This window comes from Pempheris klunzingeri, chromosome 20, assembly GCF_042242105.1.
Source record: "Pempheris klunzingeri isolate RE-2024b chromosome 20, fPemKlu1.hap1, whole genome shotgun sequence".
Lineage (NCBI taxonomy): Eukaryota > Metazoa > Chordata > Actinopteri > Acropomatiformes > Pempheridae > Pempheris > Pempheris klunzingeri.
Genome location: NC_092031.1, coordinates 21419768 through 21491856, shown reverse-complemented (window position 1 = coordinate 21491856; position 72089 = coordinate 21419768). Strand labels below are relative to the sequence as shown.

Here is a 72089-nt window from a genome sequence, read left to right as displayed (position 1 = left end):
CCGCCGCCGGACTCCGACCCTTCCACGCGGCTCAGAACGTGCATGTAGTTTGGACAGCGCGTGAAGGACTTGCACGTCACTTCCCGCGTCCCCCATGTTGCGCTAGAAAACGGCTGCTAATGACGTCCTGTATTCCAGTATATTAAGTGTTGACTTCACTGTGAAGGTCTTGAGGCTTTTCAGACAAAACATGAAAAGTGTGAAACACACTGGAGAATCTACAGTGAACTTAGAAGAACTTTCGGTGCCATGGCGGGACACTGAACTTTGACAACTCGCCACGGGTAAATCGTAAAAGATTATATAAAGCTTTTGATAACTTTTCATCTTGAATAGTGTTTTCACCAGCTGACTGAGTTTGAAGTCGATCGCTTTGACCCCCTCGGACTAGTTCGCTCATTTACGACCCCTATAAATGGCTGAAATTTTGACACTTAATTCAAAATGGCCGACTTCCTGTTGGGTTTAGGTCAACGCTCCAAGAGGCTTTTTTGTAGGTCCTATCGTCCAGCATAAGTATACCGAATTTGGTACATGTAGGTAAAACGTACACCGGGGGCTAGTTTGTCAAAGTTTTGTAGGGGGCGCCGTAGAGCCATTTTGGCCCATCCAAATCTGTTAACCCAATAAGATTATTCATTGTAGGCCTCCTGACGTGTATGCCAAATTTCGTGAGTGTGCACGCATGTGTTAGCTCGGAAATTAAAGTCGTTTTTCATGGCGAACGAGGGGTCGCCACGGCGACAGCGTTTGGCGAAACCTCAAGCCCTTCATACCTTTGCATCAACCACATCTTGAGAATGTTTGGCTCAAATTTGAGGTGTCTGTGGATAACCTGCTGAGAGAGAGACGTCCGAGAAAGAAGACATGTACCTCCTCCCGCCAGTAGGTGGCGCTATGACCATGGTTCAAAATGGCCATGTACATGTCTTCAGAGCAGGACAGTCATCAAACTGTATGAATTTGGTGAAGATAGGACCTTGTACAGTGGAGTTACAGCAGTTTTAATTTTGATGGCGAAAAAAAATTTTCAATCGACAGTGTCTGCGTCGCCACGGCAACAGCTTTTGACACAGAGTCACGGCGTTCGCTCCAGACCAACATCAACATCTTGAGGCTTTCCTGACCAAATTTGAAGTGGATCCGATCAACTGGCTGGTCTTGAGCCATCATAGCGTAAAATATAAAGTTTCCTGTCACCACTAGGTGGCGCTGTGACTTAGAATGAATATTGACATGTAGACTTGTTCGGGGCGGGAGTCTCATCAGAAATCTGAAGTTTGGTGCATATTTGATCACGTACAGTCAAGTTATTAACAACTTCCTGTTTGACGGCAAGGCTCAGAATTTTGAGAGCTTGCCACGCCCAAACCGTTAAAGATTATACAAAACCTTTGATAACTTTTCATCCTTGATATTGTTTCTACCAGCTGACTGAGTTTTATTTCGATCGCTTCAACCCCCTCGGACTAGTTCGTTCATTTACGACCCCTACTTTTCGCCATAAAATCCAAAATGGCCGACTTCCTGTTGGTTTTAAGGCATACCTCCAAGAGACTTTTCTGTGCGTCTTTAAACCATACATATACCCTACAACTTTCGTACATGTACATTATACGCAGTTCCGGGGCTGAGTTTTGGTGGCGCTATAGAGCCATTTTTTCACGCCCGTTTACGAAACCCATGAAATACGAAAATTTTTGATGTGCTTGAATTTTGTGCAAATTTTCCTGACTTTTCGTGCATGTTCAGGCCCCCAAATTAGCCTTTGTTAATACACAAGAAAAATAATAATAATAATAATAATTCCTTCAGTTTCAACTATGTTTTCGGCCCCCTGGTCACCTGGTTTTTTCCATTTGACATATTTTTCCGAGGCCTACCTGCTCGAGGACTGTGAGGTCCGTACACCTCTTGGTTCTTGGGTACTGGCCCGTTTTCCTCCCTTGCACGTTTTCCCCCACGCAGTTTCAATAGGGTCCTCGCACCGCTTGGTGCTCGGGCCCTAATAATAATTGTGCAGAGAAATCAGGGTGAACGAGAGAGAACGACAGTAGACTGATGGATCAGACGAACCAGTAACTTTAATGAAATTTAGGTTGACTGTTGTTGACTTTGTCAACAAAGGAAGACAAACAGATTCTACAACATTTTGGGGATGAGGCAGACAGTGGAATGGAAAAGACTGACAAGATGCTCAGTGGTGTTACACAGGAATGTAGAATTGTGTTTGTTGTTGCTAATTAGACCTGCAAAGTAGGCAACTCTCACCTTCTCGTGCCTATGGCCACACCCCAAGTAGTGAAGTCACAAAATGTGTTTTTCCTGTTCCTGTCCAAGTATTTAGAACATTACGAGAGGGGAGTTGTTTCCAGCTCATCTGCTGTTTCTTCAAAGTTGTTTGTGACTGTCTGTCTTGTATGATAATCACATCCCTTACGTTGTTCTTTCTGTTCGCTTTATCACTTCTAATCACTTTTAATCATATCTCACCCTGCGTGACACTTTCACCCTAAGTTAGACTGAGACCCTTACACTCTGCCTGTTCTTCTCCCTGCTGGTAGGAGTGGTTAATCTGTTTCCTATAAATATGTTCAGCTCACGATGTCTTCTTTGTCACATACATTGCAGATCCTATGTGCTCTGTACTGTTATTTGACATCTTTGCAAAGAATGAAATACTCAGAAAGGCAACTTCTGTTTGGTTTGACATTATTTTAGACTCATCTACAATTTCCATAACATGTCTCATGTTTAATAAGAGTCCCAGCCCGAAGAGATTTACATGCCAACCAGCGACCACAGTCACCGCGCCACTTAGTGGTAACAGGAAGTAAGCCTTCTGTGGCAATCATCATTTGATTTACATGACTCAAATGACTCACCTTAGTGAGTGTTCTCTAGGGCCACATAGGGGACACAGGAGGTGCCACGAGCAGTGTCTGAAACAGGTCGCAACAGGACGTGATGGCGGATGTGCGCAGAGGTGTGAAGACCCGCTCATCGTTGCTTGCAGCTTATATTTTTTTTGTTTTTTCAACTGAGACCTTGGGCATGTTTAGGCCCTCAAAATTGCAATTTGTTTTGGAGAAAAATAAAAATAAGCAGAAAAACAAGAAGAAGAAGAAGAAGAAGAAGAATTCCTTGCATTTGAAGAGGGTCCTCGCACCGTTTGGTGCTCGGGCCCTAATAAGCTTTATCTGGTGCAGTGTCTTGTGTGTAGTTCCGGTTACATAAAAAAAAAAAAAAAAATACATCATAGAATATATCTCAGAATAGAATATATCTTTATTGTCATTGTACATTGTACAACAAAATTGGAATCACAGTATAAACATGCTGATGCCAGATACCATCTAACTGAAAAGTTAATATCTTACTTTATTCCTTGATCTCCTGTGTATTGATGAATATCTTATTACACAGTTGTGGACTGGTAACCCGTCAACCCATCACTATAGTCATACGGATGTCAACATCCACATCAATGAAGTCCTTCTCTTAGCTCAGATGTTCTTTAAGCTCTATACTGAGGCAAGGTTCACACTGCAACTCTTGGTGCTCATTTTAGATTTATTGGTCAGATCCATTTTTTAGTTTGGCTGTCTACATTATTTTGTGATGTGTCAGATTCCAGCGTGAACTGGTCACAGTCCTGAAATGACCTGCTTGTGCTGTTCACACTGCTGATCTGAGTCACATATTTGCACACAAAAAAACTGATTTGGGAAACTTTTACCTGCAGTCTGAATGTAGCCTTAAAATCGTTCTTGACAGCTTTGTGAAGAACTCGTCTGAGGAAACACTTTCAAGAGGAATGCTGGTGGTGTGGTGAGATTTTTGACTTTTTGACTTTGCATGGTCAACACAGCTCAGTGCACCCCAATACTGTATGTCTATAGCTAGGGTGAAGGGAATAGTCCAGTTGTTTGTCTAACAGTAGGAAGGAACATAAATCAAAACGGGGTCCAGTACATTCATGGACAGAATGCCATATGGTGTTCTTGCCAGGTTCTATCCAAAGCGTGGCTGAACTAAGGGTGCCTACTCTTGATCTGTGATGTGCATAATCCTTTTTTGAGATCTGATGTGCAAGGTTGGACAGTGATGTGAGTCTGAAATCCAGCTCTTGTGACAGGAAGCTGTCAAGTACATTACTCTCCAGCTACTGTAACACAGTATGAAAGAATTAAATAGGATATTGTTAGGAATTTATCAATCAAGGAATGAGTCATTGTTTTGTACAGATGATGAACTGATCATCATCTGTGCATGTGAGCTGGTTATTATACTTCTTTAGTTCTAATTACGTGGACTTTGTGTTTCAGAGAACTTCATAAATTTAATTCATCCATAAAAACAATGTTTGTTTATTTGTTGATCGTTTGCTTTGTGTCTCTATTCACCTGAGGCCAGGATCCAAACATGCTCACAATGAGGATGTTAGCATGCCGGTGTTTAGCCCTCATCCTAGCAACATTTTTACTTTTTTAAGGGTTACTGAATGGGGCCAAGCATTAACTATTGTAAAAAACAACCATCATAACAAAATGTTGACTTATTTCTTCTCAAGAGAGTATTAGGTTACTGTCAAATGTCATCTGAAAAAAGATTATTATTATTGTATTTATTATTTTAATTTGCATATTGTGTAAAATTGAAATATATATACTTTAGGATAGGAAGTCTGTGTCTGCTTCATCTATGTATGGCTCCTGGCACCCAAGGCAGTAGGGTGAGGGTTAAGCAGGTATAATTTTTGCCACATTAATGATCCTAGTTTAGCATGACAGCATGCTCATGGTAGCTCTAGAAAAGTCTTTAGGTTAAGTTTTTAGGATTTTTGGAATGAAGGTTTGTACAAGCAACAGGTCTGCCTGGCAACAGGTTGGTAAACCAAGGTTAGTGTATTAGAACAATTAGACCAAGAATTTTGAAGACCCAACAAAACCATTTTTTAAACAGCTGCCAATGCTCATTATTTTTAGAGCTGCACTAAGCAATATTTTCAAGTTAACGTTGGGTCAGATGACTATGTGGAATGTAAAAGAGGTCACTTATCAGACTGCAATCCCTCTAAACTCTCATAAGTGATTTAATATCTTTCAGCTCATTGTTTTGGTAGGAAGTCAAATTTTCCTCATAATCCTTTTAAACAGCAGCTAAATACACAATAAAAGGACACTAAACATTAAAAGCCACATTAATAATGACTGAAAGGGTATTAGTGTCTCTTTAAGGCACGTTTCATTGCAGTTTTTAGAAATTAGAAATTCCTGCCACACAATACTGGTATGATTTCTGTGTCTAAGACTTGATGATGGACATAAATCAGCTTGTATTGGTAAATGGACTGCACTTATAGTGCATTTCTAGTCTTCCAACCACTCAGAGTTTAACACTACAGTCAGTTCAGTATCTTGTCCAAGGTCACATGGTCAATGTGGAGGAAGAGCCGGGTCTTCTGATTAGTGTATGACCCACTCCGCAGGTATCATTACTAGATGACAACAACTGTAAACAGATTATTACTTACAGACTAATATGCCAGATGAAACACATCCCTCAGCTTTGCTCAACCAACAGAGGGTGTAACTCTGAGAACCACTTAATTTTTGTGCCATTAATTATAGTTACAGTATGTGTCTGGGAAAGTCACTGTGAGAGAGGCGATGGTGACTGATCAATTACTGTCGAGCAGAAGGCTGTAGTAGCTGTAGCCACCAGGTGAGTAATTTAATTGTAGGCGTGATGAATCACCATCACCCCGTGTACTTGTCATATGACTCTGCTGAACCAATTAACCCAGTAAACCAGTTAGCTGTGACTTTTCTAACAACAGTGGATCACTTTGTCAAGATGATAGGAAGTGGTGCAGCGCACACAGTATGCTAAAATTACTGTTGTCGATAGGGACGTTTATAATTAATTGTTTAACCTTGACTGACCAATTAGTATTATCAAACAGTTAAAAGAAATATGTTAATATTTGTTATATAGTGCTTGTGCAAGTCATACACAAGATGTAAAGCAGCAGAAGTACAGTGTTCATGAACACGCATTGAATTAACACAAAATAGACGGCGTGATGTGGATCTTTGCCCATCTCCAAACACTAGCACTGAAAAGGGGACCATCTCACTGTAGTAGTAGACAGAGCTCACACCCTGAATTGGTATGCCCCCCCAGCGGTACCCTCAGCTGCACAGCACTTCAAATATAGGACTGGACAACTGCAACAGTGGCAGTGGCAGAAGTCAGCAGGGGCATACAGTGGGATATGAGGTGGATAATAGGCCACAGCTTGTGTAAACACACGGAGGAGAGCCAGGGTCAAGGGTGAGGAGCTCCTGTCCATACATCAACAAGTGTGTTGTTCATGTTCACTCTGCCTAATGAAAAATGTTTGTATTGCTAAAATCTTAATGGGTCACTGACATTATTCCATTCTAAATAGCACATTTGAATCTTGTTGATTAACAGTTAATGACTGGTTAACAAGGGTCGGCTGGATATATTTAAAAATAGCATCCGTAGTTGCAAAGACGAAGATGTCTTGGCCAGTAAACTCAGGGGTGCTTCAAAATGCAACAAATGAATTAAAGGCCCCATAATTTGCTCATTTCCAAGTTCACACTTGTATTTGGAAGTCTTTTTACAATAGTTTTACATGGCTTAATGATTGTTATTGTTGTGGGGTTCTTCTCGAAATAACTAGTTTGTATGCTGTGTCATTTGACCAAGGCTGAAGTCCTTTTGGCTGTTCAGAACAACCACATTACTGAAGAGTCATTAAACCTCTGTAGGGTTGTTTATACCTTAAGAGTCAATGATGGCAGGCTCACACTGCAGGAGTTTTAGGTTTAGTTTCATGCCTATTCCGCCCCCCCCCCCTCAATCAGTGGAGATTTCTGGTCTGGTTTTTGGAGTGTGGTGCACTGTTAAAATTCTCTGTATGTATGTGATTCAAGTAGATTTTAAAATTTTAAAATTAAACTGTTAGGATTTTTGAAACTGCTGTAGTGTGAGCCCAGCATGATCCTTTAAGAGATAAGATAAGAGATAAGACAGACTTTATTTATCCCACACTGGGGAAATTTACTTGTTACAGCAGCAGAGACAAAATACAGAAAAGGTACAGAAACAAAGTGTCAGTGACAGAAGTAGTGCAAAAGCAAAAAATGTAATGAATATAAAAATAAATATGAATATAAGAATAATATAAATGATATGCATGTCTGTATTGCACAGGAGAAAAGCAAATGAGTAGTGACAAAGTGCAGGTAGTGCCTATGAAACTGTCAAAGTTGGAGACTTATGTAACACTGTTGTTACGCAGTCTGACAGCAGTGGGGATGAATGATGTGCGGTAGCACTTCTTCTTGCACCATGGGTGTATCTGTCTGTTGTGGAAGCAGGTGCTCAGGGCCTTCCATGGTCTTCATCAGGTGAGAGGTCAGGGAGACAGGCCTGTAGTGGTTGGGATCAATTCAATTCAATCAATTCACCTTTATTGATCCCCCCAAGGGGAGAAATTCCATTTTTACAGTGGTGGGGAAAGTGGGGGGAGAAAACAGGAAAACAGTTCCCTGGGGAACGCCATTTTTGGTACTGGGACCACGATGGAAGTCTTCCCCGGGACCTGGACTTTCTTCAGACTCAGGTTGAATCAGTGCGTGACCTCCCCACAGAGCTGGTCCGGACAGTCCTTCAGTAGTCTGGGGCTGATGCCGTCCGGGCCAGAGGCCTTTCTCACCTTGGGCTCCCTCCTCAGCTGGTAAGGAGAGGTGGTAGGTGTGGACTGTTGATGGTGTGGTGTTGATGAGGAAGAAGACAAGCTGGGGGATGGAATGGAGGGCAGCGCTGCTCTTTAACGCCGATGTGTCCAGGGTTGCACCATTTCTCTTTCACAAACATAGCTATCTCGCCCTCCTCTTTCCATTTTCCGTGGCTTTCCTGTCGGCCCGAATAAGATGAAAGCCATCCAGGGTTACAGTCGAGTCCCAGAAAAGTTTGTTCAACCACGTCTCGGCGAAGCACTACACACTGTGAAGTCGGGTTAGCACCGTTAGCTTTTCCATTGTATTGGGGAGAGATCTTACGTTTCCCATGAAGACAGACGGCATACATGGTTTATCCTTCCTCTTGTGTTAGGGTCGGCACCGACTCGTTTTTAAATGCATAAAATAACCACATAAATTTCTTTATTGCATCAAGGCTTTATGACTTTGTCAGGAACCTCTATTTCAACAAAATAAAACAAAAAAATAGTTTTCACTAAATTATAAAATGCTCTAGTTGAAATTACGACATTTGTGTTGTTAGGTTCGGTTTCGACCCAGTTATAAAAGTAAGATTATTAAGCAATAATTAGAGCCAAAACTGAAATCATAAGTTCACTGTCAGCCAACACACTGAAAGCCAGCTCCTCTCCCAATCATGTGAGCTTTAGGGGATTCTCATTTTGCCTCGTTTTCCAGTATACCTGCACAAAGACGGGCATGTCCAGATATGTGAGGTCAATTCAGTATAGAGTTAGTGACTTGCAGAGTGCACATTTCCAATTTGCAGCATGCAAAAATGAGAAGAAGATTTTCAGTGAGCCAAGTTCTGGATAATATTTTTGGTGAAAATAGGGAGAGGACACACAGCAGCATAGTGATTCGGATGAGCAGGTTTATCATCCAGAAGACACAGACACATCTGATGAGTCTGATGAGGAGGTCACCGGTGCTGAAGCTGCTCCAGCTGAAAGATTCAAGTCCAGAAATGATAAGATCTGTTGGAGCTCTGTACCTCCTGATGTACATGGCAGGGCAGCTGCTGCAAATGTCATCAAAGTGACCCCTGGAATCACAAGGTTTGCTGTGACTAGCGTCAGTGACATCAAGACTTGTTTTGAGCTATTTATGCCATTGTCACTAAAAAGAGTCATCATTGCTATGACAAACATTGAAGGAAAAAAAAGTCTATGGCTGCATGTGGAAAGACATTGATGAGGTGACAGTGGATGAATGTCTTGTCCCTTTCCAAGGAAAATGCCCCTTCCGGCAATACATACCCAGTAAGCCAGGGAAGTACGGCATAAAAATCTGGGCAGCCTGTGATGCAAAAACCAGCTATGCCTGGAATATACAGATTTACACAGGCAAAGCTGCGAGTGGCATCCCTGAGAAAAACCTACTGGACTGCAGGGTTGTTTGTTTGACCTTGCAAATCTATATCTTTTTATATTTATGTTATATATATATATATATATATATATATATATATATATATATATATATATATATATATATATATATATATATATATATTTGTTCTGCTTTTCATTTTGTCTTTGTACTAAACTTCTATTGCTGAAAAAAAAAATTACTTTTTTGCCTTTTTCTTGAAGTAAATATATATGGGTCGAAATTGACCTGTAACACCACAGATGTTACTATAGTTAATAATATTAAAATGAAAAAATAAACAAAACTAATTTATTTAAGAGATGTGTTCTAAATCCCCACAGTAATACTCAGGTAACACAACAACCTTTTATTTATTTATATGATTCTCTTGAGGTTCATTTTACATTTTTTAAAAATTGAAATCGAGGGGTATACTGACAAAAAAAGGCCCAGGGGCCCACACCAAAAATATTAAAACCAATATTTTCATGGATAAGGAAGCCTAACAAGGTAACCAAGAGATGAGAAACAAATTGGATGATAGATAGTTGTTTTTAGTGTATTTTACAGCTGATTTAAGACACGGGTCAAAACCGACCCGTTAACATAAGAGATGGTAACAGGAAACTAACACAAGAGGAAGGTTATACTGCCTTTTCCACTCCCGGGGGTTCACTCTGCTGCTTCTCCTCCTTCTCCTTATCTCTGTGGGGATGCCTGGCCTTTCCACGCTGAGAAGCAGTTTTGGCAATGAGCAGCCTAAGAACTACGAGTTTCAAGTGCATGAATTGTCCCCCATAATATATAATTGAAACTATAAATATGGTTGTGCTACTTACAAATGACACATTTTTAAGATTGCTACTACTTTATAACTCTACTATAATATCATTATACTTTTAGGAATTGAGAAGTAGGGGTGCTAATGTGGGCAAAAATCTCAAGTACCAGTACCTTCATTGTTTCACAAATTCACTTTTCCAGTTTCACAATCAAAGGAAGAGTCGGAGAGTAAAGGTCAAATTTGAATTAAAATTTAAGTCGTCCAGGCGAAAAAATGTTTCCTCTGATGTTGCCTTCTCTCTGTGTTAGAACCTTAAGATGTTACTTACAGCGTCTTGAAGAAATCTGATGAAATTAGATAAAGTTATAGAGCTTTGGCGGTTCATTAGCTTCCATTCAAGTAGGAAACTGTTATTAGAAATGAGCAGCAGTGAATACCCACCAACTACAGTTCTGTCAAAAGCAGATGGAGTTTGACATTGTAGATACTTATGGCTCTGTCTGTGACACTGCTGGGCAGCTGTGGCTGTGGGTTGTCCTTCAGTCGGAAGATCAGTGGTTCGATCCCCGGCTCCTATGGGTCAGCATGTCGAAATGTCCTTGGGCAAGACACTGAACCCCAACTTGCTCCTGTGTGAACGAACAGTCTCCTCCAATTTAGATTCCTCCTGTATGAATGATGTGTGAGTGGGTGAATCAGAATGTGATGTAAAAGCACTTTGAGTTGTCTGAATGACTAGAAAGGTGCTTTACAAATACAGAGCATTTACTATTGCCATTTTCACACCAAGTATTTCATACACACACTCTTACCATAGTTCTCCAACACAAGTTCTGCAACTTTAAACTGTCAGTGGCCATGCTATTTTTCCTCAACCTGACATTTTGCTTTCCTTGCCCAGCCTCACTGTTGACCTTCACCACATTACAGAGGCCCTAAAGCTAAGAGATGCAATATTCTCTGTAGCTGCGTATCAACTGCCGAGACCATTTTCAAAGGTTCCTCCCACCCTGAACCCCTCACCTGCAAACTCCAAAGAGCAGGCGTTTTCAATCATAGGTCTCAGATGCAGTGGCCTTAGTATCCATGGCCCCTGGGCACTCCTGCACACGACTGACCCTTCAGATCAGTGGTGGGGGCAGTTCAAAGTAGACTGAGAGACATATCTCTCTGGCAAATAAAACACACGTCCATGTTAACCAGCATAGCACAGCAAAAAGCAGAAGAGCTGGCCTGAGCTCAGTGCTCAGGCACTGCTGAAGATGTCTGGGTGCAATAATTACCCACATTACAAATGGTGCTGACAGATTTAAGTCAAACACTTTTTCTATGTTGATACTCGCTAATGATGATTTATGATCATAGACCGTTAATGCACATGCAGTGATTCATCACAGCCCTAAAAGCTGCAAGACTCACTTACTCAGATTATTAAATTAATATTCAATAAGAGTAATTAGGACAGCACGGGTTGGTTGGAGAACAAAGACTAAAGCCCTGCTAAGAAAAGGCAAATAGAAGTCACACTTCACAAAGATGGCCTCATTTGAAGGATGTGTCCCCCAATAACCAGTTAACGCATAATTGTTAGACCTTGTGTCTTATGTTGGTAGTTTTGCAAATGTTTTTGCGCAACATCACCACAACCAAGTCCAGCAGGGAAAATAAACACAAGCAATCAGATGATGAGACAACAATTTGGCCAGATATTATAAACCACTGCATATGACAAAGCTGTGGGTGCACCTGAAATGTAATTAATACATTCACAGAAATTTCCTTGGGCCACATTATTGCTATCTTTCTGCTGTAAAGAGACCAAACCTGTTAGCAAACACTTGCTTATTTGTATCTAGTTGTGTTTGTGTCCCCCTGATGAATGTTAGTCCAATTTTCTCTTTTAGCTCTGTGTTTGGTCTCCAATAACTCCTGAGAACAAGTTTCTTTATTTGTCAAATGCTCCACTGTTTGCACCAGCTCATCTCCGTGTCTGTCTGCTGTTTGCTGCTGAACAGGTAGTTTGAATTTGGGTTTTTAGAGCTTTTTCATGGAAACAACTGTCTCCTACTGATGAAGTTTACTGAAGACATATTTGCATATTTGCACCATCTTTATGATCAATGTGGTATCAGAAACCTTTTGGCTGAATTGTATTCATTTATTAAAGCATGTTATATGTGTTTTATATGTGTCATTCCTGGACAGCGTCTGGTATAAAATCATAGAATTCCTCCTTCTGTTTCACAGTATTTAACAGATCAATAACATTTACTGACATTAGTGACATGGATTATTATGGCGCCCACCGTGGCAGACGTGTTTGCTCGCTCCGCTCTCGAATGCCGGCTTTTTGTTCTTTTTTTGTGTTTTCTTTGTTTTCACTGCATTGCACAGATGGCATGCGCTGTTAAATATATTTATATCTAGCAATAGTAGTTTACATTTATATGTTTTTATATTTTATTCTATCCTCTTCTTTTTCACTCTTTGGCATTCAGTGCGGATGGCAAAGTAAGATTTTCATTGTACAGGGAAACCCGTTTCTGCACTGTACACATGATAATAAACACTTTGAATCTTTGAATCTCTTGAATTTAACATTCAACATGAAAAATTCCTTGTTTGTGTAAACTTACTTGGCAATAAACACACATCTGATTCTGATAAACAAAGAAGACAAAAACATTGATAACAAATGAAATGAAAATCATGAAATATTAACTTTACATTAACTGTCAGTTGTGACGACTCCCCACTTTATCTTCACTTTGTTTGTAAAGTCCCCGTCATTCATTGTGATGCCACCATATCTGACCAATTACTTTGAATAATGTTCTGTAAATATCATTGACATCCTGTTATTCTGTCTTTTAGATCCACTTCTGCACAACCTACCACCAACCTGACCTCCTCTAGGATGTCCCTGGAAAATCTCCTGTTTGCATTTTTTCAGTTTTTTATTTCATCTATTGATTCATTTGAAAAGGGCCAACATACATGAATTGAATTAGCTGAAACACTAGTTTTCATCCGACCTTTATTGCTAACCTCAAATATTCATTTCCACCTTCCAATCATCTCTCCTTATTGAGGTGAACGATGGATGGTGGCAAAGAAATAGCACTGGTCTGTAAAAATAGTAGACCAGAGGAAAGAAGTGCTCACAAGCCTCGACTCCCACAGCCACAGCTGAGATGTTCTGTTGTCATTTCCTAGAATGGCAGCAGATCTTTTCCAGGAGTCATGATGAAGTTGCAACATAGCTGCTGTGATATAGAAACTGAAAGGTGAGCAGTTGAATCTCAAAAGCAGATTCTATACCCTATCATATATCACATATCCTAACTACCTGGCCCAAAATAGCATGTTCTTCTTTTCTGAGGATTTGAAGCATTCAGCATATTTTTCTTTTATAACAGAGGATACTGTATATCTGGTTGCCATATACAAATCTGCCAAAACTAACTGTGCATACCTATATACATTAAACACGTCTCTGCTTCAGTCTGTTTAATTTGCCATATTCATCAATGGTGCATGGTCTTATGAGGTGTTAAGGCAGGACGACATGATGAGGTTATTCGTTTTTATTCCTTAACTTCCTTGTTTTTATGGCCTAATTAGGATGTTCCTGGGGTAGATCCCTCTGCACACAGCAGACAGGGTGCAGGGTTGAAGCAGACTATACAAGGAGATACTACAGAGGGATAGAAAGACATAAGAGACAGTGAAAACAATAGTGGTGAAGAGTGGTTGATGTGTGTGTTCAGAGGTTATGTAGTGTAAAAGACAAGTGTTGTGCTAAAAGAAATTCAGTTTGCACGCTGCTTTTGTTGACTTAATCACTGAAACTATATGAATAATGGAAAGACACTGGAATAACTAGATATATGCTGGAGTGTGATATGTTGTTTCTATTTTTAGTAATCATTCAAACTATAGACTTATATTCTTCACCATGGCTTAGATATGTGTGTGTGTATGTATGTATGTATGTATATATATATATATACACATATATACATATATACTCCTCACTATGATTTACATGTACTCATCACTGGACTAAAAGTATAATTGTGTGTGACCCTCACTCATTGGCCCTCACTGTATCACGTGTATTCTCTATGTTAAAACAAGTGCACTTACATTGAAAAAAGGCAGCAGAAGAGAGTTGAGAAATAAGGGTGTAATAAAAAGGGATAACAAAAAATAAGAACAAAGCAAGTTTAAAAGATAACATGCACGTGCCAGTGCAGGTGAGGTGTAAAGTTTATATAACATGGCATATAAAAAAAGGAAACATGCCCGTGCCAGTGCAGGTGACTGGAAAGTCCCTAAAAATCCAACTTTAAGGATTACGTCATCTGGGCCCTACAACTGACCAATGAATATAATGGTGTAATGTTACAATACAACTTGATTGGTCATTTTGATGCTGTGATGAAAGGAAAACAGGTGGAGCCCCATGAAAATATAAGCTGGTGTACTGTCTGTGAGAGCTCAGAACTCTCTGACTGTGTGATTGTGCAGATAGAGTGTTCTCCCTTTGCTGCCGGCATTAAAGGTTTTTGCTGCTCTGAACTCTGACTCCTGAAGACTGTTTGAGCAGCTGAGATTGATTTTCCTGATTATTTTTGACTCAGTTTTGATCTATTTGCCAAAGTTTTCTCGACCCATTGAGCATCGATAAGACAACCATAAATCTGGCCCAGTGGCTTTGAACCCTGGTTCATTGCCACGTCAGTTACAGTGCCCAGCTTGATGTAGTCTTGATTAAAACATCTCAGCACATGAAAGCACTGAAGGAACCTCAGCAGGAAAAAGCATAATCTTCTTTCCTATATCAACCAGGGTCTGTCTGGGGCAAAGGATGTGACCAGGGATGGAGGACCATTGGAAACCTATGGAGAGGAGGCTTTGTCTTGCCTCTCTCATTATGGGCAATGTGACATCTCTGGCAAATACGATGGACGAACTATCGGCACTAGCCAGGAGCCAGAGTGAGTTCAGGGAGTGCAGCCTGATGTGCTCTACTGAAACCAGTCGCCCAGGATTGCACCAAGCACAAAGGTGGGGGTCTTGCTGTGCTCATTAACAGATGGTGTAATCCTGGTCACATTATGGTTAAGGAACATATTTGAAGCCTGGACGATGATCTTTTTGCTGTGAAAGGGGGAAGGGGGGTGCACAACAACCAAACATATTAATAACTGTAACACTGACAGTAGGACTAATAATGAGTAACATGGTAACAGTGAAAAAGATGACAATAGTTAATATATGAATAACAATAACACAACTAATATTGGTAAAAGGTGGCAGCCATCGATTTAAAGCAGTGATTCATGAAGCCAGAGAACCACAGCAGGAGAACCATGATCACGATCCACAGGAACCTGAGAGATGAGATAAGCATGAAAAGGCTCGGGGGAAGATACCAAGTTAGTAACAGACATTAACTAGACATAACTAGGGGCTGGTCTAAGGCCTGAGCCAGCCCTAACTATAAGCTTTATCAAAAAGGATGGTTTTAGCCTACCCTTAAATGTAGAGAGGGTGTCTGCCCTCTGAGCCCAAACTGGAAGAAGATTCCACAGGAGAGGAGCCTGATAGCTGAAAGCTCTGCCTCCTGCACTACTTTTGAGGCCTTTAGGAACCACCAGTAGACCTGCATTCTGGGAGCACAGTGCTCTATTGGGGTAGTTCGGTACTATGTGTTCTTTAAGATATGATGGAGCCTGACCATTAAGATCCCTGGAATTTAAACTCTATTATGAATTTTACTGGAAGCCAGTGAAGAGAAGCCAGTACAGGAGAAATATGGTCTCTTCTCTTAGTTCTCATCAGAACACGAGCAGCAGCGTTCTGGACCAGCTGGAGAGTCTTTAAGGACTTATTGGAGCAGCCTGATAATAAGTAGTTGCAATAATCCAACCTGGAAGTTACAAATGTGTGGACTAGTTCTTCTGCATCATTCATAGACAAGATGGGCCTGATTTTAGCAATATTACATAAATGGAAAAAGGCAGTGAAATTTGTTTAATGTAGGAGTTATAGGAAAAATCCTGATCAAAAGATAACTCCCAGATTCCTTACAGTGGAGTTGGAGGCCAGAGTAATGTCATCCGGAGCAACTATATTGTTAGAAAATGTTAAGCCTAGCAGAACTGGCTGGACCCAAAATGCAGACAATGACACTAGCGGAGTTGGTTAGGAGACAGGTACTTTTATTACAAAAGTGAACAATGGGGAATCTGGAGCTCAGTCTCCAGAGCGGGAGAGGCTGGAGGCCAACTGAAGTCGCCGGGCCAAGGGCAAGGACCAGCAAGCCAGGGGAAGGAAGGACCGGAGTGGAGACCAGGAGGAGCTGGCTGGTGGAGAGGGAGACGGGACCGGAGCGGAGACGAGATACAATCTTTTCAATAAAGAAACAACGAGTCTAGTTACTGGGAGCCTCTCTCTCTCTTTCTCTCTCTCTCTCTCTCTCTGAGTGGAGGTGGAGAACGTGCAAGTTGCGGGAGATTTTGAATGTTTCTAACTTTTTTCACGGACTTTATTGTGTTTCTACTGTTTCTGTACCTTCATGGTCAGGTAAGCTGCTTCAGCTGCTTCCACAGTTCTTTAGTTTGTTGTCATATTTTAGTTTAGTGGGAGTTTTGTTTGTGTTTCGGGAGGATGGCATCCTCGGGGATGCCTCCCCCATCGCTCCGACAGGTAGTCCGCATCGTGCCTCCGGAGAGCAGCGTGACCGTGGAGGAGGTGCTGCTGGCGGCGGGGGAGCAGGTCGGACACGGCCGGCTCAGCTTCGCCTCCAGGATGAACAGAGCCGTGGTGGTGTTTCTGGAGAGCGAGCAGGATGTTCATAAGCTCATAGAGAGCAGAGTGACCGTGAGGGACGTGTTCGTGCAGGTGTCTCCGCTGTTGGTGCCCTCGGTGCGGATCACCGTGTCCGGTGTCCCGCCCTTCATTCCCAATGAGCCGTTAGAGAACGAGCTCCGGAGATTCGGAAAACTGGCCAGTGGTTTTAAAAGTGTCAGTCTGGGATGTAGGGACCCTAAACTAAAGCACGTGCAGTCTCTGAGGCAGCAGGTCTCCATGTTCCTGGACTCTCCCTCTCAGAGTCTGGAGGTGTCCTTCAGTGTGAAACATGGAGACGGAAGCTACATGCTATACGCTAGTTCTGGCCGGATGAAATGCTTTGAGTGCGGTGATGTTGGTCATAAGCGGGTTTCATGTCCGCACAGACAGAGTTCAGCCGAAGCGGCTGGGCCCGCGGTGCCAGGCTCAGAGGGCCGCGGAGGGTCAGTGCAGCACTGGACCGCTGCCTCCAGCGCTCAGTGAGGAAGCTGCTTCCACCAGCAGCATGGAAAGGGGTTTAAAGGAGGGTACAGTGAGCGAAGAGGTGAACTTGGAGGCTGTAGCAAATAGCCAGGTATCGGGGGAGGGGGAGGACATGGACTTTGATTCCGAGTCAGACACTATGTCCATCACTGAATGTATTGAAAAAAATGCAGAGATAAATGAGTTCCTTGAGGGAACATTTAACAAGAAATCTGTAAAAGTGGGGGATCATTTTAGTGATACGGAGAAATTCATTCGCTCAGTTGGTGTGTTAAAGAAATCTGTCGGGTTTGACCTCTTAGACGAGAGGAAACGGTTTAGACTGAAGAAGCACATTACGACACTCAGGAAGGCGGCGAAGGGAAGAGCTGCTAGAACCAGAACCATGAAAACTTCATCATGATTCACCTGGTGTTTCTTCTCTGCTGTCTGCTGGCTGTTTCCTGTCTGCCCTTTTTCTCCACCTCCCCTATGAAACACCTAAAAATAGGGTCTCTAAATATCAATGGTGGCAGAGACAGACAGACAGTCTTGTTTGTACAAGAAACTCACTCAGATCCGGTGGATGAAGTGGACTGGAGGGTTTGGTGGGAAGGGCCATGCTCCTTCAGCCACGGAACCAATTTTAGTGCTGGAGTAGCTGTTTTTTTCAGGGACACTGCAAATGCGAACATTTTATCTGTCACTGAAGCAGTCAAAGGACGACTACTTACTGTCAGGACAGAAATACAGGATTCCACTTTCGTTTTTGCAAATGTGTATGCCCCAAATCAAGGAACAGCTAGAGTAGGTTTTCTTGGACATTTGCAAGATGAACTTAGCAGCCATCATCAGGGCAATCTGATTGTTGGTGGGGATTTTAACTGCTCTGTTGATTTTACCATGGACAGAATAGGTGAGGAGCCTCACCCACAGTCTGCTCAGATTTTAAAAACTGTGATCACCCGCTTGGACTTGCTGGATGCTTGGAGGGTCAAGCATCCACAAACCAGACAGTACACATGGGTTTGGGTCATAGACAGCAGGGTGAGTGCAGCCAGACTGGACCATTTCTATGTGTCCCAAAACCTCAGACCAAGACTGCTGCAGAGCGTTATTAATCCAGTCGGTTTCACTGACCACCATCTGGTGAGTATAGTTCTTTTAATCTCAACAGGGGAAAGAACAAAGTCCTACTGGCATTTTAATAACAAACTCTTGCAGGACAATAATTTCTGTCGGACTTTTGGGGTTTTCTGGGATTACTGGAAGACAAAAAAATTGATTTTAGTTCCTTGAAACAGTGGTGGGAGGTCGGGAAGACACATGTACGTGTTTTCTGCCAGCAATATACCTCTAACTCGACCATAAACATTAAAGCTGCTGTTGAGGAGCTGGAAAACTCAATTAAAGACATTGAGCAGGGTTTGTACAGGGATCTGGACCCCACCTTGGGCAGCACCCTGCAGGAAAAGAGGCTGGAGCTGAGCTCTTTCTTGCAGGAAAGATTAAAGGGAGCTCTGGTGCAGTCGCAATTTCTCCGGCTCAGCGACATGGACGCACCAAGCTCCTTTTTCTTCAACCTGGAGAGGTCCATGGCCCAAAAGAAGCAGATGACCTGCCTGAGGCTTCCAGGAGGGAGAATCACCACCGACCAGGCCGAGATCTGTTTGGAGGAGAGGAGTGCTGCACGCAGAGCCGCGAGGAGCTGCTGGAGGATCTTCCTCAGCTCAGTGAGGGAGAGAGAGCTGCCCTGGACTCCACACTGACTCTGCAGGAGCTGACAGACGCCGTCAATCAGATGGCCTCAGGGATCGATGGTCTTTCCACAGACTTTTATAAATGGTTTTGGAGCATTTTTGGCTCTGATTTGCACAAAGTTTTGTTGGAATGTGTCAGCACAGGTTTTCTTCCTGTCTCGTGTCAGCGAGCAGTACTCTCATTATTACCGAAGAAGGGCGATCTGGCCTTATTAAAGAACTGGAGGCCAGTAGCTCTTCTTTGTACGGACTATAAGGTGCTTTCCAGAGCCTTATCAAACAGACTAAAAAACTATTTGGATTTACTTGTCAATATGGACCAAACATACTGTGTACCAGATAGGACTATTATTGATAATGTGTTTTTAATTCGTGATGCACTTGATGTGGGTAATGATGATGGTATGGGGTTTGGTATTGCGTCACTAGACCCGGAAAAGGCTTTTGACGGGGTGGATCACTCATATTTGTTTAGTGCACTTAGGGCATTTGGAATTGGTGATGGGTTTTTGAGTTGGGTGAATTTATTGTATGCCGGTGCAGAATGTCTGGTAAAGATGCGAGCTGGTCTGAGTCAACCGATCCTTGTGAGGCGAGGGATCAGACAGGGCTGTCCCATTTCAGGGCTGCTCTACAGCCTTGTTTTTGAGCCCTTGCTCTGCAGGCTGAGAAGTCGTCTCAGAGGCCTGTTACTGCCAGGATGATTGGACCTTTGCTGCCCTCTGGTAGTGTCTGCATACGCAGATGATGTTAACATTTTCATTGCAGGTCAGCAGGACGTGGTATGTATGCAGGACTCCTTGTCTCTGTATGAGAGGGCCTCATCAGCCCTTGTTAACTGGGGGAAGAGTGAGGTGCTGCTGGTTGGACAATGGAGAGACCAGGCAGTGCCGGTTTTGCCTGGTGGACTCCAGTGGGGAAGGACCGGACTAAAGGTGCTGGGAGTTTTTCTGGGCTCAGAAGACTTCCAAAAAAAGAACTGGGAGGGTGTTAAGGAGAAAGTGTGTGCTCGGCTATCCAAATGGAAATGGTTGCTGCCCCAGCTGTCGTACAGGGGAAGGGTCCTGGTCGCCAACAACTTGGTTGCCTCGACTCTTTGGCACAGACTCATTGCCTTGACACCACCGAGAGGTCTGATAGAGGAAGTCCAGCGGACCATCGTGGACTTTTTCTGGTCTGGTCATCACTGGATCCGAGCGGCGGCTCTTTATTTGCCTGTGGCTGAAGGAGGACAGGGGCTGGTGGATATCCAGGCCAAGGTGGCATCTTTCAGACTAGCTACTGCTCAGAGGCTGCTGTATGGCTGCGGCTCAAAATGGTTGGACACTGCTCGTGTCTTGCTAAGAAAAGGAGGGCGCCTTGGTTACGACAAACAACTTTTCTTAGTTAATTCCAACGAAGTGGACTTATCTGGTTTGACTCCATTTTATAGTTCTGTCCTGCAGGCTTGGCAGGTTCTTCAGACCAGACGGGTCGCTGATGAGGCCCCGGGAATGTGGTTATTTCAGGAACCACTGTTCTTCAACAGCCTCCTACAGACTCAGGCGCTGCAGTCTGCCAGCCTGAGGGCCAATCTGAGGAGGGCTGGCTGCACCAAACTGGGCCACCTCATGAAGATGACTGCTGCATCCATGGATGGTTTCAGACAGAGCACCAACATCTCCTCGACCAGACTGATAAACACAGCTGTGGACGAGGTCTGTGCCGCCCTGCCAACACCTCTGAGTGTTCGCAGAAAACCGTACTCTGTCTGACCAATGGGATGAAGAGAGTGAGTACAGCTTCCCCCCTCTGTCCATCACCCCTGCTGTGGGGGAGTGGCAGGAGGGAGAAGGCCAGCTGCTGTCCTTCTCAGCCCCTCGCCTGGACAAGTTTCAGGACGCAGGGAAGAAGGCAGTGTATGGAATCTGCGTGAAGGTTGTAAACCTGCGCTCTCTGGCAGGGATAAAGGAGTCGAGGTGGACTGAGTTCTTTGGTCCAGGTATCTCCCCGAAAGGCAGCTGGCGGTCCCTGTACAAGCTGCCCATTGAAAAACGGACAGCGGACCTCCAGTGGAGGGTTGTACATGGAGCGATAGCTACAAACAGGTACAGAGCATACCTGGATCCTGAGCAGGGGGGGACTGTTTGTTCTGTCTTCAGCCGGAGACAGTCCAGCATCTGTTTGTTCAGTGTCCTCAGCTGTCTCCCCTCTTCGACCTCCTGAGGACGTGGGTCCAGGGCCTTGGAGAGAAGTTCTCTTTTGATCTGTTTGTTTATGGCCCTAAATACTCTGAAAAAGAAGCACACACACATTTTGATTAATTTTTTGTCTGGCGCTGCTAAACTGGCTACCTGGCTGACACGGAGAAACCGTGCTCAGGATGCTGGTAGAGTGGATGCAGTGGCTGCTCTGAAGGGGCTGCTGAAGTCCCGCTTAAAGGTGGAGCACACTTATTATCAGACGGTGGACAATGTGCAGGCTTTTGTTTGCAGGTGGACCGTTGGAAATGTGCTGTGTTCTGTTGGAGAAGGAGAAGAACTGCTGTTGACCTTTTGATTCTTTGTTTGCAGTAGTACCTCGCTTTAGTTTGTATTGTTGAATGTTTTGTTGGTTTTCAGGAATGTTTTTTCTCCCTTAGTTTACTTAAATAGCGACGGTCTCCCTGTGATTTTTTGTTTTTTCCCTGCAATGTTTTATTAAAGAGATTTTTAAACCTCTCTCTCTCTCTCTCTCTCTCTCTCTCCACCCAACACGGACCCTGACAGAAGCCGCCCACATGGGCCTGGGTCTTTTCCAGGTTTCTTCCCGTTAAAGGGGAGTTCTTCCTGCCACTGTTGCTCAATATAATATCTGATGCTGCTCATATATACGATTCTTGAATCCTTAATTTTGAATTCCTGAACCGTTGGGTCTCTCTCTCTAATTAAAGAGTTTGGTCTAGACCTGCTCTTTATGTAAAGCGTCTTGAGATGAATTGGCACTCAAAATAAAGATTGATTGATTGAAGTTTACCATGAGAGGAAAACGGACGATCTGGCGAAGAGTGAAGGACTGAGCTGGTCTTTTTAAGGCTGGAGAGGTGTAGGTGGCTTGATTGATGATCTGGTACAGGTGTGTGGAGATTGCAGGTGCGTGGGCTGATGACCGGGAGTAACCTCCTCGACTCTGCTCAGGTTGGAAAATGTGTTTAGGGCCAAGCACAATAACTTCAGTTTTGTCTGAGTTTAGCAGCAGAGAATTGCTGCTCATCCAGGACTTTGTCCTTAAGGAAGACTTGGAGTTTAGTCAACTGATTAGATTGAGTGTGAGGAGTGTGTCCTTATAATATTACCCAAAGAAAGCATATACAACGTAAATGTCGGTCCAAGCACCGAACCTTGTGGAACTCCATGTCTATCTTAACCCTTTAAGCGCCAAAGTCGCAAAATTGCGACAAGCAACATTGCTGAATAAAACAGATGAGATGGCGGACATGTGTGCCTGTAATCTGAGCAGCATTTGTGGGTGTGGTTCTATTCAAAGTGGCGGAGAATCGGTGACAGGCAGGAGGTCAGGCAGTCAGCAGGCAGACAGAAGACAGGACGGACACAGGCGTAGCTCGTGGTCAGGAACAGAAGGCTTAGGTAATTACCAGGGCAGAGACGAGGAACTGTAGTCAGGGGCAAACAGGGTCGAAACCAGGAAATCAGTCCGAACAGGAGTGCTGGAAGGTCAGGCATGGAGCGATGATAATGATGATGATGGCTGGCAGTTCTTGAGAGAAGAGGAAGAGTATCAAAAGTTGATCAGAAATTTTGATGAGCCTGTTGGTTATTGTGGAGACGATTTGACAAATTCTCAGACCATTGATTTCATCTCTCTTTTTCTGAATGATGAATTCTGGAGCCTCATCACCAATGAAACAAACAGATATGCCCACCAGTTCTTTGAAAGGGAAATTTTGAAACCAAACTCCAGATTTCATGACTGGTATGATGTGACTGTCCCTGAAATGAAAGCTTTCATGTCACTTCACTTGTGCATGGGGCTTGTGGAAAAATCTGAAATTGAGGACTACTGGGCAGGTTTTTGGCCAACTTACACACCTGGCTTTGGCAAAGTGATGGCGAGAAACAGATTTGAAAACATTCTTCCGCATTTTTGATGCGGTTCTGAGCATCAGTGTGGTCAATGCGCACATCATTTACACACGTTGTAGTCCTGGTCCACACAAACCACTGAAGGCCTTTATTCAGGACATTATAACATCTTGGCTTGAGGGCTTCTCCAAAAAGGAAAGCAAAAAAGGAGGACGGCCTTCAATGCAGCAGGGAGAAATGCCACAGAGGCTCACACTGGCTCTGCAACACAGACGAACGTCCAGATTGTGTTGTCTGTTCAGATCGCACCCGCCTGAAAGGCCGTCGACAGACACAGTTCAGGTGCCGTCAGTGTGGAGTAGGTCTTTGTGCTGTGCCTTGCAATGAAAGATACCACACACTGAAAAACTACAAGCAGTGCCATCTTGATCATTGAAGGTCTTTGAAAATAATACAATTCCATATGGCACAGACTTTGAGTCATACTGAACAATTTTCTCATTGACAGTATACCTTTATCTCAAACTACTTTCAAGTTATAGCCTTTTGAAATCTTGATATCAAAATTGTATATTTTCTTGAAAAAACTCCGGCGCCTAAAGGGTTAAGTTTTGACAGAGGACTCTTTGCTGACATGTACACAGTGAAATTGATCTGATATATAGGACTTAATGTCCTATACAGGTCAATGTTGTTCCTTTTATGCCAATGAAGTGTTCCAGTCTCTGTAATAGGATGTGATGGTCAATGGTATCAAAAGCAGCACTCAGATCTAACAAGACAGAGAGAAGTCCTCTGTCATGTGCCGGAAAGAGGTTGTTTGTAACCTTCACCGGCACTGTCTCTGTGCTATGGGGCGCTCTAAAACCTGACTGAAAATCTACAAATAGACTATTGGAATTTAGGAAATTACACTGGCTGATTGGCTACATCTTTCTTGAGGATCTTGGAGAGAATGGGAAGGTTGGATATAGGTCTAAAGTGAGTTATTACACCTGAATCAAGAGTGGATTATGAGGTTTCATAACTCTTACTTTAAAGGACTATGGTACGTAGACTGTTAGTAAAGAACTGATTGATCGTATTCAATAAGGGCATGTTAATTGGTAGGTAGGACTTCCCTGGCATTACAGAGGGCCTTTCTATAGGTTTTCAGACCGTTTTGACAGATTAAGCGTGAGTCTTAATCTAATCTTAAAATTAGTTTCACGCTATATCCTTTTTATCCTTTTTCCGTTTTTGCAAAGTTTGCGGGTCTGGGAATTATACCAAGGAGCTAGGAGTCATCTCAAGTAAAACTAACCCCCCGGTTTTGATAGCTCTTTTATGTCTGTCTTTAATCCCCAAAAATGCAGTTGGGTCCCTTGGTCCATGCCTACTCATTATTTTAAATAACTCTCTGCAATCTCCTTATTTTAAACACTTGGTCCCTACACTTCTAAATTCCTGTGGTGTGCCTCAGGGTTCTGTCCTGGCCCGATATTATTTTCCTTGTATATGCTTCCTTAAGAGATATCATCTCCAGTTTAAAGGGTATTTCTTGACATTGTTACGCTGATGACATCCAGTTGTATGTCTTTTAAACCTAATGAGACTGACAAAATGGCTGTCTGACATCAAGGACTGCATGGCAAACCGGCTGCCTGGTGTATTGGTCCCCTCTATTCACCTGTTAAGTCCAAGCTTATAAATCTTGGTGTTATATTTGATTATGCAATGTTTTTTAATCAACACATCAGATCATTGACCAGGACATGTTTGTTTCATTTAAGAAACATTGCTAAACTTAGGCCATTGTCTCACAAAATGAGCTTCAGATGATTATTCATGCTTTTATATCGATGTGGTTGGACTATTGTAACTCCCTTTTCACATGCCTCAGCCAGTTGTCTCTGGACCTCCTACAATTCGTCCAGAACGCTGCTGCAAGACTGCTAACCAGGTCCAGCTTTTAAAAAGCAGCTGAAAACACACTTATTCAAACTGGCCTTTTTCTCACCTTCTACTGTCGAGCATTTATGAGTTATGATTGGTGTTTTAGATAGTTCCTTCTTATGGCTTATTGTTTTTACTGTTTTTGTGATCTTATTTATGATTTTATCATATATATATATATATATAAGCACTTTGTGACTTTGTTCTCCTAAAAGTGTTTTACTAAATAAACTTTACTTACTTAATTAGATTTATATGGAGATTGCATTGTTCAGCCGGCCAAGCTAATATTATTTATTCAACAAAAAACTGATGAGAAATGCCTAAAAGAAAGCTAAAAAGAAAATAAACAAAGATATATCAAAGTTTCAGACATTATGACTTAAGTTAAACAATCCAAGAGGACAGCTTGGCGTTAATGTATCAGTCCATAACCTGCAAATTGAGACCCGAATGTCAACCTGCTGAAATCAAATTAATTTCCTGATTTTAATGGTTGATGGTAATGGTGGTGTTACCTTTTATGGACATAAAGGCTTACATAAAGGTGGAGACCTTTCTGAGTTAAACAACTATCGTCCCATATCCAAACTTTCACTACTGGCTAAGATCCTTGAATCTCAGGTCAACTTACAGCTGAAACAGTTTTTATCTGATAATAACATTTTATGTGAGCGTCAGTCTGGTTTTAGAACTGGTCACAGTGCTATCACTGCTGCCATGCCGGTGCCTTGGACAGGGAACAGCATTGTGCCGTCTTATTTGTAGATCTTTCAAAAGCGCTTCTAGACAAACTCAGAGATGCTGGCTTTGGGTCCAAGGCTCTTAAATGGTTTAAAAATTACTTAACAGGTAGAACTCAGTGTGTCCAAGCAGCGGGCTACAAATCAGACTTTCTTGAGTTAACTAAAGGTGTGCCCCAAGGTTCCATTTTGGCTCCTATCTTATTTTCTATTTTTATAAATGATATAGGTTAAGACATTCAAGCCAAATTGCATTTGTACGCGGATGATACAATCGTCTATACATCTGCTCCCTCTGCAGCACAGGCGATAGAAGAACTTCAGACTGCATTTCAGTTATTACAAAGAGCTTTGAAAGATCTAAAATTGGTTTTAAATGCTCAGAAAACAAAGTTTATGATCCTATCAAAGGATCACTCACAAAACTTTGACAATCTAAGAATTCTTACTTCTGATGGTACACGGATTGAAAGGGTGTCTGCCTATAAGTACTTGGGAATATGGATTGATGAAAAACTCTCATTTAATGTTCATATCTCTAATTTAACTAAGAAACTCAAATTGAAGATTGGCTTTTATTTTAGAAATAAAACATGTTTCACATTCTCTGCGAGGAAAAAACTTGTGGAAACCACTTTTTTATCTGTGATTGATTATGGTGATATACTGTACAGCCACGCAGCCTCCTCCACCTTAAAGAGACTCGATTCAGTGTATCATGCTTCACTGGGCTTCATTTCAAATGCAAAATCTCTCACACACCACTGTATTCTCTATGAATTGGTTGGCTGGACATCACTAAGCATTCGTAGAAAACAACACTGGTATACAGTGGGTACGGAAAGTATTCAGAACCCTTCACTTTTTCCACATTTTGTTATGTTACAGCCTTATTCCAAAATGGATTAAATTCTTTTTTTTCCTCATCAATCTACACACAATACCCCATAATGACAAAGTGGAAAAAGTCTTTTAGAAATTTTTGCAAATGTATTAAAAATAAAAAACTGAAATATCACATGTACATAAGTATTCACACCCTTTGCTATGTCACTCAAAACTGAGCTCAGGTGCATCCTGTTTCCACTGATCGTCCTTGAGATGTTTCTACAACTTGACTGGAGTCCACCTGTGGTAAATTCAATTGATTGGACTTGATTTGGAAAGGCACACACCTGTCTATATAAGGTCCCACAGTTGACAGTGCATGTCAGAGCAGAAACCAAGCCATGAAGTCAAAGGAATTGTCTGTAGACCTCTGAGACAGGATTGTATCGAGGCACAGATCTGGGGAAGGGTACAAAAAATTTCTGCAGCATTGAAGGTCCCGAAGAGCACAGTGGCCTCCATCATTCGTAAATGGAAGAAGTTCAGAACCACCAGGACTCTTCCTAGAGCTGGCCGCCCGTCCAAACTGAGCAATCGGGGGAGAAGGGCCTTGGTCAGGGAGGTGACCAAGAACCTGATGGTCACTCTGACAGAGCTCCAGCGTTACTCTGAGGAAATGGGAGAACCTTCCAGAAGGACAACCATCTCTGCAGCACTCCACCAATCAGGCCTTTATGGTAGAGTGGCCAGACGGAAGCCTCTCCTCAGTAAAAGGCACATGACAGCCCGCTTGGAGTTTGCCAAAAGGCACCTAAACAACTCTCAGACCATGAGAAACAAGATTCTCTGGTCTGATGAAACCAAGATAGAACTATTTGGCCTGAATGCCAAGCGTCACGTCTGGAGGAAACCAGGCACCGCTCATCACCTGGCAAATACCATCCCTACGGTGAAGCATGGTGGTGGCAGCATCATGCTGTGGGGATGTTTTTCAGTGCCAGGAATTGGGAGACTAGTCAGGATAGAGGGAAAGATGAATGCAGCAAAGTAGAGAGACATCCTGGATGAAAACCTGCTCTAGAGCGCTCAGGATCTCAGACTGGGGCGACGGTTCACCTTCCAACAGGACAATAACCCGAAGCACACAGCCAAGATAACGAAGGAGTGGCTTCAGGACAAGTCTGTGAATGTCCTTGAGTGGCCCAGCCAGAGCCCAGACTTGAACCCCATTGAACATCTCTGGAAAGACCTGAAAATAGCTGTGCAGCGATGCTCGCCATCTAACCTGACAGAGTTTGAGAGGATCTGCAGAGAAGAATGAGAAAAACACCCCAAATGCAGGTGTGCCAAGCTTGTAGCATCATACCCAAGAAGACTTGAGGCTGTAATCGCTGCCAAAGGTGCCTCAACAAAGTACTGAATAAAGGGTGTGAATACTTGTGTACATATGATATTTCAGTTCATACATTTCAAAAAAACTTTTTTCACTTTGTCATTATGGGGTATTGTGTGTAGATTGATGAGGAAAAAAAAGAATTTAATCCATTTTGGAATAAGGCTGTAACATAACAAAATGTGGAAAAAGTGAAGGGGTCTGAATACTTTCCGTACCCACTGTATGTTTACCTATAAAGCTCTGCTGGGCAAACTCCCAGAATACCTCAGCACCCGTCTCACTATCAGCTCCAGTAGTTACCATCTGCGTGCCTCCAAGTGGTTGCTTTTGAAAGTCCCCCGGATTCAAACAGACTTTAGCAAAACAGCGTTCTCCTATCAAGCACCATGGTCATGGAATAACCTTCAAAAAACTCTTAAACTAGAATCATTCATATCCATTAATGGCTTTAAGAGTATCATAAAGAATGCAGTGAAGGAGGAATGTCACTGTTTTTCTTGAGAGACCACTATCCTTAAATAGGTGTCAATCTGTTTTATTGTTTATTGTCTATTTGTGTATCATATATCTGGCTTTTGATTTTGTATGGCTGCTACCTCGGCCAGGTCTCCCTTGTAAAAGAGATTTCTGATCTCAATGGGACTTCCTGGTTAAATAAAGGTAAAATAAAAAAATAAATAAAAATAGAACTGTTGAATGATGTAAATGATCTTGTAAATGAAGTGGATTTCCTTGTTTTCAGTTTATGGTGTAGTTCAACTTCATTGTTACGGTACCGGGTGAAGCAGGCTAGGTGTGAAGTGTATAATGTAATCAATTAGGTTTTTGCTCCTGGGAAGAAAGGGGAAGCCATGCTGCCATAAACATGGCCTGATTTTCATGAAACATGGCCGAAGGGTGTGAAATGGGGTAAGGAAGAACCCATTAAACTTTTGAGCAGTTCCAGATCCGATACATGAACAAGCAATTGATAGCCAATCTGGACTACCGCCTTGGAGGAGGCCTGCGCTCTCACCCTCTAGTTTACATGTGTAATGGATTGCACAATAATTAAATGTGCACCTCTGGAAAGATGTTTACTGAGTTTGCCTACCTACCCCGTTCCTCACCATTTGAGCTAGACTATTATACAGGGTTTTCAATTTATGGTCATTCAGTACCTAGAAAAATATTTTCCATATTGCCAGACAAGCACTCGTGTATCAGCTTTATAAATAAAGCTTTATAATAAATGAACATCTAAACATGCCTGTTTCAGATTGCTCCTGGTGGACCAGGCAGCTTCATTTATCCAACCAGACAAAGTCTTTACATCCCAAAATCTAAAGTTATTGACTGCTGCCCTCAGAGACACGCTCTTTTCTTTAGCAAGGTCGGACAGAGTGTAGCCATCATTTATTCAGAAAATGGTGGATGCACAATATTGACAAACATTATTTGTTCTTACATTTGCAATCATCGTTTCTTTATTTGAGGAAGATTAGAAGTATGCAAAAATTGACTTTCAATGCACACATTTTAAGTTATCAGCAAAGAGACATAATGTATGCCATTAATTCATACAATGATGGGTCACTCTTATAATATTTGATCACAGAAAAGGTCAGTGAACAGCAACAGAGTAGAGGATGTGCTGCATGGAGGACAAAGGCTGTTCCTGCAGCTGTAGTCTGACTGATGAAACAGGTAAGTCATCAGGACATATTCATATGCTGATAGAGAAAAGTCTCAGTTCATGGCAGATTGCCTTTGGACCATACGTTACCTGGGAGCAATGTCTCACACACACTCTTATGAACAGAGATATACACAATAACACTTTGAAGGAAAGGGCCAAAACTTTAAATCGTTTAGGTATTTGATTTCTTGCAGGGTCAGCAAGCCTGCGCCTCCAAATCTTTGGTGATGAATGACCATCACTCATCTAAGATGGTAAGAAATGCGGTAATTGACTCATTTTTCACAAAGCAACTGTGCAGGAAAAAGTTTCCACTTGACAAGATGGAGGATGAAACAGAACCCCCAGCCGAGGACATCTGCAGCCATCATCATAATTGTCACTGCAGCTGCTTATACGATATTTTGTATGGGCTGTAGGTTCTTGTTGCAGGAGCTTGGTACATTGACGGTCTTTGATAATGATTGTATTATTGAAGTCTTCTCTTGAATAAAAAAAAGCGTCCACACACTCAAATCTGTGCAATAATCTCTTTTAATGTGAAAGCTTTTGGTCAGAGACCCTCTTCAAGACAAACAGGTAGCAAGTGGATCCAGCTGTATAAAGGGCTATGACAGGAACACTTGATTGGCTTTAGTGCTGAACCATTGTAATATGAAGAACTTTATTTGTATAGCACCTTTAAAAAGCCAAAAGGGATACCCTGGGAGCACTATAAAAGCAGAAAACTTCATAACAAAGTCAAAACAAAACAACGGTTATGATTAATTTAAAGCAAGAAGACAAATAACTTTTGGGAGAATACAGGAGGAAAAAACAAAAGACAAAAACATTAAGGATTGCAAATATAAAACAATACAAATAAAAGAATAGAAGCAATAGTTAAAATAAGAAAATAAAAAGGTGAGAGAAAAAGAATACAAACTAATAATTTCCAAATCAAACAAGGAGTCACTGGAGAGAAGCCACGACTGTGACTGTGCCAGGATGTGCTGTTTACTGAAATCAGTAAAAAGCCTTGCTGTTGCATTCTGAACTACTTGGTGGCAAGAGAGTGACCCGAGTCAGTGTTTAGAACAGTTGATTAAAAATGCATGCTACTATTACTGTGTCAAAAGCTGCACTTAGGTCTTAGGTCTGCTGCTAAAAAGGAGGTATTCTTTACCTTGAGAAAAGCAATTTTGCTTTGCTGAATGTCTTAACCTGACAACCTGACTGAAATGTTTCAAAGGTGTTATTATGACGTCAACCCCAGTCGCACAGAAATTCATTACATTGTCACAAAATTTAATCCATGAATATGTAGTCCGAAGCACGATGTTCAAATGTATGTATTTCTATGGGATTACTGTTTCATGTCTGCATCATATCTTATTTCTTGTCAGTAGGACTTCTGTAGGACCTGGGAGCAAAGAAGCTGTGCTGTTATTTCTCAATTTATGTTTGTTATTTTAACTATAACCATTACTCAACATCCCGCGACCCTGACTGATAAGCTTTATAGAAAATGGATGGATGGATGGATTACTCAACATTTAAGCACGAGATTTTCTCCTCGTCTTCCTCTCTTTAGTTTGTCAATCCACATCAGTCCGTGGGAGTCCGGAGGGTCTGCTGCCGGTCTAAAACATGTGTTTGATAAGTCAACAGTACGACTGGTTAATGCTGTGACCATCCATTATAATTTATTTCTCCTTTGATTCTGGAAAATCTTTTCTCAGCTTTTAATAGCAGAAGCGGCTCGACCGTTTCTATGGAGGTGAAGCGCCTCACTTTTCCTCGCTGTTGCTGCTTTCCTGTCAAACATTTCTCAACATAAAAACACGGTGTCCTTGACAGCTCAACAATATCCTGGACTATTGTTCAGGTTCATCCTTGATTCTAAAAACCATCAAGTGCTGTTAGTTAGTGTTGAGACGAACATGCTTTGCATTACCTTTACATTACTGAATTTAATCTTTGATCATCTAAACAATAGAATATCTTTAGAATATCTTCATTGAGTGGAAATCTGTTTTGGAGAAACAGTATAAGAAATGCTGTTTAAAACACATTAAAATATCTTTAAAAAAGTACATCGTGTTGTGTCCATGTTACACTATTTTTGGGGGCTCTCTGCTGTTGGTTTCAATGTGTGGAAGAACATGTGGCTGATGATTTTTCATATGAAATTAACTTTCTCAAAACAATAAAGTGAATGTGCGTGTTTTTTCTGTGTGCACCAAATTTTGCATAATGGTGTTCACATGTCATTTTTGCTCTTGCCATATTCATGCATTTCATAGGCCTACGGTCAATATTCTATTTCAAGTGTCTTCATTTCAAGTATTTGCTTCAAAACAAATTGAATTTTTCAATTTAATTTCAATATTAGGCTAGTTTAGTTTTTCATTTCAGAAAGTGGGCCTTCAAAGTGCTCTCTGAAACTAGACCAGGGATGCCTTGTGTCCATTAAATGACAGAATTAAAAGACAGCATTCGTAACTTTGTTACAAAGGTCTCCAACAGACAAGTAACATTTCAGTATGAAGATTCTGCATGGCTCCTGCTGTGCTATACTAACCTTTGAACTCTGACCTGCATGTTTGAAGGCTTATAATTCAGTATCATAAGGGGTTACACACATGGAACTATGGAGCTGTTATAGAGAGCTATAATTCTTCAAAAAATTCCCCAGAGTTGGAACATGGAATTTCATACAAATCAGGACCACAGCTGTAGTTCTCAGTTTAGGGTTTCATATAGGGTCATAAAAAGATATCTGCTAAATATATCACATATCTAGCACAGCTGAATTTGTACAAACACCGCATCCAGATAATCTATGTTAAGAAAATTTTAATTTGTTGGTGTATGTCAGATATTTAAGTTAATATTCTAGAAAATTAGGTTTTAGATTGGCAGTTCTAGCTGTTTGCAAACTAGGGTTGTAAAAAGATATATCTGTGGAAGATATCAAATATCTAGTACAACCAAATTACTCACAACACTGCATCTAGATGATCTATGATTTAATTCAGTAATGTAAATGAGACAGTGTCATAGTAATAATACAAGTTTTGTAATGTAATGCAAATCGGATGTGTTTGTCTCCACAACAAAGCAGAAAAATGAGAAGCTGAGTGTGACGTCATCCATGATGCTGTTGCAAGATGCAGACCCAGCACCCTGATGCATTCATTGTTATATCGGACGATTTGAATCATGTCAGGGAAAACAGGACACTTGATTTGCTTTATGCAAATGCCAAGGAGGCATGCACTGCGTCAGCCCTTCCAATATTTGGTAGATCAGATTACAATCTGGTCTTTCTGAAGTCTTCCTACAAACGTGTCTGCCCTGCCCATGATGGCACAGCCTCACCCATCCCTTCTTCCATCACTTCAGCAGAAAGAATCCTAACAGCGGCTGCATCTCCTGTATCACCTGGGCCCTCCCTGTCCCTCACAATAAACAAGGTGAGGGCGAATGGTTGTTTGTCCGAGACTGCTCATGGTCAACAACATGGCTATTTGGGCGTTTGCAGCATTGCCACCCACTTTCAACCACTGGCCAGTGACCCACAGCATCTGAACGGACTTTCAGTGTTGGAATAGCCTTAGCTGGACCTCGATGTTGCTTCTTTTCGAATTCTTTTCGAAGGCCGCCCCCTTGTCTTCCTTGACATATCCTTGCCTTGCATGCAGAGTGCCTGTGCTATTGATGCTCTAAAAGCAAGCAAATCCTGCTGCTTTCTTGGAACATACAGTTAATCACAATCACATCAATATAACAGCCAGCAGTTTACGATGACCATATTGACAAAATGAAAAAAGAACCTATGATAGCACTTTTTTTTACCTTATCTGGATGCGATAATATGCAATTAGTGCATCAAGAGCATCAGCGCCGCCCATGAACTTGTTGTACAGGCTGATGATGCTTCGGCATTCCACAGAAACCTTCTTTTTCAACTTTCTGTGCCATCTTTCTATGTTACAAACAGGCTGGGCTCTGGCAAAAGTGCTGGCGACGATCACCCCTCTATTGTCAAACCATTTGACTGCTCTTATTTCTACTACTACGACAGCCTGTTTCTCTTCAAGTGTCGCTCTTCCCTTCTCTGTCGTCTTCATGTTGGTGTCTGTGCTGAAACTTTGCTGCACAGTCCCAAGGCCTGGTATCCCCTTGTTCGCAAGAGCAGCAAACAAATCCAAGGAAGAAAACCAGTTGTCAAAATACAATAAGTGATTGGCAGCACCGTGAATAACTTGTGTAAGCTTTAGGACAATGTTTCCACTTGCACCAATGTCAGGTTCAGGCAATACAGATGACTTTGTTGTACAATAGTATCCAAAAGATCAGCGTCAAAAAGGTCTCGGAAGTACTGAATAGGCTCTCTGGTTTCATCAGCATCGGGAAGAGCACCTTGCCAAATTGGAATGTCTTTTGCAGAGTTCTGTTGTTGTGTAACGGAGTTAAAAATGTACTTCATTAATTATTATTATTTATCATTTAATCATTATTTTGAGTAGTTGTGAATTTCATCTCAGTGAGTTATTTTTATTTACCGTTGTCTTATAAACTTTTCTGCACTCTGCCTTCTCCTACCTCCTGGGCTTCCGTAGCTCCTCCCTTCTACCCCTCACAACGCCGTATTGCCTTGCTGGGGGTAAGTTGTGTGAGAGAATGCTGCTGTAATTGTATTATTTTCTTTGGAAATGTAGCCATTTAAGTTATAATCTTTGGTGCATATTATTTATTGTTGCATACTTTTAAGTTACCAAGCTGTTTTGTGTTGTTTTTACCGTTAATATAAGTTTTATGGATGTTTTTAGTTTCGTTATTTTTGGCGCAAACAGCAGTCCGCCCTGTGTTAGCTAGCTAACACTGCATGTTTACATGTTTAGGAGCAGAAGTGCAGGAAAGGAAAGAAAAGAAAAAAAGACCAGAAGATGATTAACATGGTTTAATCTCTTCTGCAGATCGAATAAACACTGGAGAACGGTCCGTTGAGTTGTCTTTTTCCGTGCCCATCCACACACCCATTACAGTTACACCGTCTCCCACACTACCTTTGGCCGTCCTCCCCTTGCAGTAGCAGCTGATTCCCTTCTTGCACCAGTAGCACTGGTGCTAGCAGGTGCGTCGTGATTGCTGTCGGAGTCTTCATCACTGCTGCTTTCATCACCTGGTGTAGGTCTGTAGTCTTCATCGCTACTGTCACTGAGACAGCTGTCATCGCTTTCGACTGGTGGAACCCTGGTTTGAAGTCCACCAGCTCGCTTCCCATAGAAAGTTGATGCGTCCATTTAGTTGTGCCTAAAAGTAAAGGGCAGAAATTGCATTTATATCCCAGCAATGCTATTCTTATTCTGTTTTGCACATAATTCAATGTTGCACACTTACTTTGCACATACAGTTGTACATAATCTATATTTCTATTTCTGCATAGTTATATTTTTTATATTATATTTGTACATAGTGCTGTCTAATTTATACCTTTTATACTACTAGTTGTACTTGGCATTCATTGTGGACAGCAAATAATTTCATTGTACAGGGAAACATGTTTTCTTTACTGTGCACATGACAATAAATACTTTGAATCTTACAATAATTATAGAAATTAATTAGGAGCTAAATTTATCAAAGCATTTGAAATATATGCACAGGAATTTGAATTTCTATGATATTGCACCTAAATACAATATTATTCATTTGCAGCCATTAGTGCCTAATGTAGCGAAAACGCGAAAATCTGCAAATAACTTCCACAATTTTCGTCACGTGTAGTCTATTCCGATATATTAGCAGTAGAAGCAACCAATAAGCTGGTATGTATTTCTATCTTAGCACAACTTACCTCATATTTGGACAATTTCCCGAATTTAGCAGCCAAAATCCACGTGCTCTGCCGAGCCAACACTTCCGCCCTCATCAACCGGATGTAGTTTACGCTCCGACAGCTAGATGGTGGCAAATACGCTTCCAATACGATCCTTGGTATGTGTGGAATATGCATCAACCGGTATTAGTGGGATACATAGGCCACCTCAGCTGCATCAAGACCGGAAGCGGTCGAATTCGTGACAGTAGTCTACAAGGGGTTAAGACCATTGACTTTCATAGGTGTAAGCCCCCACTTCACCCAGAAAACATTGGAGGAGAGGACATCAAGGCGGTTTAATCCTACAAATACCTAGGTGTTCACCTGGACAATAAACTGGACTGGTCCCTGAATAAAGATGTCCTCTACAAAAAGGGACAGAGCTGGCTATTTTTATTCAGGAGGCTCAGGTCCTTTGATGTCTGCAATGAAATGTTGCACGTGTTCTACCAGTCGGTGGTGTACTGTTTTGTGCTGCAGTCTGCTGGGGATGTAACATGACAGCTGAGAACACCAGGCAGCTAAACAAGCTGGTTAATAAAGCTGGCTCAGTGCTGGGTAGGAGCCTGGACTCACTGGCACCTCAAGCTGTGGCTGAGGACTGAGCAGTTCAGAGAATCCTTTGTCTCCAGAGCAATCAGCCTGTACAGCACCTCAATCAAGGGCAGTGGCACATGACCCATCCACTCTTTCTTTCACTCTCTCTCTCTGTCTCCAGGCGCCCTCTTGATCAATGTGCAATGGTGTCTTTTTATTCTTCTTCAGCTCACTGACTGAGTTCACTATCTATCTATCTATCATCTATCTATCTATCTCGCCCACAACTCAGTATCCTTTTTTTAGAGACAAGAATAACGCACATATCAAATATCTATCCATCCATCCATCGTTCCATTATCTTCTGCTTATCCAGGGTCAGGTCGTTGTGTCAACAGGTCAAACGGGGCACTTCCAAGCCCAAAGGAATCACATGCAACCACTGCTCTGTAGTCACACCACCTGCAGGGGCTGTCACAGTGGTCGTGTGCACGGCAGACAGGCTGAGGCATCATAGACTGGCTCCATCGAATATATAGTTCAGCCGAATTAGTAATGATACTGCCTCTAGATGAGGAATTCAGTAATGTAAATGACATGAGTATCACAGTATTAATCAAGACTTGTAGCGTAATACATAATGGACTGTGTTCGTCTCCAAAGCAACAGTCGATGAGGCTCATGGACTTTTCTTTTTGTTTTTAGAATCAAGGTAAAGAAATAATTCAAACTGATGGCCTTAACGGTAGTCTGTCATATTGTTGAGCCATCAAGGACACGTTTGTGTTTTTATGTTGAGAAATGTTAAAAAGGCAGAGTGGCAACACTGAGGAAAACCAGGAAACACCTACAGAGACACAGTCGAGCCACTTCCACCATTAAAAACTGACCAAACAAAAGATTTTTCAGGACATAAGGAGAAATAAATCAAAATGGATGGTCATAGCATTAACATGAAATAATAAATTAAATTTCGTGAACTTCTGTGAGATTCGGTTGGCAGGCAGGGGCAGAACTAGGGAAGCCCAACATCCTTGTACTTTCAAATGTAAAGAATGGGTAGAATAGCCTCCTGAGCCTGGTTGACAGGTGCGTCAGGAAGAAATGTACCACGACGAAGAAACCGGTCTAAAGAAGACATTAAAGAGCCTCCTCAGCACCACTACTCTTGTCTGTGTCGAGCCTACTTTGGCTTTGAAAATGAACCAGGGATGGAAAATTTGACCTTCAAATCTATCTTCACTAATAACCTCCATCCCAATCACCAAACATCTCGGTGTTCAAATGTGGCCACGCAGTTTAACTATTCAACAACTACTTGTAGTTGCGCAAAAGGACTGCTAAAATAAGCAGAAAGCGCTGAGCCTAACCACCCAGTGTGTCAGATACCAGCAGCTAATTAAAAACTATCCTACAGCTGCTGCAGCCTCCACCAGATAAAGAACCCTCCATTAGACTAGAGCTTGTGCAGTGATTGATAGCTATCTTAATAAGCCTAGGGCTTGTGTTGTAATTGTACAATAGCTAAATGAACTAGAACTCAGTCATAGATTAGTTATTTGTTGCTCTATTTGTTTTTCCTTTTTGAATAATATCCAAAGAGACCTCAACTCACATCCTATGCTTGTTGCTGACACCTGTTGTCTTCTTTCAATGGTGTCCCATTACAGTGATCCAAAGCTCCCTTTTCAGACAAGACACCGTCAGATCAAATGGGGGATTGTGGCAAGAAGACCACAGACCTTCTGGCCCCAGGACCACTTTATCTCTCACAGTGGATCTCAACTCACTTTGTTCACCTCTGTTACGTGCAGCAGTTTGCTGCTGGCTCTCTCTCTCTCTCTCTCTCTCTCTCCCCCTCTCTTTGTCAGCTCTGTCTCCCTCCTTCCTCTACCTGCTGCGCACCTGAGGTAAATCACCACTCAGGTAGAGAGGAGGAGGGGATAAGAGGGAAGGAGAGGAGGAGGAGAGGCAGAACACATGGCTGACGACTCTTGGTGCAGGTAGAGAGGAGGTTTTTCCTTCCTCTGTTTTGGTTTTTCCTTTCCCCCAAGCCTGTTCATTTCCATGCCCGTTTAGGGGCTGGGATTTTGTTATTTTAGTTTGTTTTGTTAGTTTGGGTTGGAGACCGCCGGTAGCCACGTTATCCGTTTTTTGTTTATTCTAGTTTTTGTCTTTAATAGTTTAGGGGGAGACGTCAGGAGCGACGATCCGCTGTAGGATTGGCCCGGCGTTTCCCTTCTTTTGGCCGGGGTCTCCAGTCCCTTTTTGTTTCACTTTTGGTTTGTTTGGGATTTGTTCTAAAATAAAGCTTGTGGGTAAATAGACAACTACCTGTATTGGCGTCCTTTTTCTTATATGTTGCTGCCTCCTGCCCCTAGACAGCTTTGTTTGATTTGTTTGTGGGGAGGCCGTAACAACCTCAACCCTAAGTTTTGGGCTCTCCAGCTGATTGTTATGGTAACAAAATTAAGAGCAGGACACAAGGACACTTGGCGACCCCCCCACTGTCAGAAAAGCTGGAAACACAGGACAAGAACCCTCGATGTGACTCCACATTCCCAATGGAACACCCTGACAAACTCATATAAACGGGATATTAACCTCATTAACATTTTATAAGAAACGATTATTCCTCATTCTCTTCTTTCTGTCCCTCTGCCTCTTTCTCTCTGGCTGACACACACACACCACACACACCACACACACACACACACCAACCCGCTCTTCATCCCTTCTCTCAGCTTTTCTCTCTCCAGACGTTGACGCGTTGCAGATCCAGAATCATATGAATAAAGTTGTATTGTGTGATTAAAGTATCCAATCACACAATAACTAAACTTACCCTAATCAGCACATGTCATTTTTGTCTTTTAAACAGTCCAACTCCTGAATTTGTATCCAAAAAGTTACAGAAATACAAATTAAATGGATGGCATACCATGGAACTATACGACCCTCTAGTGATCATAGATAGGAAGGCTCTTTGTGAAATGATGAATCTACAGGAATTAGGTTCATTACAGTAAATCCTCATACTTAAACTCCTAGTTTATGAAATGTAAAATGTGTTAGTTATTGGATCTAGAATGTTGTCTATTAACCTTGATAGTTTAGTTCATTAAATCCAAATGTTTAACATTCTGTTTCACTATTAGCAAAACTGCATATTAAATTCTGATTCTGATTTAAAGAAGACCTTGTTAGAAGTGTAAATGTGTGTTAATGGCGATTGCAGTTCATTCATGTGTTTTTTGTACATATTCTATGAATCAGTTACTCAACTGATCATTTCTGACCATAGTGAATGATCTTAAGTGTGAATCAATGAAATCATTTTAATGTCGTCCAGTCAGACTGCATGAACAAACTGCAGACTGAAAAAAAGACATATAAAACTAAAACTGCTGTATAAAACAAATGTAGCCTGATACCATTCAGGAGCTGGTATCCTCAATTTAAAAGTCAGAACTACAGCAGGTTATCTCAGCATTAGTATTTTTATCTTTTGAAATTGTTTTGAACTTAAGTTTCCCCTTAAAACGTCTTATTGTACTTCTGTAAACTTACAGTGTTTTCACCTTACCACCTGCTGAGGACAACAGCTGACCAACTGTCCGGCTGCTCCTGCGCTTCAGTGCATCGCCTTGTGTGAAGGCTGTGCAGCGCTGTGTGGATCACCGGAGCTGAACAGAGCTGGCTCTGACTCAAACAGTAGGGAAACCTAATTATCATTTGAGTTACTGTCGAAATAATTGCTCTATTGTCTTGAAAAGATCAATAATGAACTTAACACTCAGAATCTGCTATCTATAACCCAATTAATTATTTTATTCTCCTTATTTCAAATCTTTCATTTATTTATAACAGCAACGTAGTTTACAACAATGACGTACAGTTAACATCTATCAAAGTAATGAATGTTAACATGGGACAACTAAAGCTGTAGCAACATTATTACCATTTATAAACCATTAAATAACATATAAATAAATACTTCAGTTAACATCAATACCCTAGTAAATGATTAACTGTGAGTATTGCTATGTTAATTAATGTAGTCTTATTGTATGTTACCATCAAACCTAATGCGCAAATAAAGAAAATAATGGAAAATGTCTGCGTATAGTTGAATTTGTTTGCGTGTTTTTCAGAAGGTCAGAAAACAAGTAGAGGAACCCCTCCACTGCACCCTATACTCACCCCACTGTCCTGTCGCTCCTTTGGATTTATCTCTTACTTTGTGGATTGATGAGTTTTCTTCAGCCTGGTAAGCCAAGTGTAAAATCCTGTGTAATACATTCCGTTTTAATTTGGGTCGCCACCAGTCGCTGCATACCAATGCAGTCTTGCAAGGCCTGTATGTGGGTGTTTTTTTCAGTCCCTTTCTGGTTCATAAATCCCCCCACTCTGCTGACTAACAACCCCTCTCAACATCTGACTCAAATTTAGATTGCTCTATCAAGTCATTTCTCTGCTCCTATGTTTTGGCTTGTCTGTGTGTGTGTGTGTGTGTGTGTGTGTGTGTGTGTGTGTGTGTGTGTGTGTGTGACTGTTCAGGTTACGCTTTGTTGAAGTTTCACCCTTTCAACAGTATGCAATTATCTTTCTAATTAAGTTGAAGTTTAAACGATTAAAAGCATGACTATTAATGCCCAAATCTCTTAGTGATTTGTGAATGGACAAATCTCATGTTAAGTCTGTTTGTTATTTGGTCTTGAATATACATTTGCAAAAGCCCATTCTGTGTGTATGTGTGTGTGTGTGTGTGTGTGTGTGTGTGTGTGTGTGTGTGTGTGTGTGTGAACACATGCATGCATGTTTATGTTTCTCCTATACGATAACAAGTCTAATGATGGCAGCCAGGCTATTACTGGAAAATAGGCCTACATTTGCCCTTGTTTGTCATGGCAATCCCCGGGAAAATTATTTCACAATGAATGGGGAAAAATAGTGACAAAAATCCTAACATTTGAAAATTAAATTTGTAATTAGATATTTGGGAAATAAATACAGAAACAAATAAATAATTATAGGAAAAAATGGTTGAAGAAATCAATACAAACAGAAAAATATATTACATGAACACTTTTTGGTAAAACTTTTGGCAATGTTCAGTTGTATTTGTCTTTTATTGTGCACACTTATTGATTAATATAGTCAGTTTATTTCTTGTGTCACTTTATGGTTTTTTCGTACAATACAACTCAGTTTATTTTTGGTGTCATTGGGCAAGAATTCCATAATAACCTTTCAGCATATTGTAATTCAAGAAGTCTGAGAGAAAACAAGACTTCTGCGCTCCCTTTGAGCTCTGTTGTCAGACTTAAGAGAAAGGGCCCTCCTATTGTCCCATTGCCAGTTCTACAAATGCAGATGGGTGTGCACGTCCAACCCAGTCTCACGGATGTTTGTGAAATCATCATTACGTTAGGTCTATTAACTGGTTTCTGTGGACACAATTTTTTTTTTCACGTCCATCAGCACAATTATCAAACTATATTCGTATGGGATTATCTTTTTTCTGCCAGTAGGACTTCTGTAGGACTTGGGAGCTCAGACTCCATACTGTTATTTCTCATTTTATGTTTGTTTCGAGGATCGTCTGCCGGTAAAAAACGTGTGCTTGATAAGTCAACAATAGGACTGTTTTGTTTTTTGTCAGTTATTGATAGTGGAATAATTTCTATGGAGGTGAAGACGGTCCGCTTTTCCTCACGGTCATCTCTTACCTATTAAACATTTCTTAACATAGAAACATGAAAAGTGCCCTTGCTGGCTCAACCGTACGACAGACTACTATTAAGGCCATCTGTCTGAATTATTTCCTCCTTGATTCTAAAACCATTTTAAAAAAAAGTGGAATTCTTTTTCTGAATTCTGAAAAAGTCAAGTTTTGTTGTCCATTTCTGATAGCAGAAGTAGTGTCATTACCCATTAGCCTCATAGACTGTTGCTATGAAGACGAACACAGTTTCCATTACTGTCACAGTCAGTCTTCTGGTTAACATTCCTCTCAGTAGTTTTCCACTCACCTGCCAGCCACTCATACCAATCAGGAAACTCCCACCACCTGTTCTTCTCACCTGCACCTGATCACTCATTAAGCCAGTATTTAGGCCTTCACTGCTCACTCACTGCCAGATTGTTGTTTGCTCTTTGATGCAAGACTCACCTGGTTCCGGACCCGCTGCTTCACAAAGCTTGCTCCGCTCTCCAGCTTGCTGATCTGACTTTACTAGCTGAAACTCTGGGCTGTACTCCAAGCACAAAGAGACTCTGAGTCAAGTTGTTATTCTGAACTGCATTCACTTAAGCTTAATAAAAGGTGACTTAGGATGTCAACAAAAATTCAGCCATCCATTTGGGTCCTAAACATTCCCATTATAGTACAATCTGGCCAGAAATGGATCCAGCACACTCCTATTTGCCACAGTCCTGGCTAGACAGAATCGAGCCGGTGCTGCAAAAGCACTAGGCTCGGTTTGCCTCCACAGCAGCCGACATCCAACAGGCTGTGGCTAGCTGCACTCGCTTCTCAACCCAAGCAACTGACAGCAGCCTTTGCCTGAGTGGCAACACCACTGCTATCAGCTCCGTCGCCAGTTCCCGGAGCCCCAGGTGGGAAAACCCAGAGCGCTACTCTGGAGATCAAAGGGCTGCAATCCCTGCATCGCAAACTGCTCCATTCTCTTTCCCCTGCAGCCCCAGACTTTTGCCTCCGAAGAAGCCAGAGTGGCGTTCACAATTAACTACTTACCTGGCAGAGCTTGCCTGTGAGAACTGCCAAGTGGGAACAACCTTCCAAGGGTGTGCCACAGAGCTCTGCTGTTCGGCATGGCACCCATGGGTCCCGATGCTACAGGGGGACTGCTGGGCCTGAGCCGGCAGCAGCATAGCACAGTGCAACGCCTCGCTGCTGGGTCTGGAAAACTACATTAAGGATAAGGTTGTTTCTTACGATCTCCCCTTCTCTTCCGGCCAATCAGATGCCTCCCTGATGGTTTTGCATGATGGATAAGTATCTGCCTGTATTTCTCAGCATTGAGGACAGCATTAATCCTGACCAAATCCCCAACTCCATTTGCAGAAACGCAGCCCCAAACTTTTAAAGAACCTCCACCATGGTTCACTGTTGCCTGCAGACATTATTGTACTCTTCACATTATTGTCTCCAATGATACGTGAGGTGGGTACTATGTTATCGATGAAGGTACTGATGTAGCCAGTCACGTTCTCTGCATGAAGTTCTTTGTTTGTGGAAGAGTCCTCTTGTGTAGTTGCAGCTTTGAACACGTCCCTGTCTGTCTGTATAAAACAGTCCTGTATAACACTCTGTGTCTGGAGTCCAGCATTTTATTTGAGTAATCGTTTTATTCGAGGATTGGTCCACTTCAGTCTGTCTGTAGGCCGGTTACAGAAACACAGAGATGTGGCGGGGGCAACTTTGAGTGTATCCCGCATGTTGGTGCAGATATGATCCAGATCCTGTTCTCTTGTGGGAATGTTGACATGGTTGTAAAACTTGGGTAGCACAGTCCATGGGTTGCAGTGGTTAAAGTCACCTCCAATGATGAAAGCAGCATCAGGATGAGCAATCTCCAGGGTGCTGATGTCATGAAGTACGGCGAGTGCTGCAGCAGAGTTGGCACGGGGGGATGTAAAATTAATGTGGAGTTGGTGTGTAATTATGCTAAAACAATATTGGGCTCCGTAATTTTCTCTGGTCCCCTTTCCAGTCTGACAAATGATGACATGCATATCCATATGTCATTCAACCGTTGGCTGCCGATGTGGTGCCCAGCAAAGAATGTGGGCTTTTTTATTTTTCTGGGGAAGACCTGGTCTGATTAGACTTTGGACGGAGCAGCTCTCTTATCCTGAAATTTGGCTGATTTTATTTGTCCCAAAACTTGACAGTCCAGAGTTGAGACCAGGAGGCAGAGCTGCAGTCTTACACGCTTCTTTGGGCCTGCATTAGAATTAAATTTAAATTCATTTAAATCTACAAAGTCTAACAGAAGAGGAGTTCTGCAGAAAAGCCACTCCCCCCAGTCACATTCCTCAAGACTCTGGGCAAGGAGGCATATGGTATATGGTATTTCCACGAAACTCTATTTTATCGGACCATTCGAGATGATGTTTGATTTCTTGTTGCTGGACTATGTATTACAACCAGAGGCTCAAGAACAAGGAGGACTCAAAAGCCGGACACCAGGAAGCTTTTAGTCAGTTTAACAGGTTTTAATGAGACACAAGATTTCACAATATTTTCTGAATATAAGACAAAAGGTGTTGCAATACTTTCCTTGGTTAGATGGAAGTAAGAGACGATACAAAACACGAGTGAACAAAACCAACTTAACAGACACGACGAAACATGACACTATGTGCCATGTGGAAAAAAATGTCCTCTCTAGATGCCTATCTGATAGCGCTGTTGCCAAATTTAAGGAAGTGATTCCATCAGCATTTAAGATAATGCCACCAAATTAGAAGAACCACGCTTAATCTGGCAAGACAGTCTTGAAACGTAAAGGAAGGCCCTCTGTAATGCCACAGCCGCCTACTACTCCTCCTTAATAGAAGAAAATAAAAACAGCCCTAGATTTCAGTGCGTTAGCCAGGCTGACAAAGAGTCCGAACCTGATCCTTGTATTCTTTTAGCAACGACTTCATGAGATTCTTTAATGATACAATTCTAACTATTGGATACAAAATGCATCACCTCCTGCCCTCAACAGGCTCTAATTCAACCTCAAATTTAGGAATCATGGATACAGCTGTTGGGCTCAATGTGCATTTGGACTGTTTTTCTCCAGTTGATCTTCCTGAATTGGTTTCAATGATTTCCTCATCCAAACCGTCAACTTGTCTCCTAGACCCCATTCCTACTGGGCTACTTAAGGAAGTCCTACCCTTAATTAACACGTCCATACTGGATATGATCAATCAGTCTTTACTAACAGGCTACGTACCACAGTCCTTTAAAATTGCCAAAATTAAACCTCTTCTGAAAAAGCCCACCCTTGTTTCAGGTGTATTAGCCAACTATAGACCTATATCCAACCTTCCCTTTCTCTCAAAGATCCTCAAGAAAGTAGCAGCCAATCAGCTGTGTAATTTTCTAAATTCCAATACCTTATTTGAGGATTTTCAGTCAGGTTTTAGAGCGAACCATAGCACAGAGACAGCACTGGTGAAGGTTACAAACAACCTCTTTATGGCACCTGACAGATGACTTCTCTCTGTACTTGTCTTGTTAGATCTGAGTGCTGTTACCACCTGGCTCAGGGGTGATAACAAGAAGGGACGCAACACACTGCTAAGGCTGTAAAAGAATACGATTTATTTAACATAAATTGTCCCACATAATGATACCGAGATGGAGTGTGGAAGATAGCGGGGAATCAATTGTCAGCAGTGTAGTGGATGTTTGATATCTAGCTGAGAGAGAGCTGAGCTCCCAGGAAGGCGGGCCCTTCATCCTCCCTGGAGGCCACACCCTGATGGGTAGGAGACAATGCGATACTCCCAGCTCCACCCTCTAACAGCTCCCAGAGAGTGCAAAACAGAAAAGTGAGACGATCTACAAAGGAGGAGCAGGAGTCGTCACAGTGCTGCATTTGATACCATTGACCATCACATCCTATTACAGAAACTGGAACACTTAATTGGCTTAAAAGGAACCATAGTAAGCTGGTATAAGTCCTATTTATCAGATCGATTTCAGTTTGTACATGTCAACAATGAGTCCTCCATTCACACTAAAGTTTGATATGGAGTTCCACAAGGTTCGGTGCTTGGACCGATATTATTTACCTTTTATAATTGCTTCCTCTGGGTAATATTATCAGGAAACACTCCATTAATTTCCACTGTTATGCAGATGATACTCAATTTCACTTCTCAATAAAGTCAGATGAATCCAGTCAGTTGACGAAACTCCAAGTCTGCCTAAAAGACGTAAAGTCCTGATGACAGATGACCACCAATTTTCTGCTGCTAAACTTTATTGTTATTGAAGTTATTGTGCTTGGCCCCAGACATCTTAGAGACAGCTTTTCTAACAATATACTGTAGCTATGCTGGATGGCATTGCTCTGGCCTCCAGCACCACTGTGAGAAATCTGGGAGTTATTGAATCCTGCTGCTCGTGTACTGACGAGAACTAGGAGAAGAGATCATATTTCACTGCCTTCCAGTAAAGTTCATAATAGAATTTAAAATCCAAGTCTCTTATTGGTCAGGCTCTATCATATCTTAAAGAACTCATAGTACCGTATTACCCCACTAGAGCACTGTGCTCCCAGAATGCAGGCCTACTGGTGGTTCCCAAAGTCCTCAAAAGTAGTGCAGGATGCAGAGCTTCCAACTCTCAGGCTCCTCTGCTATCCTGTCAATTAGTCCTTATCATCTTTATCAGTATTGTCAACACGCTGCATTCTTTACCGTATTTGTCTTAATTTTTTTTGTGCTTCAGGGAGATGATGTCATTAGGCCAGAGGGGAAGAAATGGCAGACACATGTACTTTTATTCCGAAAGCAATGTCTGAATACAGAAACAGGGACATAAGGTTGCTTTCCTATACAGCACTTTTTTTGTCTCCTGCTCATTTCTCAAACTCCTTTGCAGCTTCATGCATAAACATGCTCTGTCACGCATACACAAACATATGTCTTCATTCGCCTCCATACTGCCTTAATAAGGGTGTGTGTGTGTGTGTGTGTGTGTGTGTGTGTGTGTGTGTGTGTGTGTTGCGTGTAGAATGGCGGTTGTTGCTGAGCGTGCCATTTTCTCTACGGTACCACCCTGCCTGCTGGCGGAGGCCACTGAAGCCTGCAGAATTTGTCTTCATTCTATACCAAGGACCCAAAGTCACTGACACACACCAGACACAGAAACACTTGATAAGTTCTGTCTGACTGGATGGAACAAGGTGGATAGATAAGATTATAGCACTGTCTTTTTACCCTTTGTGGCAACAAAGGCTTTTAGTTTCCTTGGGTCGTTTTGAGAGAGAGATTTGTTTGTGGAACTATTTGTTTAAAGGAGGTACATAAAGTTGCAAACAAAATTATTTACCCTAATTGCAAATTAGGTGTTTGGACAAATTTACAAACTCGTAGCTGTGTTCAATGAATAGCTCAGACAAGAACGATTGAAATGGCTCTACACAACTAATATTACAGGGGGTTTCTCCAAACTCAACAAAATATGCCACTTTAAATGACGACTGCAGTCTCAAAATTATTCAACCCCCTCTCGACAAGCATCTTTAGTACTTAATAGAGCACCTTTCTGCTGTTATGACCTGCTGCAAACATGTTCCTGAGGAATCTTAGCCCATTCCTCATGGCTATAGCCTCCAGCTGTCTAATATTCTTTGGTTTGCATGTCATTCACGCCGATGTAGATTAGGATCTTACCATATCTATGCTTATCCTTAGCCAGCAGTTGGAATGGATTCAATGTCTCCTGCTCTGGCCCCAGGAAAACACTTGACTATGGTCGCTGGCGTCGCTAGCTTCACATTTCTGACTATGGAGCTTCCAATTACCAGAGTTGGTTTCTCAGTGGGTGTGTCGCTGAGTGGGGACAATCGGTTGTAAACGTGAACTGGGTGGTGGTGCACCGTGGGCTTCTCCTTAGGGCCATGCTTCCACCGGACAGTCACCCAGCCGCCCTGGCAACTGCCGGGGGAGTAGGAGCTACGCTGTGAGCTATGAGCTGTCTGAGTGGTGGGTTGAATCTGGTTACGTAGAGTTCTGAGGTTTACAGAGAGGTCTTTCAAGTGGTCAATATTCTCCTTCAGTGTCTGGTCATGTTGTCAGATTGTGTTAAGAGGTAAAAACCACAGGCAGAATAGCACTACAGGGAAAAAAGGCTGGAGTGTGACAGACTGCAGAGTCTACGATCTGAGTCTGAACCAGGTTTTTAAAGACCTGATGTATGTCAGCAGGTAACCAACTCCTGAACAGCTGTCTTCACTCCTGTAATCAGACACATCCACACCAAAGCCTAGGAGGAAGAAGAGGCAGAGGTGGAGGGCATGACAAAAACAGTCTATACAGTTTTAGATGCACATACACACGTCCATATACAACCAGGAAGTAATTCTGTAGGGCACTTTTTGAATTTGCATCTGGGGGACCGTAAACGGTAGCAACAAGATGGTGATAATATGATTTTCATCGTCACATTAAATGTTCGACAACTGAGATCAACATCTGTCCTTTTTGATGAAACAGATGTAAACAGAGTCAACTGCTTGCACCTGCTGTAGCGTTTGGTCTTGCTGGTGGTTGTGAAATGTCGTGGCCAACGATTGTCAGGTCTTAATCAAAACCCCACTTCATTTCCAATGCCAAGAGTGTATTTTGGACACACTGCCTGCAGTGGGGTAAATGGTAAATGGTCTGTATCTGTATTGCGCCATTCTAGTCATTTCGACCACTCAAAGAGCTTTTACATGACATCCTTCATTCAAGAGGAATCTAAGTTGGAGGAGACTATTTTTTCACACATATTCACACACTGAGGCTATGCTTCAGGAGCAAGTTGGGGTTCAGTGTCCTGCCCAAGGACACTTCTAGCCAGGGATCGAACCACCAACCTTCCAATTGAGGAACGACCCACTCTACACCTCTGACCCACAGCCACCCAGAGCCAGAGCTTTCAGCTATCAGGCTCCTCTCTTGTGGAATCTCCTTCCAGTTTGGGTTCGGGGGGCAGACACCCTCTCTACATTTAAGAGTAGACTAAAAACCTTCTTTTGTGATAAAGCTTATAATTAGGACTGGCTCAGGCCTTAGACCAGCCCCTAGTTATGCTGCTATAGGCCTAGACTGCTGGGGGACTCCCATGATGCACTGGGCTCCTCTCTCCTCCTCTTATGCTTCATGTCTCTTTAATGTCTGTTACTAACTTGCTATCTTCCCCGGAGCCTTTCTGTGCTTTTCTCATCTCTCAGGTTCTTGTGGATCCTGGTCCTGGTTCTCCTGCTCTGGTTCTCTGTTTCCTGTGGATCCTGGTTCTCCTGGCTGTGGATCTCTTGCTTCATGAATCACTGCTGTGGAGGTTTCTTCCTGTTAAAGGGGACTTTTTCCTTGCCTAATATCTGATGCTTGCTCATGTGTGGATTCCTGAATCGTTGGGTCTCTCTCTTAATTAAAGAGTTTGGTCTTGGCCTGCTCTTTATGGAAAGCGTCTTGAGATAACGCTGTTATGAATTATGAATTTAAATAAAGATTGTTTGGTTGATTGGTTGATTCATTGATTAGAACAGGATCAGATCAAAAACCAGGAAGACCTGTAATAGAAATATATGTATCATTTAAAATTTTAAATCAAAATCATTTAAATTAGATATAGAATTAAATAAACCTGTTTCCATTGTGTTGTCAGTACATCTCCAGTCATCTCCAAATAATTTGATTTACAAATTTGATTTACAGAGCGTTAAGGCTCGACTAGAAGAGCTAAAAATACGTAAAACATCAAAAACTAGAAGAGCTAAAAATATCTCAACACAGAAGTATGTGTGAGTGAAGGGAACGACTAAGCGACAGAAGCATCATTGTAATCAACAGAATGAGGCAGTGTGGGGAGACACTTTGATTAGTAAGCTCTGTCATTCTCACTGTGGGGGAGAGACATGGGTGACCAAGTAGATCTTCAAATATTAACATCCCTCAGGAAAGGATTTCTGCTTTGGCATTTCAACACTTTTCCTGAAGACCTAGATTTTGCATCTTAAATATCCCTAATTTTGAAGACATCTGTGACAGGTCCTTCTCTGGTTTTCTTTTGGACAAAGCCCATAGCAACAATATGCTATAGAAACTGAAATCAATAAACACAGCCAAAACTATTGTAAAACAATGTGAACATGGCCACTGAAGCATAGAGTCATGAGACAGAGTGCACATGGGAACAATGCTGCAGGAGTCTGGTGTGTGTGTGTGTGTGACTGCACACATGCTGTTCTGTTCATTTTTTCTTCTTCAACCAGATATCGCATATCTTTGTTGTGTGTGTGTGTGTTTATGTACAGCATCATTACCAACACAACAAATCCTATGAAAAAAATTGCGTGGTCTCAACACTATTACCCCAACGAAGACATGTGCAAGCTCACCTGTGGCCCTCACTGATTGCCTGTTATCAGGCTCGTGTGCTCCTCTGGCCCTCTGCTGCCTGAAGCTAATCAAAAAGAAATCTGACGATGAATTGTCCTCTGTTAGGGCTGATTTGATATATATGAGGTCAGCTCACCTCTTCCCTTTTAACAGCCCCTCCACCCCGACTGCAAAAAGGAAAGGAGAAACTAATAACTGAAAGTGAGATAGCAGGGGAGGACCAAAGGGCAAAGAATGGTAGCAGTGAGCACTTCACTTGGAAATAAGGCACATCCAATCCTGGTGGAATTAGGAGAGTATTCTCCTAAGCCCTCCGTCTCAGTTTGTATTCAGAGACTTGAGTTGTGTTGCTCAGGCGAAAGCAAATTTAGTTTCTTATATGGAGTCTCTACTCTGATGCATTTTGTACCAGCCATAAAATTGCCCCTATTTCTTCCCCTTCATGTTGCATTCAAAATCCACATCAACAGTTCTGCTCAAGTTCCACACAGTGAGGACTCAACAGTGTTTTGATGAATTGGCTGACATGAAAGTGCAGAGAGCATTGCAAGTTCATTTTGCCACTTTACCTCCAACATAGAAACAGAATTTTGAAAAACTGAATCTCCCAACATAAAAATAAAGTTATTTTTTAAAAGTAATAATTTAGTCAGTTCATAAGATATGTGATAAACTCAGTGGTTCTCAAACCAGGTGACAAAGACGTACAACAAGGAGAAGATGAAGTAAATGCTTTGGTACAGTAGTACAGCATGGAATTACAATGTGTTCTATCATTCAATCCTGGTCACTCACTTCATTGACTGATCCTGATGCGTCATGTTTTGTGATCAATTTAGTTACCAGGTGAGAAGAGCTCAGCACAGCAAGGATAAAGAAGCACAACCCTTCATGGCTCATCAATAGATTCACCAGTGAAGAAAGCAACACACTGAAGGACTGGTAACAAACTCTAACTGCATACATAGCATAGCATAACTGTATACATGGCTAAGGTTTAACATTGTTAATGTACTGGTTGTAATTTGCTTTAATATTCATAGAGTTTGATTAGTGTGATGTGTTGTAGTTTACTGTGCAACCATAAAGTTAAGTTGATGTCAGTTCTGCTCACACAGACACTTGTCTTGCATGCAACTAACCATCCTTTCCTAACCTGACACCTTCATCCTACACACTCACACATACAGCTTTACAAATAGGCCTTGGCCAAGAGACAAAACAGCTTAGGCCTTTATTTACCTCTGACCCACACATCAGGGGGTTTAAGTTGCAACCATTTTGTCTTTAGTCACCTTTTGGGAGGCTGTGGGTCATCCTTCGATCGGAAGGTCACTGGTCCGATCCCTGGCTCCTGTGAGTCAGCGTGGGGGCAAGATACTGAACCCCAACTTGTCCCTGAAGCATAGCTTCAGTGTGTGAATGTGTGTGTTTATTGTCTCCTCAATCTTAAATTCCTCCTGAATGAATGATGGGTGAATGAGGATGTGATGTAAAAATGAGTTTTGAATAGTCGAAATGACTAGAAAGGAGATATACAAACACAGACCCGTTACCATTTTGACTCTCCCGCCTTTTCTTCTTTGTCTCAGCTGGCGCACGGCTAAGCCCCAACCATCCCTTCATCTACATACTCACACCTCAACACCCAACCTATTGTTCTGTGGCTAGGTACATTTAGTTATATCATCTGTATGTTTGACTTTATTATGTTTCAATTAATGTTTTAATCCACATGCTGTCTTCTTTATTATTGTAAGAGAGTACTACCAACCTCTACTCTGTCAGTTACTCCAAAATCCTTCAACTAGCTATCAATATGGTAACTTTAACATTGTAGTTATTGAGTTAATTATTAATCATGGTACCAAATTGATAGTTTAGTTACTTTATGAGACTGAATCTGTTACATTGGCGATCTACAAGTGATCTACAACAGGTCATCTGCCAACACACCTAACACACACATGCATTATTTTATATATATATAATAACTCTCCCTTTTTAAGGAGTTTATGAGTTGTTACCAAAGGCTATATTAATGTTAGGAATTTTGTAATCACTCAAAGTATTGTTTTGTAAATGATGGCAGATGCCCTAATATGAGTGTAGCCCACAGAGGGGTACTGGGTATTTTTGTGGCTGCTGGCATGTGGACATTGAACGTTTCAGGGGTACTTGGAAGTTCAAATAAGAGCAACATTATTATTATTATTATTATTATTATTGACATTATTATCAAACATGGTTGGAAGGTGTGATATCTCATGGTATTCCTCGTCGCCTGCCTCTTGTACTCTTGACAACCGAGTCTGTCTAAGTTCCATCTGCTGCAGTGGCTCGTACGTCCATAACTGTACTTCCACAGTGCCGTTACATTTGAGAAAGGGGAGACTTCGATACCATCCATACAAACTACTGCGGATGTGACCAAACTCTTCCCTTTCTCACAGTGTTTGAAGTAGATAAAATTATCCAAATGCACTAAATGCAGAACTGTAAGAAGAATTTTCTCTTTATTTGAACAGATTTCAGATATACCGTACTTCCTGTGTGTGAATAGACAATGCTCCTGGAGTAAAATAGCCACTTTGATAGGAGATCCTCACATTGGAAAGTCATTCTACAGATTAAAATTACAGCAGTATGTGAATGATGTCTGTGTGTTGACTGAGTTATGACTCATATTTGAAGGGAAAAGGATAAGTTGTTTGCTGTGTTTAAAAAGGGATGAGGGGAGCTAACGGTTTGCCATTCTTAAAGTTCACTCTGCCTGCTAATGTATTCCTCCTCCTGATGATGCATTCATCTGCTCTGTGTTGTGTATTTTACATTGTGTGGTGTGAGTTAGAACAAGACATCTTGTGCATAGTTTCAGCAATTTAATGCCACCAGTCTTGGCCAGCCAACCAGTGGTGCCTGTAGTTGTTTGGTTCCACCCACTGAAATTCAAACCGGCTTTGGATTGTTTTGCTGATGAAGAGAATTGCTTTTCACTCCATTTCGTTAGCTCGACTTGGAGAGGGTAGCAGCAGCAGCAGTCCTCTCTCCTGTATCCTCACATCCTGTCCTTAATTAAGTATGACTTAGATGTTGTGTAAGAGTAACTCGTGGCTTCAGTATGCAAAGTTCAGCCCAGATGCGAGACAGACCCCGAGAACTGGGTCACCCACTTTCATAACTCTAATAAATAGAGTGCATCAGATCTCCCTAACTCATAGCTCACATATGCATCAGTTTGTTGGAGAGTGGATGGTGGAGGGTATCCACTCTCCTCCTGGGGTAGGTCCGCTCACGCCAGACTAAATGTGCTCTTACACTGGAGGTCAACCCATCATTGATCATTTTTACATGACTTTATATATAGTATGAAAAACTAAGTGCTTGTAAATGCAATGTATTATTAATATATGAATCCATACAGTGGAGGCACCAAATAACCTAAACATGAAGCATTATACACTTTTAAGAAATGAGTGAATGTCCCTGGTCTCAAATGTGCATACACTGCATACATGCCAATATTATTCATTTATTTTCATTTTTATGTATGATAAAAAAGGATATCAAAAATACCATTCCTATTCCAAACTTTGTAGTTTAATCAGGTTTTAACTATCTTTAACCTTTTTTTTGGTGAGCTGTATGGTCATTGCAAGAGACGTCATTTATTAAGAACTACAGAGATTAGTAGCTTTCATATAAAATCCAAATGATAATGATTTTCTGTTTGGTAAATGAACCAATAAAAATGAAAAATGCCAAGACTTAATGACTGCACAGCTCCTGAACATTCACAAGATAAGATCAATAAGAACCACAGAACGAATGAATAAATGATGAAGAAGGTAGTAATCACTATGCAAAAGAAATAGAACAGCCATAAGTTTCATGCATCTTATTAATACCTACAGTAATGCAACCTTTTTCAGCATATACACTTAGTGAGCACTTTCTACAGGAATGAATGGGGCACCATTACATGTCTCATGTATGTCCCAGGCCAGCGTAACCTTGCCCATCACAACCCTGACCAGGTGTCTCATCTGCCAAAACAACTGAAAACACCACAACAGTGATATTGTTGCTCTGACAACAAGACCTTCTTCACCAATCAACTTTCACGTTCACAACTTGTTCCAACTGAAAAGGAAGGAAAGCAGGGATCTGAGGGAACATGGTCTCTTGACAGAGAGACTTGCACATAATGCGACTGCATAAAGAAACTGACAGCAGGAGTTTGGAAAGTGACCAATAATGTGTAGGACATTAAAAAATGCTTAAAAAATGAAGTCTGTTGTGAGAAAGTCATGGCTCATTTTGGTTTTTTGAGTTCTTTGCCCATTCCCATTGCTGAGATGATATCTTTGTTAAAGGGTAGGTTTCATTAATATTGGAACAAAGTCATTTCTGGTAAAGATTAAAAACCCAAGGAAAGGATAAATAAAGCTTTGTTGAATAATGCAATAAATGAATAATTCAGCTGTGAGAAGGGGCTGTGGGAAACAGGAGGCTATCTAATGTGGAAATTATGCATGTCTTTACTTGTCTTTTTTCAATTTCAGGCAGCAGGTTTCCCTGCACAGCACCCACACTTGTGTTTTTCATCACTTAACTAGCAAATAGAGTGAAGGCTTGTGAAGCTATGCATAGAAACATTTGTAGATATCAGGGAAGGATTGCTAATTAACCCAACAGTTTCAACTTGATTGAATCTTAGAGAGATCACTGAAAACACCCTCTGGTTTATACCGCATCTATTTATACCACTTTGAACCCTGATACCGATTTTGAAAAGTGTAGTTGTGTAGTAAAAGTTTGATTAAAAACCTCTGTGTCACCAGGTCTCTCCTTCCCACTGTCACATGCGATAATAAAACCCCATTATTTATTGTGAAAAGTGTGTGCGTGTGTTCATAAGGTTGTTGAGCTGTTGTGCATGATACACAACTGACACAGGAATATAGGTTACAACTTGGTTACAGCAAATGCTAGGCCGACCAGTCAGTTGCCATGGAAACTGGTGTCTTTCTCATGGCAGTATTATTGCACTGTATTCTAGTTCACGACCGGAGTATTTCTCACATTAACATCAATATATTCTGTGTTGTCAAGTCAAAAGATGTTAAACTTATTGAAAAGTCACATATTGGCATATCTGTAATGGCACCCTGTGTTATGGAATTTCTATTCTGACTTGAGATTGTTCATATTTTATCAGACCGGAGAAATAATACGATGAAGTTAGGTAATTAAAGACTCATTCAGTCTGTAAACTGATGGTTTACAAAGAAGTGTTAAACAAACCAGAATATGTTTTTGTTTGATGACTCTTGGCATTCTCTAAATCAGCTTCATGAAGTAATCTCCTGCAATGGTTTTCAGTTAACACGTGTGCCTTGTCAAGAGTTAATTCCTGAAATTTCGTACCTTCTTAACATGTTTGAGACCATAGCCCTATTCGATTACTGTTCTAATATGTCATTATGGCAAGAACCACTCAACTGAGTAAAGCGAAATGACAGTCTGTCAATACTTTTAAGACATGAAGTTCAGTCAAACCAGAAAATTTCATGAACTTTGATTGTATGCTCAAGTGCAGTCGTGAAAACTATCAAATGCTGTGATGAAACGGGTTCTCATGAGGACTTTCCCCAGGAAAGGAAGACCAAGGGTTCCTTCTGCTGCAGAGGATAAATTCATTAGAGTTACCAGCTTCAAAAACAGCAAATTAATAGAACCTCAGATTAGAGCCCTCATAAATGCTTCACAGAGTTCAAGTAGGAGAAACATCTCAACATCAACTGTTGCGTGAATCAGGCCTTCATGGTCAAAGAAGCCACAATTGAGAAAGAACAACAAGAAGAAGAGAATTGCTTGGGCCGAGAAACATAAGGAATGGGCAATAGACCAGTGGAAATCTGTATTTTGGTTCGATGAGTCCAAATTTGAGATTTTTGGTTCCACTTGCCATGTCTTTGTGAGACACACAAAAGGTGAATGGATCGTTTCTACATGTATAGTTCCGACCCGTGAAGCATGGAGGAGGAGGTGTGGTGGTGTGGGGGTGCTTTACTCAAAAATTCAAGGCACACTTCACCAGCATGGCTCTGCATGGTATCCCATCTGGTTTGCGCTTAGTGAAACCATCATTTGTTCTTCAACAGGATAATGGCCCAAAACACCTCCAGGCAATGTCAGGGCTGTTTGACCAGGAAGGAGAATGATTGAGTGCTGCGTCAGATGACCTGGCTTCCACAATCACCTGAGTGAAGAGTGTGCAAAGCTGTCATCAAGCAAAAGGTGGTTACTTTGAAGAATCTAAAGTAAAAAACATATTCTGGTTTAACACTTTTTGGTTTACTATATAATTCCATATGTGTTCCTTCATAGTTCTGATGACTTCAATATTAATCTACTAAGAAAAACCTTTGAATGAGAAGATGTCTCCAAACTTTTGACTGGTAATGTATGTAATTTAATAAATGTCTCCACAATGTGTGTCAATGTGTGTGTGGAGCAACTTACTTTAGAAACTGACTCAAAGAGCAACGTGCAGCCATTACTACAACCTGTCATTTATTCTTATCTTTCCTAGGGCTTAATAATCCATTAAAGAAGCAATGTGTTATTCCTGGACACTTCTGGAAAACTATAAAAGCCATAATTTTATATTTTATGTAGTTTTTTTTGCCTATGAGATTGCTGGTAGCCACGTTGTCTTTCTCTCGTCCAAAAACAAAAACTTGATAAACTTTATATAGTGATAATGTATGATATGTTAATGAAGTCTATATGACACCAGCTGCATTTAGAGGTATACATGCTTTGAAATCTTGCGTATTGACACAGGGGGGCTGTGGCTCAGAGGTAGAGTGGGTCATCCATCTATCGTAAGGTTGCTGGTTCATTCCCTGGTTCTCATGAGTCAGCGTGTCGAAGTGTCCTTGGGCAAGACACTGAACCTCAACTTGCTCCTGAAGTGAAATAATAGTCTCCTCCAACTTAGAATCCTCCTGTGTGAATGAGGATGTCTTTAATATTGTACAAGAGTGAATACTGCCAACCTCTACTCTGTCAAGAACTCTGAAATCCTTCAACTAGCTGTCAATGTGGTAATTTTGGTTTTACTTATTAAGTTAATTATTAATCATAATACCAAATGGACTGTTTTAGTTTATTAAATGAGACTAAATCAGTTAAATTGGATATCTTATACTTGCCCCGGTGCCCCTCGAGGTGGACTTTACAGTAAGTCCCATTCATCAATATAATTAATTCTCTCTGATTATTATTAATTATTTCTGGTAGCCAAATTGCCCCGGAATTGGTGCAAACCCCAAAATCATATTAGTGATTATAGTCTGACTTTGTACGACACATTTAACTTCATGTATAATTCATATAACATATATTACATACGCACACGCACACATATTCAGCATACAGTAGCATCAAGGTCCAGAGTAATCAAATTTAAATCTCTAATTAGTCAAGAGGATTTATTTCTCCTGTTCAAACTCAGCGGTGAAAGTCTTCAGGAGAGTTTTATTATTCATGATGTCCTTCTGGAGAGAACATATCTTGAAAACATGGGCATAGGATCCCTCTATAGTAGCCCAGCTGTTTTTTCCCCCTTATTGACTAGATAAAATGCACAGCACAGAAATGCATGCCTGCTGACTGCAAACCTACAAAAATCAGACAAACCTGTGAGCAGACCATCATAGCCCAACCATCCATTAGCTATACCAAATTATCCCTGATGGTTATGGGGGCTGGAGCCAATTACATAAAATAGGTAAATGGATTAAAGGGGAATATTGTCTGTTTGAAAAGTCAAGGTCTGTATGGCGAAATGGAGAGAATCAACAAGTTAAACATCATTCTTTAGAAAATTTGACATATTAAAATGTATTGCTTTAGCAGAGTATCTCTCACGTTTATTATACAGACACATGCAGGGCATGCTCATGAGACATCTGACAAAAACACAAGACAGTGTTGAGAAAAATCCTCTCGATAAACATTTAGGGATTCATACGTGCATCGAAGTGCAGAATCATGTTCACAATTTCTCAGGCTGTCTCAGATACATATTCACACCACACCCAGAAGGCTGTAGTGGTCAGGCCCATGTCAGCTTGCTTCAAAGCCTGAGCCCAAAGCCCCCTAAAAGCATGCCTAGGGCTACATCGGCTGCAGAAATCCCTCCTCAGCCCCTGCGAAGAGAAAAATAGCAGATCCATACAGGAGAGCTGGACCAGACCGAGCCCTTCAAAAGACGTGTCATATCATGTGCAACGATCCACTTGGTCAAGGATGATGAAAATGTATATCGGAAGCTTGTTATGGGGGAATGGGATACCACACTTGTACACGATGGCTCACTGAATGATGGATTCTGAAAATATGAGAAATGTGGCATTAATGTGTAAATATGTAGTTTGCTGGAATGAAATGGATGCTAAGTGGACCTTCAAAATGACAGATATCAAATAAATAAATGGGACATGAAATAAATAATGTTACAGGTAAAAACAAATTTAAATTAATACCTTTGGCTACACCCTGTAATTTGTTTGCACCACAGAAAGTGAAGCTGCATTAGCTACTAACATCCTGTTTACACTAGAACCATGGATGCACAGACATCACCTGGATTTCTCTTGATTTTAACTTAATCTAGATTATTAGGTACATTATGACGATTACAAAGAAAGATATGAAGTTACTAGTTATGACACTTGTGTCACTTTACCATATATGAAGCAGATTTGACTCAGTTATATTAGGAAGTTAAGCTTTTGTTGTAAATTGGGTTGAAAGAGTCAACAAAATATTAAAACTTCACTCATGATAGAATGTTATTTCATCTTATTGTCATGGTAAGATTTGGATGGATATGTGATTGGCTGAAATCTGCATGGGAAGGAATTAATGACATTATTATGTGGCAGCTGATTTAAAAACGCAATATTTGAATCAAATTAGTGGTTAACTTAAGTATTTTACAGATGAAATGTGATTTGTCTCAATACATTTATGACAAATTCCAGGCTGTGTTGTACAAATAGTTGCCTTTCCTGCCAAGTGTTTTAAAATTAAAGTAAAAGAGTCCTCTACAAGCCCAGGTATCTCCATTTGTGAGGAGTTCCGGCTTGTCTACTTGGCAGGGGAAGAAGAGACTGAGGGTTATCTTTAATTTACCAAGAGAGAAATGGCTGCTGATACTGCCAGAACACGCAAATGCTCTTCTCTCAGGTGTCCTCAAGAGGCTGTGGATGACAGTAAACACAAAATTGAATGCTCCTAATGCCGGGCGGAAGCCACCCACACCAAGTTTACCAGAAAGGATTGGAGGATACACTGTTGTTCTCATAAATAATCATTCTATTATTGTGGTAGGCAAGGTAGTTTGTCATCTTCTTTAGAACACACTTTGTCTAACACATCAGATCTGATGAGGTCTACCATCTTAACAACTTCTGTTTTCTTTCTGTTCAGACATTCACATCTTCTCCGCTTGAGCAGTCCACACTCCAGCTGAATCTAGAACTGGATTTGTTTACATTAACTGTTGCATATTAATGCAAGAGACAGCGAAGACATAAATGATGATGATGATATAGTAAAATAATTTCATGATCCAAAATGTATTTATGTGAATCAATAACTTTTGTTTACAAATCCAGAAGTTTTGGGTTTTTTTTTTTTGCAAATCTAAAGCTTTGTTTGCAAATTCAAAAGTTCTGTTTGTGAATCAAAAAGTTTGGAGTTCAAAAGTTTTGCTTCCTGTTCAGCTGAATCTCATGGGCGGGACCTGTACTGAAGCATGAAATACATGTCTCTATTGGCTGGTCAATCAGAGTGACAGGTTGACAGCACCCACTGAAGAAAGAAAATCAATGTGCAGGTATATTCACATAGAGAGAACAGGGTTAGTTGTCTCATGGGCTGGTTGTCACAGTGCCTGTTACAGCCAAACTACATGGGACTGTTTCATCGTGACGATATCAAACATTCGGTGCAATGCCATGCTTGTTTCTATCTGGCCATTTTGGTAAGACACACAAAACATGGAGGTGAGGAGACATTTTGTATTTTGTTTCATGTTGGTGTTGTTTTTGTAACCTAAGTTTGTAGTTTATGAAAAAGCCCTTTAACTGTTATGTCCTGCTCAGTGTCAATAATGAAATCAAACCAGGTTAATCCAGTTATTGCCAATTGACCTTCAACCTGCCAGTAAAATTTTGCCAGGCCACTCAAACATTTGAAATGCCCTTCCTCAAAAATGTTATAGAGGTGTGGGCATTTAACTTCTGCAAGCCCAAAACTGGCCTGCATCAGGGTCATAAACCTTTACATTTGAACTGGCACTAAGGTGAGGACGACTGGAATGTATGAGCAACAACAGGAGAAATTATCAAATATACTGAACAGATTTGAGTATTGCTGCCTGTGCCTGACCGGAAGATTCCCCCTCACACATGGCAAACCTCATAGAACCTCATACTGGCTGTTACTTTGAACTGGGATATGTCTGTCCATAATGGACATTCACACTGCTCTTGCGTGCCCTTCCTGTGTAACAGTCAGGTTCTTCAATTGGAAGGACTGGAGGCAGTTTGGGATAAATTGTATGGCAGTGGCAATTTCACAATTTCCACATGCTTTTTGGAGAATGCCGCCAACAGGGTGACACTACAATAATAATGATCCTCACTTGTGAATGCTTGATAGAGTGATAATTTACATATGCTCCTGGTTTCTTCATCACCATGTCCTGAATAGGCTCTGCGTGGATCCCCTAAGAATAGTATGAACAAGCAGACATGATTAATGCCTTGCTTTAATATATCATAAGTTACTGTCATGGACGCACAAAATGGTTGCACAGAACTTTGCCTGCAGTATGAATACCATTGTAATGCGATCGTACAGAGCGAAGCACAAACGTTATTAACAATTGATTGCGGTCACTTACAAGCTATACAATACTGCTGGAAACTATACTGGTAGACAAGTAAAATTTCATCTCTTACTTCCCACAGTGACAGTACCATGACCAAATCTGTATATGAATATGAATTAATAAGCCAATAGCCTACCTGGGCCTATGATCTGCTGGGTTGGTTTCCATGAAAACAAGGGAAAGTATTAACATTGCCTGGAAAACGCCATAATACCTCATGTTAGTTATATATTTAACCTATTTTCACCACCAGTAACATCAATAATACCTCCTCATTACACATTTCCACACTAATTAAGACCCAAATTAATGCTTTTTTCCTTCCACTGCTGTGATCCAATTAGTAATGGATTTAGATATGAATTAGGAATTTGTTCATCGAGATAAGCAAGAGGTGGCACCAATTATATATTCCACATATATATATATACACACACACACACACACACATATACATATACACACACACATATATATATATATATATATATATACACACACATATATATACATATACACATATACATATACACTACTCACAATAAGTTTTTAAGTAAGTAATATTGTGAGAGACTCAGTGGATGTCATACATACAGTGTTTGTTTCACTTCAGAGATTTTTGGGATAGGGAGGCAATTGTATTGGGGTGATAGACACACCTCATTTTGTGTTTTCCACGTAATGGTGTCACTGTGTACAGTGTGCCTTACATATTGGGGCCAATACCAAAAAATACTAAAAGACAACCCTTTTCAATGTGGCATCAATTTCAACATTCTGTGGGTATAAAAAGCTGGTATTGTCACAGTAAGTCATTCCAAGTTCATCATTCAAACAGCCATGAACACACGACGCCACTTAACGGACGAGCAGCGCCACCTGGCCACAGCGCGCCTTCCGGTCGGTGGCAGGCAGTCAGATGTTGCTCGTGAACTTGGTGTGTCTCAAAGTGTCATCAGCAGACTTGCATCAAGACACAGAACTACTGGCAGAGTTCGTGACAGACCCAGGAGTGGAGCCCCATGAGTGACAGACCGCAACGATGACCAGTACCTAAGGACCTATGCACTCATAAACAGGCCTGCAGCTGTGTGGCAGTTGCATAACGATCTCTGAGATGTGAGGGGTACTAGGGTTTCCAGACAAACCATTCGCAACCGGCTCCACCGCTTTTGCTTGAATGCCAGACGACCGTTGCAGGTGACTCCACTGACACCAAGACACCGCTGTGAACGTTTGCAGTGGGCACAAGACCATGTGACCTGGACAATGCAGCAGTGGTCTACCGTCCTGTTCACTGATGAGTGTCGGGTCACCTTGCACAGAAATGATGGTCGTCAGCGTTGCTGGAGAAGGCGAGGTGAGCGATACGCCGAGGTCAACATGGTCCCCAGGGTTCGCTTTGGTGGAGGAGGTGCAACAGTCTGGGCAGGCATCACCAGTCAGCGCAAAACAGATTTGGTTATTGTAGAAGGCTCAGTCACTGCACGTTCTTACCTCAGAGACATCATAGAACCCATCATCATCCCCCAATTCCGCCAGCACACCCCCAACTTTCTGTGCATGGATGATAATGCTCCACCACATCGTGCCAGAATTGTCACAGCTCGACTTCAGGAAGTCGGAGTGCCTCATATGGTATGGCCAGCAATGTCCCCTGACCTGAACCCCATAGAGCACGTCTGGGACCAGCTGAAGCAGAGACTGGATGATCGTACCCCACCCCCACGTGACCTGGCAGAACTGCGTGTAGCACTTGTGGAAGAGTGGAGCGCATTGCCTCAGAACAACATCATGAGCCTAGTGAGGAGCATGAGACGTCGCTGTCAAGCTGTCATTGTGGCAAATGGTGGAAACACCCGCTACTGACATTGTTAATTTTTGTTATTTGGGGCTATCCTTGTTATTGTCTAAATTTTTGGGGTAATAAATATTAAACTAATGAAAATTGTGTTTCTTCTCATTCATTATTAGTAATATCAAAGGGAACTTTTACTTATTTCATTAAAATTCAGACCAAATAGGAAAAGCACTCATGTAAATAACAATATCCCTAACTTATTGTGAGTAGTGTATATACATATACACACACACATATATATATACACACACATATACATACACACACACACACACATATATACATACATACACACACATATATATATATATATACACATACACACACACACACACACACACACACACACACATATATACATATACACACACACACACAGGTTTTTTTTAACATTGTAGAAAATGAGAAGTTCATCTTTGATGTGGAAAAAAACTCACGAAAACCCCACAGTTTTTAGGCTTCAGCACAACCAAGTTGTAAATACATACCGAAAACACATTTAAACCACTAACAAAATAATAACTATTTTCAACCCTTTACAATATTAATGGTTGTTAAACAAAACCAACTTACCACCAGCAGCTCAAACATAACAGTCTCTCTATTACAAAGACCGAAGTCATATGTGAACATAACTGCACACTGATTTTCACCACACAAATGCGAGCCGCCACAATCGTCACACACAGGTGAGAAGTAGGCAGCGTGGTACAAGGTAAAAGGCTTGCTGTTGTGTTTGCATGCCTGCATGGCATGAGCATGTAAAACAATCAGTCAACACTGGCATGCAGCAGAAATGTTATTCTAAAACATCTCAGAGTATTTGTTCTGCTGATATTCCAGTAATGACTTGATGCAGAGGATTTTGAGATTCCCTCTCCAAATGAAAAAGATTCTAGACAGGAGCACCCGTGGGCTTGAATCCCCAATTATTTCTGTTTAATCTGCCTGAATAAAGCAATCACCATTAAACTCTCAAGCAGCAGTCTGTGTGCATTTGTCCAGTTTCATTTATTCAGATATCAGATGAATTTAGTCAATAACAATATTTTCACTGCTCACTGCTTGTCCAGGACTTTTTATCAAAGGATTAAGTTGCCCAACCCCCTTTGGAGAAAGTAATTTCTCCACACAAGGGAATTCACTCCTTCCATACCCCCATCCCATACTAACCAGAGTAAGTGGTTGCCAAACAAATGAATCTCATTTTGTTGCACCAGCTGCAACATCCCATATACTTTGGCCTCAACAAAAACATAACAGACTTGCGTAGAAGTAGAAGTACAGACCTTTTCCAAGTTTCTATGCCAGCTGGCCCTAATGTAGTTGAACTGATATAAACATCTCAATTGCATGCTTGTACGTTTCAGTTACTGTTCACATTCATTTTGCAGGGTTCAGGCACAGGTCTCTGTCTCACTGCTGTTGTGTGAAGTTTAGCCATGCTTATTTAACCACTACATGCGTTTCTCCCTCTCCAAGGCAAGGATTAAAACAGCTGTCCCACTATGCTACAGAAAGCTGGCTGTACACATCACAAATACATATTGGAAAATGTCGGTACACAATCACTGAGAGACGGCAGTGTCATACCAGACTAGCATCTGATGCACCACATTATCTGGAGCCAGCTCAAGTTTCATGGAAATGTTTGTTGTTTCCTGTTTTTTGGAGAATGGGACGGACATACTCGCTGGGGTTGGCTGCAAGCTGTCCAGTGTTTATACTGTAAGCATCACCCATACAAACGAGGAGCTCCAAATCCTTGAGATTATCGTGGAACTGCACCAGTATCTCACCAGAAACTGAATCACCCACAGCAACAATTCGAGAGATTCTCTACATCTGAGTAGGCAAGAATTATTGAAGGGACACATCTCTATTGCTCTAGAGTTTTTACAGATGTAATCTTTGATTACAGATAAGTACTTGAATATGTCAGGCCCCACCAAAATGGTGAGGACTACATGTTGCTTTGTCTTTTGAACAAAGGGCTCTCTCTCAGAACTCAGTTTCCAAGAGTCCTTTACTTTCACACATTTGTGTTAAACGCAGCCCTGGACCCAGATTTACAGGCACCATTGGAATTGTTGTACTAGTAATGTTGTAATACTGAGGAACAGTTGAGAGAAACTGTACATTTTAAACCTCCTCTCAAGCCAAGCCAAATAACTTAAATGGTAGGCACTCGTAACAGTTTGTTCTTGTTGCTTTTGTGGTATTTGACACTGTTGTCTGAGCTAATTATTTTTCAAGCCTGTTGTACAGTGATCCTTGACTTTTGCAGCTATAACTCTTAGAGACAAAATTCATCCCCTCCTGCTCCCAACAGGCTCTGATTCAACCTCAAACTTAGGAAACAACTGTTGGGCCTGATGTGTATTTTTTCTCCACGTGAATGCAGTTCAGAATAACGATCTGGTTCAGAGTTTCTTTGTGCCCCAGGATGCTCCGGGATTCTAGCTGGTGAGGCTGGACATGTGAGCCAGTGAGCAGAGTGAGGAAGGTGAGCTCACACTCACAGAGGACAGTTGAGTGGGAGCTGGCGGTACCTTGAAGACTGCAGCAGGAGCAGAACTCTGTGAAGCTGCGGGTCCAGAACCAGGTGAACACTGGGCAAGACAAACAAACCAGGAAGGTGCAGGCAGAGGGAGAACAGGAGCCAGGAAGCCAGCCTGGGGAATCAAAGCAGCCGAAAGCCAGGGAGCCACAAGCAGACATGATCCAGGAAGGACAGAGAGAAATCTCGTGGTCAGAGACAGAAGGCTGAGGTAATTACCAGAACAGAGAAAAGGCGCTTTGGTCAGAAACAGGCTAGGTTGGCAATAGACGATCAGTCCAGGAATTAGAGCTGAAAACAATCTGACACAGAGTGAGTGAGCAGTGAAGGCTTAAATACTTGCTTAATGAGTGATCAGGAGCAGGTGAGTGGAACAAGTGGTGGGAGATGGCTCAATACCTGAGCAATAAGAGAATAAAAAATAAAAAATGATTAATTAATGGATAAACCTATAAATCTAGTAACAATCAAAGGAGTAAGTTATGGCTGTTCCCATTCAGAACTATAATTCACAGCATCACATTAAGTGACAGCTCATCATTAAGACCTTTGAGAGATAGTGTCTGCAATGTAAAGATCTAAAACCCATCTCTATACCATAAAATTGTAAGGAAGAGATGCCACACCTTTTTTCATTAAAGTACACAGCAACAGGATAATCACAGTCATTTATGCGTTTAAGGTCTAGTGTTCGCTGATGCGCTGCTTCAGTTTTCTAGAGGTTTTACCTACATATGATAAACCACAAGGACAGCGCAACATGGAAATTGTCATGGACACTGCTGGAGGCTCCTGCTCCTAAACCCCACGCTCCTGCACACACCTGACTGCTTCCCTGTCTTTCAGGTGTCTCCCTGTGGCAGTGAACATACAGTAAAACTCCCTCCATACTGAAAAACCTTGGCGGGAACTTGATGCCGAAAACCACATATTTTGCCATGACGTGATTTCATGAGGGTATGATTTGCTCTTTTCATACACCCCGCCTCCTTTGCAGAGCAGCTCAACACCCTCTTCAACAGGTTCCATACATTAACCAGTGGGACCCCCCCCCCCCAGCCTGAGCCGATCCCACCAGGCTCTCACCATAGATGAGAAGCTGATGACCTCCATCTTTAGCAGAGTGAACCCACATAAAGCCTCTGGCCCTGATAAGCTCAGCTAAGTGGGGTTTTCACCAAGCTCTTCCAGCTACTCCTGGACTCCGGCTGTGTACCTCACCACTGGAAGGAATCCACCATCATTCCAATCCCAAAAAAGTCACATGTCACATCCACATCCTCTCCAGCATGGTGGCAGAGAGGCTGGATCTTCTCCAGCCTCTCTTCTCTTTGCCTATAAGGCCAAACGTGGAGTGGAGGATGCATGCCTGACTCTGTTAGACACGGTGGGCAAACAGCTGGACTCGGTACATCCCCACACCAGGATTTTATTTATGGACTTCTCCTCGGCTTTTAACACTGTCAACACAAACATTTTACTGCACCAGCTTGTGGAGTTTCAGGTTCATTCTGCACTGGTTTTATGGATTAAGAGCTTTCTGCAGGACAGGCCAAAGCAAGTTCTGGTAAACGGTTTTAAATCCAACAAACAGTTTTTAAAGACTGGACTCCCGCAAGGCTATGTTTTATCTCCCATTCTCTTCTCTGCTTACACCAACAACATTTCCTGCAGCAGTGAAGGAATGACCCATTTTAAGCATGCTGACGATATGGCTTTAGTGGCCCATGACACCAAAGCACTGTCTGACTACCATCAGGCAGTCAACAATCTGGTCAGCAGTTTTCAGGAAAGCTCCCTCGAGCTCAACATCTGTAAAACCAAGGAGCTGTGCTGCGGGAACAGAGGAACAGCGGACTCACAACAGTCTCCACTTTTTCAGCCCCTCAGAATCAACGGTCGGCTGGTGGAACAGGTTGAGTCATTTAAATACCTGGGGACTGAGATTGACACATCCTTATCCTTCAATACACACATGGATTCCATCTAGAAGATAGCACCTCACCTCCTGCATAACAAAACAGGCTGGGAAAATAATTGAATAATTGGAAGTACTGTGCTAACCCATTAGAGGACTGCGCTCCCAGAATGCAGGCCTACTTGTGGTCAAAAGTTGTGTGAGAGGCAGAGCTTTCTACTATTAGGCTCCTCTTCTGTGGAATCTTCTTCAAGTTTGGGTCCGGGAGGCAGACGCCCTCCCCATGTTTAAGAGTAGGTTTAAAATCTTTCTTTCTGATTTGGCTTAAAGTTAGGGGTGGCTCAGGCCTTAGACCAGCCCCTCATCATGCTGTTTTTTTAGTCAAGTCAGTGATGTATTGGAGTTATTGTCAAAGGACATCTGGTTGTAGTTTGGACATCTGTTCACTGTAATTGCTTTGTGTGTTTTATTGTTGTTCTCAGCATATAAAATGTCTGATAATATTCTTCCGCTGAGCCGAAGGTGAAGGCTGTGGTCCATGTGTAAAGAATTGCATTGACATTACTGTTAATCCATGGCTTCTGGATTGTAGGGACCACGTCCTTTGAGCATTCCTTAATGCAGGTGACTGTGTCTGTGCAGTGATTGATATTTCCTACGGCCTTGAACATCTCCCAGTCCAAAACCACAACAATCATGTAGGATGGCATCCAATTTGTCACAGTAGCTTTGCATAGTTCTGCAGGCTGGGGCTTTCAGGAACAAGATCGCAGATACTAGTTGCCAAAATGAGTTTCCCCCGCAAGGTGCCTGGGCTTAGCTTTAGAGTGGGAGGCTTGGACATCCGTTAGGGGGGTCGGAGTAGAACTGCTTCTCCTTGGCATTAAAAAGGAGCCAGTTGAGGTGGTTCAGGCATCTGGTCAGGATGATTTCCGGGCAACTGCCCTTGGAGGTCTTCCAAGCATATCCTAAGAGCTTATATATCCCATCTGGCCTGGGAATGCCTTGAGATACCCCAGAAGGAGCTGGAAAGCATTGCTTGGGAGAAGAACTTCTGGAATGTCCTGCTCAGCCTGCTGCTACTATGACCCCACATAAGTGGAAGAAAATAGATGGATGGATGTTTACAAGAGGAAAACAATTGACTTGATTAATGAACTTGCTCAATTTGTATATTTTGTGGTGGATTTATTTGCTCATGTTGATGTGTTAACTCATTAAATAGTTATTTAGAACATTACATTGATTTGGTGGTGGGTACCAGTCATTCTTGTATTTTAGCATTGTTTTACAGTTGAAGAAAATATATGTAAATTTACATAAACAAATTAGTCATCTAATGAAAAAACTGTTCAGTTTGAAGAAACTGTCCAAAAAAATGGTACAGATTTGATTTTTAAAACTTTTTAAAGTGGTGGAAGTGTCTGTGAATGACACTGAGGATATACTTTAAATCTATAGAATTTTTCATTTGAGATTTGAAGGACATGTCCATAAACTGGTGTTTGCAGCATTAACACAATTTATTTATAAAATTTATAAAATCATTGCATATCCTGAAGAAAATCATCATTTTACAACAAGGTCTCTCCTTGGATTATCTTTTGTACGTCTTGGATTACTTGTGATACTACTCACATCTCAATGTAAGATATATTTGGGAATATATTTGGAAATACAAAGGGACTTCATGAGAATATAATTATAAACAAAAGCCATATAGGCAGGATGTGGTTAGAGTCTTTCAGAGTGCAAGGATGTGCTTTTCTCAGAGGTAGGGAACAGACATATATAGGATATGAGCAGTTATTACTGTGTCTGTTAAAATGCACATAAACATGGCACCATGTGATGCTAATTAAGATATACAATTAGCTGATGTGGTTCTTGGCAGCAGGTCAGTCTTACCTTTTAGAATATCATTTCAAAGCCCATTTGTTTATGGTAATGGGTAATGATGCTGTTAATGAGCTTCTTCGATGGGCATGCTGTAGCCTAAGTAAGGCTACAAACAGACAAACAGTGTTCAATCCATTGTTACCACGCCTTGCCCACAGATATGTTGATGTTTGGAGAGATGCTTGAGATATGCTTGAACAGGGAGCTGTTTCTGAAATAGGCATCTGCAGGGACTCTGCTAAGGCACAATTTGAATATTTCAAGTCTTGGAAATTGAGTGAAGATAACAATCAATGTATTTTCATCCTTCTAAGTGCTTCTGAGTGGTTTGTAGGAGCAGTGGAATTATGGAATGGTTGTGATAAGACAGAATCTAACATTAGACACCAGGATTACTGAGCCACTGATTGGTCCCTCAGAGATTTTCCAGGGAGATGGAAAGCACAGAGAAACTTCTAGATTTCTCCCTGACTCTCACTAATAATGTTAAGGGAAGAGGGATAGCCGGAGGCTAGAGGCACAACAGTGAGACGGGGGTGCAGCTAGATCAGAGAAGCTGTTTTGTGGTTTGTTTACACAAACATACTTTTCATTTTAAAAAGGTTTTTACATACATCTATGGTCATGGTGTATATATGAGAAAAAGATTTTTATGACAAAAACTTTACCAGAGCTGAGAGTCCTCCAATGCTCATGGCCGACATCTATTTCCACAGATTTTTTTAATGTGATAAAATAGAATTTGCTTTCCTGAGCTTTCTAGCTCAGGATTTCTTTTTGGCAAAGCAAGCTGAACCCAAGACCCTCCTACTCTCTTGTGGTGGAGTGTTTGTTCTTATCAATGTCTTCATCAGTAGTCATGGTTTGCCCAGTTCTCATGGAACTGTGAATGATCAAATTTTTCACAGCTCAACCCACAGCTAGGCACAATTCACCCCACAGTTCAAAGTAAACTAGCCACTTAACGTTAAGTACTCAGTCAAGACTTATGGTTTCCACAGCTACTCTTCAGGTTCCCATTTATGGACCACCTATGTAATTTGACCTAAAAAGACCAGAGTTACCTCCTGAACTCAAGTGCAGACTAAGCAACAGACTCTTGGGATCAGACAGTCAGGTTAATGAATGGACGGCTGAGTGGATGATGGGTGGCCTAACAAACTGTGGACTTTTCACATAGGTAGAAAAGACACTCTTGAACCGACTAACCTCTTCATGGTATCGGTACAAGTATGCACCACTCTGCCTTTTGAACTGTGGTCACTCATCCATTTAGGGGTATGTGCTGTCAGTATGCGGTTCACCACAAGGACACCATTGTTCAGAATGAGAAAGTGATTGAGTCAATAAGACCTTTAGCTTTTATGTTCACAGGCTTGTACGTTATCTTTCTTTTTAAAGAGTTTCATATCGTTTTTTTTTAAGAAAGCCGCTGATCTTTTTTAAATGTTATTCAAATGGGAGAGTTTCATGCTCATCCTAGTCTCAGTTATCTGCTGAGGGCTGTCATGCACTTGATCGATGTCTTTATTTGCATTTGCGTGATGAAAAAAAATAAAGACAGGGGTGTTTTCCCTCTATTTGATTGAGTGCACCAGCAACTGTAACCTTGCCTCTCCCTCTTTTCGGTATGGATGTCTATATTCAGCCAGCATGATGAATTTGCCAGAGCTGTGTAACTCCAGCAGTGAGTGAGATCATTCATCTGCTGCCATGTAAAATTGCATTGAACTAGGGCCGTTCCTCAGAAAAGGCACAGCAGCAGAACTTTAATCAAGTTTACTGTTATAGAGAGGGAACAAAAAGTGCAAGGCATTTACATGCGGATACAGGCCTGTCACGACAGAAAGTATGTGTATGAAACTCATAAACACTTTAATCTACCACCACACATATTGATATTGTCACATTTAAAGATAGCCTTGAGTGATTCTGTCACTGTAAGAATGTTGTGGAAATGCATTACTTTGTACTGGGGTAAAGAGGATTCAAGGATTCAAGGAACTTTATTGTCATACCAGCACACATTTACACATGGGATGGTATGAAATTTCGCTCTCAGGTCCCGATTTAAGCCACAATAAATATATATATTGATATAATAGGATATTGAGAGGCTCTAATACTGGATTGTAGCAAATTTTATTGTTGCCATGTTGACAGATTTCTGCTCAGAGAAAAGGCTTAAGCTTAGTGGCCTACGTTGTGATACCTTGTGATATTTTGAAACTGAAAGATCCAAACTATGATTTGTCTACTGAAAAGTGTAGTTGGTTTAAAGTCACATTTAAGTCTATTTGTTTTGTGTTGTTTTAGTTAGTGGACCTCAGTCTAAACATTCTAATGAGAATTACCTATACCTTGAACTATGTGTCAAGTGATCCCCACAGAGAGGATATCACACACTGCATAACGGACTCAGCTTCTGTGTGGAAAACACTGTACCCATCAGGACTGTACGGTGCTTTTCCAACAACAAGCTGTGGATTAATCCTGACATTAAGGCCATCCTGAAGGAGAAGAAGAGCGCCTTTAGGTCAGGAAATGAGGTGACGAGGAAGATCAGGGAGGGGAAAGACATCCACAGAAGGAAGATGGAGGATCAGCTGCAGCAGAATAACGTTAGTGTGGAAAGGCCTGAAAA

The 72089-nt window shown here is 41.6% G+C and overlaps 1 pseudogene; it reads right to left on the bottom strand.

Moving 5' to 3' along the window:
* Positions 1–33062: 33062 nt before the first annotated feature.
* LOC139220234 (piggyBac transposable element-derived protein 3-like) lies at positions 33063–62842 on the bottom strand (annotated as a pseudogene).
* Between the last annotated feature and the right edge of the window lie 9247 nt (positions 62843–72089).